Source organism: Lactuca saligna, chromosome 8, assembly GCF_052625555.1.
Source record: "Lactuca saligna cultivar CGN05327 chromosome 8, ASM5262555v1, whole genome shotgun sequence".
NCBI lineage: Eukaryota > Viridiplantae > Streptophyta > Magnoliopsida > Asterales > Asteraceae > Lactuca > Lactuca saligna.
Window position 1 is genome coordinate 63128886 of NC_136424.1, and position 72089 is coordinate 63200974.

General features: G+C 37.3%; 2 long non-coding RNA genes across 7 annotated transcripts; one reads left to right on the forward strand and one right to left on the reverse strand.

Moving 5' to 3' along the window:
• Nucleotides 1-22025: 22025 nt before the first annotated feature.
• LOC145008222 (uncharacterized) lies at nucleotides 22026-23235 on the forward strand. Of its 3 annotated transcripts, none has more exons than XR_013663305.1 (3): nucleotides 22138-22366; nucleotides 22442-22598; nucleotides 22938-23235. It is a non-coding gene; the product is annotated as an uncharacterized LOC145008222 (long non-coding RNA). The 3 variants fall into 3 exon arrangements; XR_013663306.1 differs by having other exon boundaries at nucleotides 23013-23235; XR_013663304.1 differs by lacking the exon at nucleotides 22938-23235 and having other exon boundaries at nucleotides 22026-22366; nucleotides 22442-22922.
• A 28007-nt stretch (nucleotides 23236-51242) lies between these two features.
• Nucleotides 51243-53870, reverse strand: LOC145008418 (uncharacterized). 4 transcript variants are annotated; one of them, XR_013663420.1, is made up of 5 exons: nucleotides 53561-53870; nucleotides 52873-52953; nucleotides 52609-52656; nucleotides 51955-52427; nucleotides 51243-51447 (listed from the first exon to the last, which is right to left on the reverse strand). It is a non-coding gene; the product is annotated as an uncharacterized LOC145008418 (long non-coding RNA). The 4 variants fall into 4 exon arrangements; XR_013663418.1 differs by lacking the exon at nucleotides 52609-52656; XR_013663419.1 differs by lacking the exon at nucleotides 52609-52656 and having other exon boundaries at nucleotides 52873-52976.
• Nucleotides 53871-72089: the final 18219 nt, after the last annotated feature.

Genomic DNA, 72089 nt, shown 5'->3' on the forward strand with positions numbered 1-72089 from the left:
AATGACCTTGAGAGAAATTCATTAACACATCAAAATCAGCTAGCCCTTTATCTTGTACAAGTAGTAGTCCCGATTTTTGCTAGACATGGGGTCTTTATATAGTTGTGACACAAGTAAGGTTACACCATGTAAACCCTAATTGTCATGGCTTTCCATATTCCATGATCCATGGGTTTGTAACCTCCATGGATTATCCATGGAGCACCTTATGGGTTTTAAACCAATCCATACAAACCATGCATCATTAGCCCACTATATAAGAATAGATGATTTACACAATCAACCCTATATATTTAATTAGTCTCTTTTTGATCACTTAATTAATTCCAAATTAATTCTTTGATCAATACTAATTAAATAATATTATTAATATATTAGAACTTATAATATATTAATAATCCTTAAGTGTCCTTTCTCTCATTTAGTCTATCCAAGTGTTGCAATGCCATGCAACCCAAATGGACCACGCTAATCGGGTCAAGTACATTCCAGAAATAGTTATGAACTTAGACACCCAATCCAACAGTCTCCCACTTGGATAAGTCTAATAACTATAACTGCAAGAATGACTTCAGGAACCGATCATCAATCATAGCTCTTTCAAGGTCTCGCGGAACTGAGATGATGATGATACGCCATTTAAGATAAGTGATCATATAATCCTCTATTCTATATATCAGCAGGACAAATACATGGAACAATGTCTTAGTTATTGTCCAATAGTTTGTTCCCGATTTACGATTTGTTTGACATAGAACTTAATTGAACACATCAACTTAGTTTTGACCGGGCCCGGTACATGGGTAAACACAAAATCATCGAGGGGCCTAGATATCGCTTCTAATCCAAGAAGGAACAGATAAACTTCGACTCATATGCTTGTTCTACTACTTGTTGAATCATATAGAAAGGCACGTTTTATAACATCGAGTTACCAATACGTTTTCGTACAATCAATGTATAACCAACTCATAGACAACAAGTCATATCTCTAGGTTTGAAGACTTATATGATATTACTGTCTCACGATCACTCGAGATAACTTCCATGAAGTGATACCAGTGAGCATGGGTTGAATCCAATACTCAGAAATTATAAGCACTCATGAGTGTTGTAGCAACACTTTGCAATGTCAACATCTTAGGCATCTACAACCAACTACATGACAATTTTGATTCATATCTACTTCCAACATATGACCGACTGTGGAGAATTTGAATAATATGAAATAACATAACATAATTATTTTGGAAGTCAAAACATGCAAATTGAAATGATAGTAAACGATTGACAAAAGATATCAACACTTTACTCATAAATTAACACAACTTTTATTCCTCATCAAATGTCAATGACACTTTACACATTTCAAATCTATCTAACTACTAAAACTAATATCATCCTTCATCCCTATGCGCCTCGCATGTTGGAGATGCATAACCCTACCTAGTCCCTTCGTGAGGGGATCTGTCGGGTTCTCATCCGATGATACCCTCTTTGCCACAAGAATTCCTTTTATTCAATGTCTGATGAAATGGTATTTTCTATCGATGTGTCTAGATCTCCTGTGAGCCCTTGGTTCCTTTGCTAAAGCAACTGCACTTTCACTATCACAGAAAATCTCTATAGGCTCCTTTATAGCTAGTACAACTCCAAGGTCTCTAATGAAGTTCTTTATCCATATAGCATCCTTTTCTGCCTCGCTTGCTGCTATATACTCTGATTGGTAAGTTGAATTAGCCACTGTCTCCTGCTTGGAACTTTTCCAATAAATTGCTCTTCCGTTTAAGGTAAAGACCCAGCCTCACTGAGAGCGAAAATTATCCCTATCAGTCTGAAAGCTAGCATCACAATACCCTAATACTCTCAAGTCATCACTCCCACCGAGGGTAAGGACCCAATCCTTAGTCCTCCGTAGGTACTTGAGAATGTTCTTCACCCCAGTCCAGTGAGCCTTACCATGTGACAACCCGATGTTTGTCCATCGCCATAACCCATTCCGTCTATAAAATTCGTCTCTTTCGAATTGTTTCCGTTTAAGTTTTAAATTAAGTCATTATCTTTGAGATTTATATTATGACTTAATGGATGTCTAAACATGTTTAGAACTCATTTTAACACTCCATATTAGTAATCGGAAACATCTTAGTTTCAACCATATCGGGTTACGACATCTTAATTGGGTGCGACCAAAAGCCGCGTTTAACGTCGATATCGGGTAGAATTCCACCGTGTCCCGAACTTAGGACCTATTTAAAGGAGATTAATCTTCCATTGAAGCGAAGCTTTTTCCCTCTCTCACTACTCTCTCTCTCTAACCCCTCTCCTCAAACCAAAGATCTAAGTCCAAAAACATCAAATTTAGGCTTCAAATCTTCAAGGTAACTTCCCTAACTTGTTGTTCAACCTCATTAGCCTTCAAATCCGATTTTAATCTATGAAAAAGGACCTCGTTCATGAGTTTACAGACCTAGAGCATGTTTGGGCCGTAAACACATAAAAAGTGGGTTTTTGAGCCTTAAAACCCCTCCAAACCAACTTTAGGGCTTAGATATGACTTTATGGTTTACCAATTCGGACTTAGAACACCCTAAACATGATTTTTGAGGAGTAAACATGAGTTTACTGCCCAAGAACATACTTGTTCCATAAACTCATCATTCTTGAAGAGTAAACTCGAAATCAAGTGTTTAAAAGCCATTTAAACACACCTTTAGCCTTGGAATAAATCCTAGAACCAACCACAATTGATTTGAGGACCTTAAAAATAATAAAAACCCTCCATTTGAGAGTTTACAGCCATACCCCACAAGGACAGGTTCCAGGGCCGTAAACTCACATAAGTTAGTCAAATGGTGCCCAAGATTCATCCTAAGGCTTGTAAAAATTGTCTAAATCACATGTGATTGTCCTAGCCACCAAAACACATAAGGATTGTGTGTAGGGGGAGTTTACGGCCGTAAACTCCATTAAATGGTCAATAGGTGGGTTAAATCCATTCATATGCCTTAGATGTGATCCTAGCTAATTTCCCCAAGTAATGTTTGACCATTTAGCACCTTAAAACCCATCATCCATGAGTTCGTGGTCGTAAACTCATACGGACATGGTCTTAGGGCCGAAAAATCCATAAGGAGTTTACTTTTAAAGAGTAAACACAATATCCAAGCCATATACGTCCCTAGATGTCACCCGGGTCGCTCCAAACACTTCATTTGAGGTGTTTTCGCATCCTAGAGTAAATAATCATATCTAATTAGTGAATTAAAATCTAATTAGATACAAATGTGTATCATTTCACATTTCATAGGAACCACACGCATTTTCAAGCCTTGAACTAACGTTTAACATCCAAACCGACACATTCCACGATTAGTGATTTCATACCCCTACCCTTTTTCCGTGTTTTTCAATGTTTTCAGGGGGGAATACAAGCAAAACTACAAATATTTTCAAAAACCTAATACTGATTTATTTCTATAAATATCTGGCTAATCTTTAAATATCTTTACCCCTTATGTATTATGTTGAGCATAAGGGATGTTTTCTTAGTTATAACTACGTGAATTTCAGTACAGGAAACAACCAAACCAATTAAATTATTACGGGAATAATTTGGGGTCTTTAGTTCTTGTTTTATGAATATAGACTTTATAACTTGTCTTAACTTTTTTTTATATATACCTATGTATAATGCTTGTAATACTTTACTTTTGAACAAATGTAAATTTCAATATGTAATGTAATGGTTGTCTACTTTGCTTACTATGTGCATTGGATTTGATACTCAACGTGGAGTCCGCCCCGAAAATGTTTCCGCCTTCGGTTTTCGGGGTGTGACAGATTGGTATTAGAGCCCTTGTTTATAGTGAACTAGTATACCAAACCTTACATGGTATAAGACGATAAACACTAAGAGGCCTAAGTGCTCTGAACTAAAAGTATACCTCAAATATAAGTATTTTCAAAAGTATACAAGTATACCTAACCGTCGAAATCCGTAACTTCAAGTAGAACAAAACATAAGTAAATAGGTGTTGTACGTTGTGGTTAAACCTGGGCAGTTATGTAGTCGTGTCTATGATCAATATAGCCTGGCCAACTATATTCATTCGAGACACGACCAACATGTGCTTGGGAGTGACTGTGGTGTGCGGCATGCCTACAACTTACCCTAATATCCCAAACATCGAACTGTGGTCATAGCAAATCATGAAATACTATGGGAGTATTTCTTGAGCCAATCCTTGTTAGAAATCCTCAATCGAGCATTGTTCCCTGATCATTTATCTAGCGATAAATTATCTGTTTTGCTAACTCCTTCCTATTTTATCGTTTATTCGGAATATATAACTGCCATATCTCTTGATTCAATTCGGAGGACTTATCATCCTCTCTTTCCTGATCTTATTAGATCAAGATGCCTCCAAGAAAGAGACCCAGCTCAAAGACCAACAACAACCCTCCTCCGCCACCACCTTCTCTTCAAATCGATCTGGTAACCCTTCAGACACTTTTTACTGCCGCATTGACAGCAGCCATGTCACAAAGGAACCCCAGTAGTTCAGGAGGTGATCCCCAACCCCAGAACCTAGAAGATAGTCAAGGAAACCAAAAAGGGGGTTCTTATAAGACTTCATGAACGCGAAACCCACATTCTTCGATGGCACTGGAGGTGTCATTTCCCTAACTCGATGGTTCGATAAAATCGAATCTATTTTCAAAATTTGTGCTTGCTCTGATTCGGATAAAGTGAAGTTCGCCGCTTGTACCTTCACCGATAAAGCCTTAACTTAGTGGAACGGCCGAGTCAAATCCTTAACTTTACCTGTAGCTAATGCTATGGGTTGGGAGGCCATGAAGGATCTTCTCCTTGCTGAGTACTGCCCACGGGGCAAGATGAAAAAGTTAGAACATGAACTATGGAATCTAAAGATGTAAGGTTCCGACATAGCCGCCTACACTTCAAGGTTTGACGACTTGCTGCTACTTTGCCCGGGAATGGTTACCCCGGAGAGTAAGAAGATAGAGAGATTCATCTGGGGGTTGACCCAGCCAACCAAGGGAAACGTCCTAGCTACGAGGCCGAATACTTACGACAATGCCAAATGTATTGCGCAAATTCTGATCGACCACAAAGATAACCCTGATGAGGAGACCACCGCTCCTGGGCTAACTAAGAGTAGTGGTGGAAGTAAAAAGAAATTCTGGAACAAGCGGAAGGCCCTAAGTACACAGGGAACCGCTATGAAACATCAAACAATAGCAGTCCACGCTGCTACTGTCCCTGCTGCCGTCACTACAGTTGGATCTACAACTCAGACTCCTACCAGTGGATATATCGGTACCCTTCCTTGGTGAGAAAAATGTAGCTATCATCATCGTACTCCTGGACCATGTCGCGAAAGACTCTGCAACAACTATGGTAAGAAGGGCCACCTTGCTCAAGCCTGCAGAAAACCAGCCAAATCAACAAACCAATCATCTGGAGCAGGTGTCAGTCGGGCCTGCTACGGTTGCGGCGAAGTAGGGAATTTCAAGAGAAATTTCCCGAAAGCAGAAGTAGATAGCAACGTTGTAAGAGTCCTAGCTATAAGACAAGGTGAGGCAGCCGCCGATCCCACCATTGCCATAGGTATATATATTCTTCCACGACAGCCCTTATACTCACAATCCTTTCTGATTATATGGTTGAAAGAAAATTTTTTATACATTCAATTAAAACATCACCTTAACCGTAGTCCTCCATTAGTAACCAAAATGTCAACCGTCGAGGTGTCTAACAACGAGAAAGAGAACATTAGCGATATATTCGTGGGTTGAACTCTTACCCTCAGCAATCGTTCTTTTCCTATCGATCTTATGCTGTTTTTGCAATTAAGAACTTTGAAATATTCATTGGCATGGATTGATTGAGTCTCAATCGTGATGATATCCTTGTTCCGAAAAATCTATCCATCTCAGCCTTTCCCCGGCCAAACTCTCAACATCGGAGACGATAAACTTAGTTCCAGCTGTTGTACCATTTCGTATGTCAAAAGCCCGAATGGATTCCCAAAAGAGTGTGCCATAATTTCCTAGCCTAATTGACCATTAAGAAACAGAAAGTGCATCCCCGAAGTCTACAATTTTCCTGGCATCTTTTCCCGAAGAGCTTCCAAGAATTCCTCCCGAGTGTCGAGTCGAGTTTCGCATCGACCTAATTCCTGGAACTACCATCATAGTCAAAACCCCCATGTCGATTAGCGCTAGGAGTAATGCAGTAGTTATTTAGTCAACTTGATGAGTTGACCATCAAAACTGATATCCTCTTTCCTCGAATAGATGACCATTTCAATCCACCTCAGATAACCAACCACTTCTCAAAGATAAACCTTACGACAAGATACCATCAACTATGAGTCCACGAGAGTGATGTTCCTTAGACAGTATGCCAAACTCGATACGGTCACTATAAGCTCGTAGTGATGCCCATCGATCAAACCACCTCCCTTGGTTATGTAGTAGACAATGAAGACATACATGTGGAATCCTCCTAAGATCAAAGTAATAGAGAATTATTCGGCACCAAAGACACCCACAGAAACCCTTCAATTCTTTGGTCTCACTGACTACTATTACAGGTTAATCCAGAATTTTTCCTGAATCGCCAAAACCTTAACCATTCCGACATCGAAAGATGTACCCTCTTGTAGGAGGTGTTACTTTGGAAAGACATGGTACGCCATGGAAAGCATGGAGAACCTAACCCTTGGTATATTACACCCTTCGATATCCTCGTTAGTAACCTTCGAACACCGACTATCTTCAGAACTTAGCAGCAACCATCTGGTATTCCACGTCTTTGTTCGTAAGAAGTGCCTACTCGACGAAACCCTAGTAATCCCTTCAATGTGACCGAAACCAACGAAAGTCTGAACCTCATGGAGAAATCAATTGAAACCATAGATCGAGAGATTAAACATACGAAACAAAACCGTATCCCGATAGCGAAGGTTTGCCGGAATTCCATACGAAGACACAAATTCATTAGGAGCGTAAAGGTTCGATAAAATAGAAGTATCCGTATCTCTTTCGAAATCCTTGAGTCGCATTTAAAGTTTGAATTTCGGGACGAAATTCCCTCTAACGGGGGGATAATGTGACAACCCGAAGTTTGTCCATCGCCGTAACCCATTTCGTCCATAAAATTCGTCTCTTTCGAATTGTTTCCGTTTAAGTTTTAAATTAAGTCATTATCTTTGAGATTTATATTATGACTTAATGGATGTCTAAACATGTTTAGAACTCATTTTAACACTCCATATTAGTAATCGGAAACATCTTAGTTTCAACCATATCGGGTTACGACATCTTAATTGGGTGCGACCAAAAGCCGCGTTTAACGTCGATATCGGGTAGAATTCCACCGTGTCCCGAACTTAGGACCTATTTAAAGGAGATTAATCTTCCATTGAAGCTTTTTCCCTCTCTCACTACTCTCTCTCTCTAACCCCTCTCCTCAAACCAAAGATCTAAGTCCAAAAACATCAAATTTAGGCTTCAAATCTTCAAGGTAACTTCCCTAACTTGTTGTTCAACCTCATTAGCCTTCAAATCCGAGTTTAATCTATGAAAAAGGACCTCATTCATGAGTTTACGGCCCTGGAGCATGCTTGGTCCGTAAACACATAAAAAGTGGGTTTTTGAGCCTTAAAACCCCTCCAAACCAACTTTAGGGCTTAGATATGATTTTATGGCTTACCAATTCGAACTTAGAACACCCTAAACATGATTTTTGAGGAGTAAACATGAGTTTACTGCCCAAGAACATACTTGGTCCGTAAACTCATCATTCTTGAAGAGTAAACTCAAAATCAAGTGTTTAAAAGCCATTTAAACACACCTTTAGCCTTGGAATAAATCCTAGAACCAACCACAATCGATTTGAGGACCTTAAACATAATAAAAACCCTCCATTTGAGAGTTTATGGCCATGACCCCCCAAGGATAGGTTCCAGGGCCGTAAACTCACATAAGTTAGTCAAATGGTGCCCAAAATTCATTCTAAGGCTTGTAAAAATTGTCTAAATCACATGTGATTGTCCTAGCCACCAAAACACATAAGGATTGTGGGGGGGGGTAAGTTTACGGCCATAAACTCCTATTTTACTGCCGTAAACTCTCTTAAATGGTCAATACGTGGGTTAAATCCATTCATATGCCTTAGATGTCATCCTAGCTAATTTCCCCAAGTGATGTTTGACCATTTAGCACCTTAAAACCCATCATCCATGAGTTCATGACTGTAAACTCATATGGAAATGGTCTTAGGGCCGAAAACTCCATAAGGAGTTTACACTTGAAGAGTAAACACAATATCCAAGCCATATACGTCCCTAGATGTCATCCGAGTCGCTCTAAACACTTGATTTGAGGTGTTTTCGCATCCTAGAGTAAATAATCATATCTAATTAGTGAATTAAAATCTAATTAGATAAAAATGTGTATCATTTCACATTTCATAGGAACCACGCGCGTTTTCAAGCCTTGAACTGACGTTTAGCATCCAAACCGACACATTCCGCGATTGGTGATTTCATACCACTACCCTTTTTCCGTGTTTTTCAATGTTTTCAGGGGGGAATACAAGCAAAACTACAAATATTTTCAAAAACCTAATACTGATGTATTTCTATAAATATCTGGCTAACCTTTAAATATCTTTACCCCTTATATATTATGTTGAGCATAAGGGATGTTTTCTCAATTATAACTACGTGAATTTCAGTACAGGAAACAACCAAACCAATTAAATTATTATGGGAATAATTTGGGGTTTTTAGTTCTTGTTTTACGAATATAGACTTATATAAAGTTAATAGATAAACTATGTCTGATTCAGTTTATCTCTGTTTAATTCAGATTATATTGCCAGATCATTTCATTGTATTAAACTGTTTGTATTGTATTATGTTTCTAAACGATTAGTATGTTTGATAACGTTCAAGAACACCATGAATAGTATAATACTAGCTTGTGAGGTTCGTCATCTTTATTAGTAAATCCTCCTCGGAAGTGTAACCAGAGTCTCCTGAAGGGAGAGCGTGGAATTTGAGGATAGATCTATTCGGGACTGACAATCCCACACCTTAACTGCTAGCTACAGTTAGGCGGGCACGCCTGGGGTGACAAATTCTTGAATATCGTTTCGACGTCTGACAAACGTCAAGGAGGTCTCTTTGTTGTATAAGCATGGTTACCCGACTCACAATACGTATTAATATAAGTTTATTCACGGAATTTAATTTCATATCTATTTTCTATCTATAGTTCTTATATCTAGTACGGGATGGTAGTCCCATGGTTTTGTATCTTATATCTAGTACATGATGATAATCCCATGGTTTTGAATCTATATCTATTACGGGATGATAATCCCATGGTTTTGAATCTATATCTAGTACGGGATGATAATCCCATGGTTTTAAATCTATATCTATTTATAGTTTTGTGTATATCAAACTATTTTATAACTGGTACGTGATAGTAACCCATGATTTATTAGTAAATAGTTTTATGTGTAAAACTATACAATGTAATTCTTAACTAAAACTTTACTTTTAGGAAAATATAGGATTTTCCTGGGATAACAACTGTACATAACCAGAACCGTGTAATAAATCAATTAACTAAACTTTACATATAAGAAAATATAGGATTTTCTTGGATTTGTAACTTTTTCGGAAAACCAAAGGAAAACTTAAACATTTTCAGATAAACAAACATCTTATGAACTCACCAGCTTTATGCTGTTTTTCAAACTGCTTGTATTCTCAGGTCCGCGTTAGACAGGTACCCAGTGATCCCTTTTGGAGAAGACGGAGCGTACAGAAGAACTCGTCTTAACTTTTGTTTATATATACCTATGTATAATGCTTGTAATACTTTACTTTTGAACAAATGTAAATTTCAATATGTAATGTAATGGTTGTCTACTTTGCTTACTATGTGCATTGGATTTGATACTCAACGTGGAGTCCGCCCCGGAAATGTTTCCGCCTTCGGTTTTCGGGGTGTGACATACCAGGGTTCCCCTGATATCTACTGACCATGCTCAATGCAAAGGCCACATCAGGACTAGTACAAGTCATAGCATACATGATTGAGTCTACATCGGAAGCATACGGTACTCGACTCATCTCTGCTATCTCATCCTGTGTACTCGGGCTCTGAGTCATACTCAGTCTTGCGTTACTTTGGATCGGTAACTCTCCTTTCTTGGAATTCTGCACGCTGAATCTATTCAACCACCTCTCCAAGTAGGTACTCTGACTGTAACGCCCGTGTTTCTAGGCTAGGCATTAATATTGATGTAATATTCTAGGTTAACCTTTGTAACTCATTTTGAAATAATAGAAATGTATTATTTGAGTATTATGTGTTTATTGCTTAATTATTGTGATTTAAATGAATTAAGGATAAAATAAGAGTTAAAATGAAATTTTAGATAAGACCAATATCTATGAAGGAAGTTGTAGTGGTCGTGACAAGGGTTCCGAATATATAAAGAATGCTCAAATCCAAGTTATAATGAAGAAGTTATGACCTGTCGAAGTTTTGCGATAGAACCGGTACGACACTGCGTGACGTAAATAGTGAGTTTACAATAGAGCGATATTGAGCCTTAGTGATCTAAACGAAAGTCGTCGAATACGTTAAACTGAGAGCGTGCATAAGAAGAACGTCTAAATCTGACTTCGTATGAGGAAGTTATGATTTTTCTATGTTTCGACTTAGCAGTATGCAACCCAAAGTTCGAAAATAAGATCACATGATTTCTAGCCGAAACAATCTAAATGAGAATCGAAGATCTCATTGGTAGTAATGCAACGGTAAAAAGACAAACGAAAACGGACGTCAGATGAAGAAGTTATGATTTTCTAACGAAGTTTTCCTGTCCCGGCCTACTAAAAATAATATAGTAAAAGTTAAAAACAAAAACTAGCCGAAGGAGTCTAAACAAGAGTTGTAGAGCATAATCTCACCTATGCGTTCATATAAATAACGTCGAAAACAGAGCTCGTATGCGAAAGATATGAATTTCTGAAGTTTGGGGCACAAATTTCCATCTGTGTCAGAGCTCACAATGTGAGCATAGTGTTCACGACATGAGCAGGTGATGGACACCTTCCAGGGCAAGTGGCCATGATGAACGCAGTGACCTATCAAGCTCACGACATGAGCATTAGTGGCTCATGACGTGAGCATAGGATTTCAGCCCCCTATAAATAGAAAGCGAGGCCAGCCGTTTAGGGTTGCCAATTTCTTTCCTCTCACTCCATATTACCTTGATTTACGTGCAAGTTATACCCCCGAAGCCACGATATCATCCCGACACCTGAAGCAAGTCCCGAAGCTCCGAAGATCCCGAGAAGAAAAGAGTTTTCAAGCCGAAGTTCTGCCCGCGAGAATCCCGGTGTGTGCAGAGATCAGAGTTTCACCGAAGAATACCACTTTAAGAGTTGTAGTGTTGTCCGAGCATTGTCTTATCAAGTGAGTGCATAGTCCCTTTCATATACATGATTTTTAATACAAGTATTATTGTATGTATTAAGTATATTTTGTGAGTAAGTGTATCTTCCCTTTTCTTATAACACATAAATATGAAGTATCTCATATAGAATACGTGCTATATACATATATATATATATATATATATATATATATATATATATATATATGTATGTATATGATTTGTTTATCTAGAATGAGTATTGAATGTATATCGTATCAAGTTAATAAGTTGAATCTAAATGAATATGCATGTTGCTATCTACAAAAATGTTGGGTAGAAGTGGGTAGATAGTTGACATGTGATAAACTGATGAGAGGCCTCGATGTTATTATGATCCAGTTATCTAGCAGAGTTTAGATGACGACCACAGACTTTTCTAGACAGTCTAGTGGAACGCTGGCAGGCTCGCCACCTGTAGGTGTTAATGAACTTGGGTGTTCATTTGATGTACTCCATCCCCCACACGGTTGCCTTGTTTGGCATATATTGCTAAAGAAACCCCGAAGCATGTGTTGTCGCCCTGATTAAAATCCTTAGAATAGGTCCCTTGTGATAGTTGTTTTAGGGACGTAAAGTGAGGATAACTGGAATGGGTAATTGGGTTATTGTTGGTTAATGAAATTAGTATAAATATTTATTGTGGGTTGAAAACCTTATATGCCCACCAGGCTATCAAGCCTGACCCACTCAGTTTTCTTTGTATTACAGGAAGTGGCGGGAGAGCATAAGTTGGATGACGTGTCAAGATATAATGATTATAGGCTTGTAGTGTATATAATTGTTGTAAGGCTTATAATGTGCTGTTTATACTTTTTATGTATCGGAACATGACATCCCGAGTTTTGTTATATAATGAAAATACATTTCTTTAAGAAATGCTTTGGTAAATCTTATTTTATCATATTTCGTTTTGGGAACAAATTCCGCAACTCTTTTAATCAAAGGATTACTCTAAAATTATTTTAAAAGCATAAATTAAATTGGTCTTTTCTGGCCGTGAATTTGGGGATGTCACACTGACTAAGTCCAATTAGTCTTTTACTCATGTCTCTCAAAATCCTTATCCCTAGGATATATGCGGCTTCTCTAAGGTCCTTTATAGAAAAACACTTCTCAAGCCAGGATTTAACTTCCTACAGAGTCGGGATGTCATTTCCTATGGCATATAGTACCAAAAAGCTAACTATACTCCCACTAGCCTTGACATATACACAAGATTCATCTTTACTTCTCGAAAAACCAAACTCTTGGACTTTCTCATCGAAACAAAGATTCCATCTGTGAGGTGATGGTTTCAATCCATAGACGGATTTCTCAAGCTCACACACTCTATTAGGGTACTTTGTACTGACAAAACCATATGGCTGACTCATGTAAACATCTTCAGCCAACTTTCCATTAAGGAAAGCGGTTTTGACATTTATTTGCCATATTTCATAATCATGAAATGCAGTAATGGCTAACATAACCCTAATAGACTTAATCTTCACTACTGGTGAAAAGGTCTCATCATAATCAACTCCCGGAATTTGAGAAAATCCTTTTGCAACCAGTCGCACCTTATAAGTGTGTACATTACCATCCATGTCGGTATTCTTCTTGAAGATCAATTTGCCTCCCACTGTTTCCTTGGCTCATGAACTCTCTCTTGTGAAAGACTCCTCTCCTTGATAAAAAGACCACATTATCACTAGGTCTGTAGAAGAGGTAACCAAAGGATATATGTGGGTAGCCGATGAAAATACACTTCTCACTTCGAGGTTCGAGCTTATCATGAGACTCATGCCTCACGAAAGCCTCGCAACCCCAAATCTTGATGTGGTCAAGATTGGTAACTTTTCCGGTCCACATCTCATGAGGTGTTTTGGCAACCTTCTTTCTAGGGACTAGATTAAGGATATGGGCGGCAGTCTCTAAGGCATACCCCTAGAATGAGATTGGTAGCGAAGCTCGACTCATCATGGAATGAACCATATCCAACAAGGTTCGATTACACCTCTCAGCCACACCATTAAGTTGTGGTGTCCTCGGAGGTGTCAATTGTGAGATAATCCCACGTTCCTTAAGATAGTCAAGGAACTCTGTACTAAGATACTCACCACCTCGATTGGATCGAAGCATCTTAATGTTCCTGCCCAACTAATTCTCCACTTCCTGTTTGAACTCTTTGAATCTTTCAAAGGTCTCTTACTTATGCTTGATTAAGTAGACATATCCATATATACTAAAATCATCAGTAAAAGTCACATAGAAGCGGTTAGCATCTCTTATGGCGGTTCTGAAGGGTCCACATACATCAGTATGTATGAGATCCAACAAAACCTCACCCCTAGCACAAGTACCAGTGAATTGTGACTTTGATATTTTCCCAAGAAAACAATATTAACAACTATCACCTGACTTTAATACGTTTCTTGCTTACATGTCCAAGACGACAATGCCATAATGATGCTTTATCAAAACTAGTGGAAGAATCGATACACAATGCATTATTTCCTAGGTTATTAACAACCGACATAGTTTCATATACACCATCACAAGGTAATGCTTTAAAATAAAAAAACCTTATTAAAGAAATCATTAATACCACTATTTTCATTATCAAACAAAAAGGTAAAACCTTGTTTGTAGAAACCATGAAAGGAAATAATATTTCTCGTCATTTCAGACGAGTAACAACACTTATTCAAATCTAACATTAATCCACTACTTAGTTACAAAGAATAAACTCCAATTTTGGTGACAGGTGAAGCTTTCCTAATCCCCATGATCAAGTTTATCTTCCCATTCTCCAAATTCTCACTTCTTCTTAGTCCCTGCAAATCAGTACATATGTGAATACCACTAGCTGTATCAAGGACCCAAGAATTAGAATGGGGTGAATTATTAGACAATATAATGTATGTACCTGCATGGTTAGGTTTTACTTTCCCATCCTTCACATATTGCTGGTACTTTGGGTAGTTTCGCTTCCAGTGCGACTTTTCATGGCAATAGAAGCATTTAGCCTCTTTAGGGTTAGCAGAAGGACTGACGAAACCTTTCTTGGTTCCACTTGAAGAGGAGCCATTCAGGGTCTTACCCTTGGTACCCTTTGGAGGGCTCTTCCTCTTTTTTCCTTTGCCTTTCCCGTTTTCCAAGATAGGGGCCGCGGTAGGAGTAGGAGTGGTAATAATCGATTTATTCTTAAGACCACTTTCCACTATCTTCAAGAGTCCTCGAAGTTTGCTATGTGTAACTTCCTCCATTTTCGTGTGGTATGTCATATAGAATTGATTATAACACGAAGGTAAGGAGTGCAAAATGATGTCAATTGTCAACTCCTCAGGGAAGTTCACATTCAGTTTCAACAAACGGTCCACATACCTTTGCATTTTCTGCATGTGGTCCGTGATGGGTTCACCATCTTTCATTCAGGTTGTTATCATGGAGGAGATGATTTCATATCGCTCTTGACGAGCACTCTGATGGTAGCGGTCCATCAAATCCTGGTGCATATCAAAAGGATAGTAGTCGTCATAGGACTTTTGGAGCTTGGTTGTCATAGTAGCCAACATGATACATGTCAGTTTGGTAGCATCTCTTTCATGTGCCTGATATTCAACGATCTCCTCAGGAGTAGCATACAACTCAAGTTCCTTAAGCTCCTTGTCGAGGACATATTCGTTGTCCTCATACCGAGTGACCATCCTGATGTTCTTGATCCAATTCATAAAGTTGGATCCATCATAGATGACTCTCCCACAAAGGTTCATGAGAGAGAAGGAGCCAGTAGGGTTTGAGCCAGAAGCAACATTGTTGGAAGACATCTGAAAAGAAGAAACACAAGTTTAGATTAGATATAAAGATAGTCCTTAATAAAACACCCAAATGTAATATTACGGTTAGGACCCAACACAATATTTTATAACTTAGAAGAGGGATGCCGTAATCCAAGCTATAAAATATTTGAAGGTAGGTGAATGACGATTCACCAATTTCCACCATGGAAAACGAAATAAATTATTAGGTTTTAATTGGTTTTAAAACTCCTAGATTCTTTAAGATTCATTGAACTTTTCAATGACATGTTTCAATCTCCAGTGTGCCCTTCAGGTTTTGTGATTGGGATGCTGAGGATCACAAAACAAGGTGTGAAGTAACCATGCAAATTAGTTGGTACCCTTAATGTTTAACACTCAATCGATGTACCAGTTAACCATACGCACTCGACCTATGATAAACCTTAAGCCACCCTTTTATTACCTTGTTAAGTCCAGGTTATTGTATCGGTTAACCACACACGCTGCACTAACGACTTAATAAAAGTGCAAAGCATAATTTCATGGGTTATCACCTTATTCACATTTTCCTAGAGTAAATAATATTGGGAATTTATGAAAACATTTAATTATTTTATATTCATCATACTTTAATGAAGATTTAAAGTACTTGTTCTACCCGTTTGGCTAACGACCCTCCACCGGTCAAGAAAGCAGTGGGTGAGAGTGGACACCCATTAAGTTGCTATTTTATAGGCAGCAACCTTATACCTCCTTTATAGACCGGCTTTGTGAATGAGGCCTACTAACGGTAAAAAAAAACTTGTTCTTATACATATATAATTATTATTAAACTTATAATATTATAAAGTATAAGGGTTGAATTTTAATTTTTAAAATTCTAGGGGTTGGAACTAAAGTTTTTTTTAAACTGACTTTATATGTTCCAAAACTTGAGGGCAAGTTTTGTAACTTTCAAAATTTTTTATCTTTCATAACTTATGAGTTAATGGTTTATTAAAATGAGAGACTTTTCATTTTATGTAACCTATGTGTTTCTTTAATGGACTTTAAAAAAAATGACTTTTGGTAATCCATAACTTGAGGACAAATTATGGATTCCATTCAAACACATAATGATCAAGAATTAAACTAACAAGCAAGTTACAAATAATACCTATGATCTTTTAAACTCATAAGTTCATGAACATGCATATCAACAATTTCAAGAATCATAAATAAACTATATAAAACTTGAAAATTTGATAATAGCCATTGTAAATGGATTAGCATAACCATTACACCATCTAAAACAAGTTTTATAACACCAAAACAGTTTAGGGTAATGTTTCTAGTTCATTTCCAGCAGCAAAACTCGAAAATCTGCATTCTGGGGCTCTTACTCGTCGAGTGCACGAACCTACTCGACAAGTAGGATGAGCTAACTCATGAAATCATCGAGTTCCCACATGGAATCGGCGAGTTCATGCTACAGAATGCAAAAAAATGAGTTTTTTCAACAAGTTTGCATCAAGTATCAAATAAACAAGCCTAGGCTCTGATACCATTGAAAGGGTTTTGAGCATTCTAACACTCCTAAGGTGTACATGCAACCCTAGAAACCTTGGATCTATGTTTTACTAAGATACATGCAAAATTGATTTTCCAAGGTTCTTAACCTTTCTAGCATAGCATGGAGAACTTTTAAAACATAAATGCTAGAAGAAGAACATACCTTTTAGTTGTTTGGATTCCTTGAGAACCTTGTGAGCCTAACACCTCAAGTGTGATGCCTCAAATGTCTCACACAACACTACAACACTTGGAATGACCTTGAGAGAAGTTCACTAACACCTCAAAATCGGCTAGCCCTCTATCTTGTACAAGTAGTAGTCCCAATTATTGCTAGACATGGGGTCTTTATGTAGTTGTGACACAAGTAGGGTTACACCATGCAAACCCTAATTATCATGGCTTTCCATATTCCATGATCCATGGGTTTGTAACCTCTATGGATTATCCATGGAGCACCTTATGGGTTTTAACTCAATCCATACAAACCTTGGATCATTAGCCCAATATATAAGAATAGATGATTTATACAATCAACCCCATATATTTTATTAGTCTCTTTTTGATCACTTAATTAATTCAAAATTAATTCTTTGATCAATACTAATTAAATAATATTATTAATATATTATAACTTATAATATATTAATAATCCTTAAGTGTCATTTCTCACATTTAGTCTATCCAAGTGTTACAATGTCATGCAACCCAAATAGACCATGCTAATCGGGTCAAGTACATTCCAGAAATAGTTATGAACTTAGACACCTAATCCAACACTAACTGCTAGAAGTCTTTTAATTTTTATGTTGTAAAACTCTACTATTTATAGCTGCCTTCTGTTCTCTTTTTTTCATCAATAATATCACCAGAGTTCACCTACACTTATTTTTCATTCTGTTAAGATCCAACATATTCTATTTCCCACGTTGCCATAACTTTTTGTTTTAACTAGAGTATTTTAAGAAAAAAAAATCCCTTAGCTGTCTACTGTGCTTCTTGATATAAAATGAATTAGATTGATAATAAATAACGGAAATATGATCAGATCATATCAGATGAAAATGAGAAAGTTTGAGTAATGAGAAAGAAAGAAGGAGAACTCGTGAAGGACATCAGTGAATTGAAGATCATAGTATGGTCATTATATTTAAAAAAATTGTTTTTGTTTAAGTTGTGTTAAATTAATGGTTGCAATATGATTAGTTTTTGGGATGTAAGCTAAATCAAGATGTGTAACTAACTAACTTAGAAGAAAGTTGAGTTGAGACTATGCTTAGTGGCCTAATTTTGTCAATTCTAAGTATGATGTTTGTTAATTTCATCATTAATTTGTAGTTATGTAAGTGATGATAATATCATTTTTGATTCAAGTGTTTGTTGGTAGGAATGTATCAATCCGATTGTAATCATATCCTTGGTGGGGTATGAAGCTAGAGTTTTTGCTAATAAAAAGAGAGGAATGATAAATTAAGAGGCAAAATAGTAATCCAGCTTTTCTCCATTTTGCTTCTTGATCAAGAACTATAAATCAATTAATAAAAAAACACAAACCCGTAGAACAAGAAAGATGATTGATCATAAAAAGGAATACTTCAAAAATCCTGAAAATCAGAAAAGTTATAGTCGTGCATTTCATCAAACATTGTGCACAGGATCAGGCACATTTTTTGGGGTTTAGCATTATATCATTAACTTACAACCAAAAACATCACCTAAATTTCGTACAGAATGTGCACCATTAGGTAAGAAAAATAGTAAAATATAAAAAAAATAATAAGAGTTAGCTCAAACGGGTGGAATAACATACCTTCCGTCGACAATCTTCTTGTCCTCCTCTTATAGGCCAATACTTGAAAAAAAACCCTATATTGATTTCGAGTCTACAATATGTTATGCTTTTCTGGAACAACAAACACTTAATAATGTGTTTTTTGCATATGAATAGAAATAACTGGAGGTTTTAAACAACCTATAATGTTTTTTCAACAGATGGAGCGTTTTTTCTTTCGTATGTATTGAAGCTATGGGAAGATTTCAATAGATCCATAATTAATATAGTGTTTATTTTTTCGGTTGTTGTGCTTTTCGGATATGTCCTAATAAAATTGTATGCTGACTTGAAAAATATTCTGGATATTTAACAAGTAGTTAAACAAATTGATTTTGTTGACAAAAAGTCAGAAACTATAAAATGATTATTTCAAAACAACATGGTATCATAATTATTTGTGTGGAGAGATTTCTGCCTGTAATATGGTTTATGAATATATTTGTGTTAAGTTTTAAGAACTTTTTTTCATAATTGTATGAAAAATACTTCAATGATCCCTATGGTTTTGCCAAATTTGCATTTATCATCCCTAGCTTCTTTTTCTTGATGAGGATAGTCTATGTGGTTTCAATTTCGCGGACAAAATTGCAAAAATGATCCCTGTGGTTGGCAAAATCATGTAGTTTTGGTCCAGAATGAAATGTTGGTGCACCACTGGTCGAATTTTGGATACCTTGTGTGGTTTTGGTCTCTATGATTGTATTTTCTTCTGTTTTTAGTCCACATCCAACCTAAGATGACTAATATGCCCCTTAAATAAATATATTTTATTTTCTCTTACTTTTATTTTATTATTTTTATAATAAAATAAAAAAACAAAAACAAAATAAACTCACATCTCTCTCTCTCTCTCTAAATCCTTATCTGCCATGAACCATGTGATGTGGTGGTGCATCGGTGAGCCACGGAGACAACAACCTCATCTCTCGTACTTCTCTTCTCCTCATGTCGCGCAAACTCCACCGAACCCCCACCTGATTGCCTTGTTCCACCGGACCATTCTCCTGTCCACCTTCCCTTCAAGTTTCACCGTTATATGCCACCTCCGTTCTTCATTCTTCGAGTGATCTAAGGTCGGCGATTCTGCTGCTTTGCATCTATCATATCGCTGCCGAAGACGAGGAAGAAAAACCCACGAAGGGTCACCGGTCTCAAAGAAATGCTTCATCCCTATCGATAGAAGGACCTCTCCCTTGTTTCCCTTCTTCCTCACAATGAACACAACGAGCCCTCATGCTCTTTTCAAATCGCCTCATGCGACTGCTTTGTTCATCCCCTCTTTATCCTGATTAAAACAAGAGATGGGGACTTTATGAGCTCTAATTTCATTAAGATCCATTCCAGCACCTACAACCTTATTCCATCAAAGGTTCAAACATGCACTAGAAAAATCTCAATCCTCCGGCCACAAAACGAGATCTGAAAACTCTAGATCCGACGATAGGTCCGACGGTATTTGGGTTTCAAATCTAAGAAGGAGAGGCGTGGTTGCAAATGGATGCAATGAACAAATGGTGTGGCGAATAATTGATGGGTGTGGTTGTGAACGATACCCCCAACGAGATTCGAGTTGTAGTTATGTATTTTAGAGCTTTTCTTCGGAAGGAGGTGCAGGTGGTGTTCTGAAAAGGTAGAAGTAGTCACAGAAGTTTGTGATGCTGGTGGTTTTGATAAAGGACTTTTGGTGGGTCAAAGTTTTTCGGTGGAGAGAGGTGTTTTTTGGCATTGAGAAGTATAGAGGTTGAATACAGTAGTGGGAAGGGTACATGTGAAGGGAGGTGGAAGATGTAAAGAGATGATGAAAGAGAAAGTCGTGACAGTCGACGTTAATGGTGGCGTGAATCGGTGGTGATAGTGGTGGTAGTTGTTGGTGATGGTGGTGTCGGTTAATGGAGATGGGTTTTGTGTTCTTGAGTTTTCATCAAATACAAACACACACACACACACACACAGAGGCAGGTGGGCATTTTTCTCATTTTAAATTAATTAAAAACATTTATATAAATACAAAAAAATAATTAAAAAGACAAATATAAGGTGCATTAAGGTCATTTTAAGTGTATAGGAACCAAAAACAATAAAAAGATCCAATTTTGGACAAGTGGTGCACCAACATATCATTTTGGACCAAATCCACATAATTTTGTCAACCACAGGGACCATTTTTGCAATTTTGTCTTTTTGGCGTGGTTGCTCCCTGACCCATGTAAAATGACTTTTATACCCTTTTGTTGTACTTTATCCTTCTTTTTTTGGTTGATTACAATTTATATTAGAACTAAAAACACACAATGGATCACTTTGTTGAAAACACACACACATACACATATCTCTGCAACTAAACACACACACACAACCAACTCATTAGCAATGGCAGCGGAGGATGCAATTGAATAATTGTATCATATACTCATATGAATACTGTATACATAGTTCGAAAATGAGCTTTTATTTCAAGACTCTGCTATATAAGAGCTTAATATTAGAAAATATGAACTAAAATACGGTTGTTTTGGGTTATAGAATACGAAATAATTGGTGTATTCTAAGGGGGGGGGGTATTTGAACACATAATAAAGTACGGTTACTCTATATCTCACATTTCACATTTCATAACACCCTATCACATATAATACAACCATACCACATATAAAATACAACTATTTACAACCGTACTATATTACACCCAAAAAGAAATTAAATGCCTTAATACCAATGTTCTTATCCTATGCCTCTGTTGGGGCAGCATATACCATGATCTTTTCTTTTACCATGTAGAAGTATCTAAACACAAAACCAAAACAAACAAGTCAATTCCAGTCACATGCTTATAATATGAATAAAATTGATGGAACAAAGTGAATCTTAGTGGAACAAAGAATTAGAACATGATGCTTCACATGAAGTTTGTCAAGTTGTAGTCTTTTCTATGTAAATCTTGGTTCTTTTCTTAATTCCGCTAGAATAAACTACAAGAATATGACTCTACAGAGACAAAAGCTATAGACACGATAAATGTCGTCGCCATAGAGGACCATATAGGGACGACAAGTCGTCACTATAGAGTTGACAAATTTAATTTGACTGCCAACCATAAAGCGACGACAAATTGTTTCCATAGGTTGAGCGGGAAAAAAAAGACTTCGCGGGTATCCGAAAAACTGTAGGGACGACATATCGTCCCAAACATATATATATATATATATATATATATATATATATATATATATATATATATATATACCATCTTATAAAGGGTATATAATTGAGGATCCCATTATTTTTAAGACAATATCTTAAAAAACCAGGGATAAAATCATGGCCATTAATTATTAGATGGATGGTCTAGATGATGTACATGCTGGGAATCCATGAGCCCAAAGAAGTCACGAGTATTTGAATTCCATGTCTTTCTAACCCTAGGTATAAAATCCTAACTATAACATCGCCTCCTTCATTTGATGCAGTCGTGTGCTCTCCCCAAACCCTACACCCAAAAATCTCTCCTCGGTTTTCTCTTTCGATCTCCGCTGGTGTCGAATTCGGAACACTCACCACAAACGGTTACCCCTTTCACTCATACTCCACCACCACCTGCATCTGTTCCATCACCAACCTTCTCCTCCACTCCCATCCACGAAGGTATATTTTTTGTATGTTGGTTTAGTATATGACATTCCTCGCTCACTCTTAATTCTGTTTTATGTGTGTATTCAGAGCAATTGGTAGAGATGGAGACTTTTGATTGGAGAATGATGCAGAAGCCCTAAACGGCCACCATTTTTGGCGCTACTCGATCTTGCACACTCACTTTGTATACTCTAAACTCTGTTTTTCTCTTTCTAAAACGCCTCCTAACTACGTGTACCTTTTTGTAAGTATGCGATATCTTTTTTATTGGTCTTACTATTTACTTCTTTTACCTTCAGTGAGCAAATCAAGAAAAGCCAACTATAGTAAGGTTAGAGGGAAGTTGAGGGTTTTTCTTTCTTTTTGTTCACAATAAGTATCAGTTATGATGTTGTTTTTTATTCTAACATATCTGTTCATCTTCACATTTTTATTATCTAGAGCTACTCAAAAGCAGTAGATATAAAATCACAGAATGTATGTTTTACCCAAATACAGTAGATCTAAACACATTTTTGTACTGGAATATTATAGATTTGTAATCAAAGGTTGATATTTTCTATTTTTATTTGATTTGTTGCAGGTAGCTGGTTTTCCAAGATCTATTGCAGTTTTTTTTACTATTTTTCTAAAGATTTTAATTTTGATTTTACTGCAGGAATACATGGTTATAATTTTTAGATCAGTATGGTTGAAAATGTACCTCCAAGATTTGGTGACGTTAAAGTTTGTGTTAAACTTTAAGAAGTTACGTTAAAATCAAGAAAGGATATATGATATCATTTTGCAATAAAATTTAGTGAATGTTGATTTATTTTGTATTTGGTTGTATGTTTACTTTTTATTACTATGTTTATAAGAAATAGTCAATGTTTTTATTATATTCTATCTATTTAATTTTTGTTGATAATTTATTTGTAGTGTTTTTACTTGATTTAGATAAAAAGGTTTTTTAGTTTTAAAGGAAAATCATAAGAAAAATTATATTAAAACCTGATTTTAAAGAAAATACAAAACTCTAACCATAAATGGAGAATTTTTAAACAAAGCTTTGCTCTTAAAAAAGTTATAGATTGAGGTAATTATTATGAAACCGTTTTATGTTTCTAATTAGTTTTCTGAAAAATATTTGTAGCACAATTAATTAATGCATGGATATTTTATGAACACATGTAGAATACATATACATGAAGTCCTTATTAATATTTTTATTTTTTTAAACCTTAAAAGTTGTTTTATAAGGATGGTACATTTAAATAATAAAAAAAGACTGACATATCTTTTTTTTGACAAGTAGAAAATATATGAAAAACTTAAATTTGTTTTAAAAATGACTGTCAAATATTTGTTTGAAAAAAACAGAAAAAATATAAGACAATTCAATTTGGTTCTAAACATTTTCCTCTTTTTACTGACATTTCTAATATTTTATTCCCTGATTATTAATTTTATAATTTATATAATAAAATTAATATTTTCTATATTTCAATTGATTATAATATTAGTTTTTATTATTCGGTTGGAATAAATTTAAATATTAAGAAAAAATTAAGTTAGAAATTGGATTTTTATAAAACCATATTAGTTTAATATCCAATTAAAAAAGAGGCCCAAGCTACACATTAGTCAACAGTTTTAAAGTTTTATGGTCTGTTGAATAATTCATTCATCGGCTGAAAATTTGAAAGTAACTTTAATTTTAAAAACGTTAACTATGGTTTTGTTACCAATAATATTCAACATACTCTGTTTTTTTAGATAATAGCTAAAGATTCGAAGCTTTTAACAAAAATGCAAGTTGGTTGTAATTGTGCTTCTTTCCGGTAAATGTAATCATTAAAATCATAATTGCACAATAAATATTGTCCAGAGGAAGTATATTGTAATATTCCTAACCACTCACTATTGTCCATTGCATGTAAAATAAATTTCAATATAAATAATTTAAGAAACTATTAGCCGAAAGATTACAACCCCCATCCTGTTAAAGGAAGAAAACTACTCACAAAAAACAACATATTTGATGCTCGCATTGTAGTACATTCTTCGAAGTATGACATTAACCTAATATAGCCATGTACTTTAACATTTAACCTATAACAACACTTTCATATTTAACCTATAATAACAACATACTTTCATATTTAACCTATAATAACAACATATTGTTATTTTTAATTGAATTAACATTGTATCATATTTAACCTAAAATATACAACGTATTTTCCATTTAAACTAAATCACAACTTTTATGCTTATCCGGTAACATGTCGAAAAAAACTTATTGTCACCGAAAACAATTCCTCGTACGAAACTATGAGCTGCCGCCGCTTCGCGCGGGTACTCTACTAGTATATATATATATATATATATATATATATATATATATATATAGAGAGAGAGAGAGAGAGAGAGAGAGAGAGAGAGAGAGCGAGCAAGGTTCAAACGTTTCTAGCAAATATTGTGTGTATGTGTGCACCAATCACAAATTAGTAAATAATAAATAATTAATTAAATCAAATAAGAGTATTTTCGGTTTTTTGTATTTACCATTAGTGAGAGGTCATTTAATTTAATCCTACAATTAAGGAATGAAAATCAATATTTTAAAACCCTAAATATAACCCCATTCATTAATTTGCATCTACAGAACATTGGCTTCTTCCTCCATCGGCTCTTTCTTCTTCCAATGACTCTCCCCTTCGATGACAGAAACATTTCATCGATGCCTCCTCTCCTGCAACGCCTCGCCCTCCTATTTTCGATGCCTCCTCTCCAGCAACGCCTCCCCCTTAAATAGGTGATGACCTTTCTCTCATTCTTGTTTTTATTTAGAAAAGTTTAGTGTCTATGTTTATTTACTAGAATAATTCTTATATCAGAGACTTCAATTTTTTCTTCTTTTTTCTAATTTCTATTTGTAATTAAAGCACCATTTCAATTTTGATCAGGGAGCATTTCCATTGTTTATTTACTTTCAAGTTTTTAATTATTTTCTTTCAATGTTAAGCAGTGCATTTCGATCTTTTGAATATTTGACATTTAAGATTTGTGACTTAATGTATTTATTATATCAGTAGTATTTTAGAATTGTGTATGTGGTTGTATTCAAAGATTTGTTTATTATTTGGAATAGTATTTTAGTTTTGCACACCAAGTGTTTGATGAATTTTCCTACTCAACCAACATTCTTGAGATTTTGCATCAATTTTCTGCCTTCTAAATGTTCGATGAAATGCCTATATATAAGACTCTTTCATTTTTCATTAAAGTTTTATGATTACATGATTGTATTGCATATGTTATACGCATATTGGTTTTTAACATTTTTTTTTGATGATTTCTTTGTCTATTTATAAGGATCATGGTCTTTGTTGATACACACCTAGCACCCACATTATTATTCTAACTTCATTAGTTCTTTTAGATGAATTTTGGCGTGTTTGATGATTTTGCCTAACAAGTGTTTGTTGAAATTCCTGAAAGAGAATCTAAAGAATTTAACCTTTGGTATGCATTCTGTGAGAATTACTAGCAACACATGTTTTATGTAATTGTTTAAAAAGGTAATTAATTTGCCTGTGTATTATTTTGATTCAATTTTTGATTTTGAATTCCAATTTCTATTGTTCCTCGTTATTGTATATTTGGAATCTAAAATTATATTAGCAGTAAATACGATACTTCTGAATGTATTCTATGTATTCTGTTAGAATGTATTCTGCCAAAATAAAATCTATGTATTCTATCATATTCTATGTATTCTACCAGAATATACAAAGTGATAGCTAATTGCAAGTAACATGTTTTTAACCATTATTAGTTTTTATTATATTTGTGATAGGAATGGCTAGAAGAATGCGTAGAAGACCTAATAGGAATAACTTGAAGAATGAATAAAGTTTGATCATATTCACAATTTAAGAATGTTGTTATTTTTTAATAATTTTGTTCATTTTTGTTGATATTCTTTTACAAGATGTATAATTATATTAAAATGTATAACGTTTTTAGTCTGTAAGAATATGTATGAATTTTGTATTTAAGTTCGGATGTATAATTTGTATTTAAGAATATGTTGTTACTTTTCAACCTCGGATTTAAGAATTTTATTATTCTTCAATAATATTCTAATAGAATTAAATTCTAAAAGAATATCATTCTAACAAAAACGTATTTTGACAGAATAAGATCGGTTATGTTTACATATTACATTAGAAATAAATTTGAATTAATTAAAAGAATTCGGATTTTTTAAATTAGGAGAATTAATTATCCCTAAAAATCCGAAAATTACCTTTTATAAATGTAGTTAATTGTCCAAAATATCCTTTTCCTAAAAATTGTGTGATTATATGGTACATGTTATCCTGTTGTAATATTATACACTCTCAAATCATGTTCATTGATTAATTACATCCGTTGGTCCAAATCTATGCATTCTGGCACACAATAGTTAGTAAAAACAAAATAACCTAAGCTTATATATATATACATATAGTTAAAGAACATAAATTATTAGCTTGAATCTCGCGCAAGAGTGTGTTTGTCATTATATAGATAGCAATTACAAAGCTAGATCCATAAAAAACGGATATGGATAAATACAACAACTATAAGATAAATGCAATTAATCTTATCTACTCTATTTTAAACTATTCCAGATTACCCTTCAGTTTACATTCCCCCTCAATCTTGACCCTGACGAGGTTGAGATTGCGCTTCATATTCTCGAGCATGTTACGAGTAACAGGTTTAGTAAAAACATCTGCTATCTGATCATTTGTAGATATAAAACGAACATCCAAAGCTCCCATTGCCACCTTCTCTCTGACAAAATGAAAATCAACTTCTATATGTTTTGTTCTTGCGTGAAACACTGGATTTGCAGTTAGGTATGTGGCTCCTAGATTGTCACACCACAAAACAAGTGGTCTTGGTTGAGAAACACCAAGATCTTTGAGTAAAGATTGCATCCAAGTTACTTCAGCCGTACTGTTTGCCAACGCTTTATACTCCGCTTCCGTACTTGAGCGTGACACTGTGGGTTGCTTGCGAGAACTCCATGATATTAAATTCGGACCTAGAAATACTGCATATCCCCCGGTTGACCTTCGATTATCCAAACATCCAGCCCAATCTGCATCTGTGAAAACACTAAGTAGTGTCGAATCTGACTTCCTGATGTTTAACCCTATGCTAATCGTGCCTTTAATATATCTTAGAATACGTTTTACCGCCTCCCAATGCATATCAGTAGGTCTGGAAAGATACTGACATACCTTATTTACTGCAAAAGAAATATCCGGGCAAGTTAGATTAAGATATTAGAGACCTCCAACCATACTTCTATATTTAAAGACATCATCATCACTTAATGGTTTTCCATAGTCTTGTGCAAGTTTGTCTATAACTGACATAGGAGTTGAGACACTCTTACAATTCTCCATATGAGCACGATGTATGAGATCAGATGCATACTTATGTTGAAACACGGTAATTCCCCCTGAATTATGAGTGACCTCAATCCCAAGAAAGTAGTTAAGTCGACCAAGGTCCTTGATAGGAAAAGATAATGAAAGATTGTGCATCAATTGATCCACGAGAACTGTAGAGGAGCCGGCTATAACGATATCATCCACGTACACAAGCATGTATATGACATGTCTGCCTTGATGAAAAACAAACAAGGAGGAATCTGCTTTGGAGGAACGAAAACCAAGATGATGTAACTTGTCACTAAGATGGGCAAACCACGTGCGAGGAGACTGTTTTAAACCATAGATAGCCTTGTGGAGCTTCCACACATGATGTGGAAAATGGGAGTCTTCGAATCCAGGAGGCTGTCTCATGTAGACTTCTTCGTGTAACAGCCCATGTAAAAACGCATTGTTGACATCAAGTTGACGAAGATGCCAACCTTTGGAAACCGCAAGTGAAATCACCAATCGAACAATAGCAGGTTTAACAACGGGGCTGAAAGTGTCTTGATAATCGATACCATATTGCTGTGTAAATCCGCAAGTAACTAGTTATGCCTTATGCTTATCCTGAGAACCATCAGGTTTTAATTTTGTTTTAAAAATCCACCTGCACCCAACTACGTTGGACCCAGCCGGTTTGGGTACTAATGTCCAGGTCTTGTTCCTCCAGAGGGCTGTAAATTCATCTTCCATAGCTCGACGCCACTAAGGTTTAGATAACGCATCTTGATGTGAAGTTGGTAAGGAAAAGAACGCTCTCCGGCTTAGATTATACCGAACAGTGCCATCAGAAAATTGTTTGGGGAAAAATTTTCCTGCTTGCCCTCAAGTAGTGACACCAGAGGGGCCTGGTGGCAGCGACAAATTTTCCAGAGAAGGCGTTGGGGATGGCGCTGCTGGTGAAGGGGTGGCCGGCGCAGCAAGAACATCTGGAGATGTATCGCCGGTACAGGAGGTTGCATTAGTGGCTGATGTTGGCGGTGAAATATTAGGAAGCGATGGTTGTTGGGACACCGTAGTAGAGGAGATGCCAGCGGTCATAGGTGTTGCAGCTGCATGAACAGGGTTACCTAATAGCATCGATAAGTCATATTTTCTCATGTGGTCATGCATTATGTTTGGCTCAGACTCAGGAAACGACACAGTGGGAGACGAGAGAGGCGGTGGAATAGAGGATGAGTTTGCAAAAGGGAATCGTGACTCATCAAAGATTACATCCCTTGAGATGTAGATACGACCTGTTTGTTTATCTAAGCACTTGTAACCTTTATGCATAGGACTATATCCCAAGAAGACACACATGGTGGATCAAAAAGACAACTTGTGAGTGTTGTATTTACGCAAATTTGGCTAGTAGGCACACCCAAAGGTGCGCAAGAACTTGTAGTCAGGTGTAATATTTAAGAGATGAGTGATGGGAGTATAGTTATGAGTGGTTTGACTAGGCATTCAGTTGATTAAATAACACGCGGTGAGAAAAGCTTCATCCAAAAAACAAAGTGGGAGAGAGGAGTGGGCTAAAAGTGCTAGGCCTGTTCTGTCTCTAACACAGAAAGGTGTACCCTTTTGTTGGAGTGATAAACAAGAAATCACATTCCAAACGTTGAAGAGAGCCTTATGCAGCGCGCCTGTTCTGTCTCTGCCTGAAGGGACAGAGGACTTCGTTGTCTACTGCGATGCGTCTAATCAAGGCTTAGGCGGTGTGCTTATGCAAAGAGGAAAGGTGATTTCCTATGCCTCTAGACAGCTGAAAGCACACGAGGTCAACTATACCACACATGACTTGGAACTAGGAGCGGTAATCTTCGCATTGAAAATTTGGAGACATTATCTCTACGGAACCAAGTGCACAATCTTCACTGATCACAAGAGTTTGCAACACATCTTTAATCAAAAAGACTTAAACATGAGGCAACGGCGATGGGTAGAATTACTCAGTGATTATGAGTGTGAAATCCGTTACCACCCCGGCAAGGCCACTGTGGTAGCAGATGCCCTTAGCCGAAAGGATAGTGCAGGCCACAAAGTGAGGAACCAGACGATAACCATCCATTCCAACTTACCCATGCAAATCCGAGAAGCTCAGTATACAGCCCTCAAACCCGAGAACGTGCCAGATGAAACCTTGAGAGGGATGGAAAAGAAACTTGAGATCAGAGGTGACGAAGTTCACTGTTTCATGAATCGAATCTGGATTCCCAAATCCGGTGAATTCAGGGAAATAGTCATGGAGGAAGCACACAGAACCAAATACTCTGTTCACCCGGGTTCGGACAAGATGTACCTGGATCTCAAGAAACAATACTGGTGGCCGAACATGAAAGCTGAGATAGCTACATTTGTGGGCAAGTGTCTGACTTGTGCCAAAGTCAAAGTCGAACATCAGAAACCTTCAGGTCTGCTCCAACAACCCGAGATTCCCGAGTGGAAATGGGAGATGATTACCATGGATTTCATCACCAAATTACCCAAGTGTTCTAGTGGGTACGATACCATTTGGGTAATTGTCGATCGTTTGACAAAATCCGCTCACTTTATCCCGATCAAAGAATCATACACGATGGAGAGACTCGCGCGAATCTACATCCAGGAGGTAGTACGTCTACACGGTGTACCTGTATCCATTATCTCTGATCGAGATAGTAGGTTTACCTCCAGATTCTGGCAATCCCTTCAGAAAGCCCTTGGAACCAAACTAGATATGAGCACGGCATATCATCCTCAGACCGATGGACAGAGTGAGAGAACAATCCAAACCCTGGAGGACATGCTTTGGGCATGTGTCATTGACTTTGGAAAGTCGTGGGATACACATCTATCCTTGTTCGAATTCTCATACAACAACAGTTACCACACCAGCATTAGGGCTGCTCCGTTCAAAGCCCTATACGGTCGTAAGTGCAGATCCCCTCTGTGCTGGGCCGAGGTGGGGGATACACAGTTAGCCAAGAGTCGAGTCCCCGATAGTGCTCTCACTGGTCCTGAAATCATCCGCGAAACCACCGAAAAGATCATTCAAATCCGTAACCGACTGAAAGCCTCACGTAATCGTTAAAAGAGTTACGCTGATAATCGTCGGAAACCACTAGAATTCCAGGTTGGAGACCGTGTCCTGTTAAAAGTCTCGCCCTGGAAAGGCACTGTACGCTTTGGTAAGCGTGGGAAACTTAATCCGAGGTACATTGGACCCTTTGAGATCCTCTCCAGGATCGGTCCAGTTGCCTATAAACTTCATTTACCTCATGAACTCAGTAACATTCATCCTGTCTTTCATGTTTCAAATCTCAAAAAGTGCCTATCCGATGAAACCCTAACAATTCCCTTAGACGAGATCGAGATCAATGAAAACCTCAACTTTGTGGAGGAACCGATCGAAATCATGGATCGAGAAGTCAAACGTACAAAACAAAGTCGCATCCCGTTAGTGAAGGTTCGCTGGAATGCCAAGCGGGGACCGGAATTCACTTGGGAACGGGAAGATTCAATGAAACAGAAGTATCCACAACTCTTTTCTTATCCATGATTTGTATCTTGTCTTATGTTCTAAACTTGAATTTCGGGACGAAATTCCCTTTAACGGGGGGATAATGTAACAACCCGAAATTTCCGCATCATTTTAATGTAACTCTTTCATAAGTAAAATTCGCGCAACCGATCGTCGTTCCGATTTCCGATTTCCGATCTTCCGTTTAATTAAGTCATTATCTAGTACACATTTAAAATGACTCAATGGGTGTCTTAATACATTTTGAAATCATTTTAACACCTAACTTTAGTGATCGGGATATTTCTAGAATTTACCGTATCGGGTTACGGTAACTTAATCGGGTACGACCAAAAACCTCGTCTAACACCGGTATCGGGTAGAATTCCACCGTGTCCAAAACTTAAACACTATATAAACGTGTTTAAGACTTCATTTGAAGCCTTTGGTCAAATTACCACTAAACACTACCCACCTCTCTCCTAATCCAAGTTTAAGGGATCAAAACTCAAAATTAAGGCTTCTAATCTCTAAGGTACCTTCCTAGCCTTAATCTATAACATATTTGGCCTTCAAATTCGAGTTCAAAGCATGAATTAGGACAACATTCATGAGTTTACGGCCATGGAACCTTCATGGGCCGTAAACTCATATACCAAGGGTTTTTAAGCCCTAAAACCCTTCCTTTGCATGGTTGGACACTAGATATGACATAATGGCTTAAAGGAAAGAACTTATAACATGTAAAACTTGGATTTAGAGGGACAAAAGTGAGTTTACGGCCAAGGATCATTCTTGGGCCGTAAACTCATGTTCAAAGGTTTTTTTTTGAGCCAATTAGCCCTTCCAAAACCTAGTTGGGACTTAGATATGAACTATGGGCTTGCTAATCTAGACTTGGAACACTTTAAACTTGATTTTTGAGTAATAAAGATGAGTTTATGGCCAAGACATGCTCTTGGGCCGTAAACTCCTCTTAAAGGGTGATTTAATGCCTTTAAACATGTCAAAATGCTTTCAAACTCAACCAATGACTTTGTGGTAAAATCTAGATGCATCTAAAAATGGTTTAAAGGGTTGAAACATATCAAAAGTATCATTTATGGGAGTTTACGTCCTAGGAGCATACCCTTGGCCGTAAACTCATGAAACAATGTTAATGATGCATCAAATACACCCAAATGACTTGTATGAAATTCTAGAATCACATGTGATTGTTTTAAGCATCAACAACTATCTTTTTCAATGGTAAAGGAGAGTTTACGGCCTTAGAACATACCTTTAGGCCGTAAACTCCAATAAGTGTCTTAATTGATGTTCTAAATTCATAACAATGCTTAGAAAATTAGTTTGAATCACATGTGATTGCCCTAAATAGCCCAAATCAACTATTCTTAGCCATGGGTGAGTTTACGGCCGTAAACTCTATGAATGTGGCCGTAAACTCATGTTTTAAATGATTTGAATCCATTCCAAGTGTTCCAAGGTGTTTAGATAATCATTTCTAGAAATCCTTAAGTCCATTTGAGCCCTTAAACCATCAAAACCACACCCACATGAGTTTACGGCCGTAAACTCATGTATGTGTGTGTTTCATAGTTGAAAACTCATTTAAATGTTTACTTATGGGGAGTAAACTCAAGTCCCAAGTCCCTAGTGCCATTACAAATCCGAAGATGCCACCCGGGTCACTCCAAACGCTCGTTTTGAGGTGTTTAACCTCATTGGAGTGTAATGTTCCATATGATTAGTGAATGTATCTCTAATTGTATATATATGGACATTATATCATTTTACATAGGGTCATCGCGAGTAATCAAACCCCGAACCGACGTATAGCATTCAAAACCGACACGTTTCCGAGTTCGGTGAGTTCATACCCCTACCCTTTTTCACTGTTTTCACTGTTTTCAGGGGGGGGGGGGAACACAAGCAAAGTACAAGGGAATTCTTGTACTCAAAACATGTTTTCAAATGTGTGTTTCATATTCTTAGGCTTTTATAACTGATAACTACAACTGATAACAGATCGAACATACATATCACGTAACATATATTTGTGAAATAAGTCTTTAAACTAGTATGTTTTACATGTATTTCACAAATGGTTTTCCACATTTTATCAGTTAAAAGCATAACATTAAAACATTTGAACATAATACCTGTACACTGTTATGTCCTCGGTAACACTCCCCACACTTATACGAGTGGAGGACTATCATATTATTACTAGTAAATTTGTTATTCCTGTATGATTGGAGACACGTCCTCGGAGAACACTCCACCCAGGTTACGTGAGTGGAGGACTACACCCATAACTAGAATCTCTGGTATTTAGAGAGAGTGACTTGAGTGTATAGATCTATACGGGGCTGACTACCCCACACCTGGCTGCTAGCTACAGCCGAACCGAAATGGTTCAAGGGTGACGAAAGTCATAAGTATGTGGACGACTTATTGCCACAGGTTTCAGTCTATTGTATGGTTATGGAACTCGCAATTAGGATAACAGAGATTTACTTACAGTAATAATGGATTACTTTATACATCGTTTACATCTTTTACATCTTTTACATTACTATAACTAACATTCAGGAAAGTACGGGACTTTCCTGGGGAAAACATGGAACCTAACCACGATTACATCTTTTACACCTTTAACATCGTTTACATTAGAAACCTACATGCAGGAAAGCATGGGGCTTTCCTGGGTAACACTTACATAACTAGAAAGAGTAACAAACTGGATAACATTACATCTTTTACAATTTGTAACATACAATAAGGAAAGTATGGGACTTTCCTGGTAACACATGATAAGTGAACAGAACAGTTTAACCAATCAGATAACCAACTATACATTTTCACATGAGTAAACATGTTTTCAGTGTACAAACATACTATACTTTACATTTGTTAAACAATAACCAACTTTTAAGAAAATATGGGATTTTCTTGGTGTACATAACATTTCAGAAACAGAAAGGAAACCGAAACATTTTCACAAACAAAAACCGCTTATGAACTCACCAGGTTTGTGCTGATTTTCAAACCGCTTGTGTTCTCAGGTCAACGTTAGAACAGGTACCCGAAGATCCTTTTGCTCGAAGACGGAGTACATGAAGATCCGTTTCATTTTGTTTATATATACTATGTATCACAACTGTACAAACTTTACTTCTGAAACTACTGTAAAACTTTTATTATGTAATGTAATGGTTGCTTTACTTTACTTACTATGTGCATTGGATTTGATACTCAACGTGGTAGTCAACCCCGAAAATGTATTCCGCCTTCGGTTTTCGGGGTGTGACAGTTTTCTTCGTGCATATGTCCTTAACAAAGAAAACATTTGGATAGAGTTCAATAAACACATGATTATCAGTAACAAGTTTATTTGCTGAAAGAAGATGTTTGTCAATATGAGGAACTCTAAGAACATTTTTAAGAATGAGGGGTCGTCCTAAACTTTGAATTTTAGAGTGACCAACACGAGAGATATGCAAACTTGTGCTATTAGCTACTTGGACTTGGTCTTTCCCATGATAGCGCTCCGGTATGGACAAGCGATCCAAGTCATTTGTGAGATGATCCGTTGCTCCCGTGTCAAGGTACCAATTTGTATCATTGTTGTAGTTGCCATAAGTGACGCTGTTGCCACCTCGATATTCTTCATTTTGATAGGCATGGTTAAAACGATTTCGACAGTTCAATGCTATGTGTCCTGGTATGCCACAAACCTGACACCGGGGGTCTCCTCTTCCTCTCCCACGCCCTCGTCCACGATAACCATTATTTCGGTAGTTGCGTTGGTTACCATTGTTGCTTGAGTTACTGTGCCCAAAGTTATTTCTTTGAGGTTTTCGAGGGTTGCTGGGTTCTTGCTTTGTAACAACATTTGCAGAAGAGGCAAATTCTATCGATCCATTCATGGCCGCTGATTGAGCTTCATGGGCGACAAGGTATGAATAAAATTTAGAAAGTTTGACTTCCTGATTGTTGCTCAATACTGTGATTGCAGTAAATAAATCACCATGCCCGGGACCTAGTCCGGCTAGGATATATCCGATGACCTCCTCATCCGTCATAGGGTGTCCAATGTTAGCCATAGTATCGGCTAATGATGTCATATTCTGGTAATATTCAGAGGCACTCATGTCTCCTTTCTTTGCATTAGACAATTGTGTACGAATTTGGATGGAATTAACTTTGTGTTGTGCTGAAAACATGGTTTGGAGAGTGGTCCATAATTGATTTGATGTCTCTGTACAGCGGGTGAGTTGTGAGAGAACTTCTTCCGTCATAGACGATAGTAGTCCTCCAAGTACAGCCTGATCCTGAGTGAACCATGTTTCATACGCAGGATTATCGATTTTCCTGGTAGCATCTCCTGTGCCAGTCGTGACCTTCTTTGCTGGAGCTTGAGTGGTGCCATCAAGATAGCCGAAAAGCTTGACACCTCTTAGGATCGGCACAACCTGTTCCATAGAAGGTGATTTGTGTGTGTCAATCTGCAGGTTATTGCGGTGGCAATTTTGGAGGAATTGATGAGTGTTGTAGCCATGGGAATTCTTTTGATTGAAGAAGGGTAGATGCAGCAGTTTTAGCGAGAGGGATCCTTTGGATCTAGGCTCTGATACCAAGTTAAAGAACAAAAATTATTGGCTTGAATCTCTCGCAGGAGTGTGTTTGTCATTATATAGATAGCAATTACAAAGCTAGATCCATAACAAACGGATCTGGATAAATACAACAACTATAAGATAAATACAATTAATCTTATCTACTCTATTTTAAACTATTCCAAATTACCCTTCAGTTTACACACACACACACATATATATATATATATATATATATATATATATATATATATATATATATATATATATATATAATGTGTGTATATCCGAACCAGTGTGGCATCGTTTTGTGGACACCTATAGGGACGACTTATCGTCCCTATAGGGTTTTGCCGAATTAAAACCACAAAAAACCCTTTTCCCCGAATCGGGCGCACCAGCAAATACAATTTCTCTCGTGAGCTCAGGGTGAAATCACCGATACCTGCAAGTGTATAGGTAAATGTCGATCGTTTCTTGACCACCGTTTCCCTCGTCTACTCCTTCAACCTTTCACTGAGACATTCTCCCTCCAGCTCGGGATTGAATCAGTTTTCTGAATTGCAGGGCAGCAGTGGTCTCCCTCTTTCCGGCGGTCTCTATCTTTTCTGCGTCCGACTTTCCCCACTTCGTCAACATGTATGAACGAATCTTTATAATATTTTTTTTTGTTTTTTGATCTATGATTGCTGTATGTGAAAGTTTAGAATAAGTTTTTGTGTTGTGAAAGCCTAGAATCAGTTTTTGGTGATTTGGCTGTGTTTTTCATAAACAATTGTCTAAATGTGCATAAAACTTTATGAATGTTTATGGTTATTGATTTCAATAAATTGAAGTTGTGAATTTTTTTGGTTGTGAAGTTTTTGTGCTGTGAAAGCTCAGAATAAGTTTTTGGTGATTTGGCTGTGTTTTTTCACAAATAATTGTCTAAATGTGTTTAAAACTTTATGAAACTTTATGTTTAGTGATTTCTATACATGGAAGCTGTGAAGTTTTTGGTTGTGTGTGATTTTGTTGATCATAAAAAGTTATAAGTTCTTGGTTACGTTTAGGATACAAACTTTATGAAAATTATTGTTTCAAGCATGTTAATGTGGTTGTATAGCATTTTAGTTTTGTCCTTTTTTGTCTAAAATTGAAGTAGAATGCTATAAAAATTAACCACATAAATTTGATGAAGCTTGTTTGGATGCAATTTTAAACCACCATCAATATTTTAAAGCCTAAAAACATGTTTGTAACCAAACAAAAACAAAGCAACAGTCTACTCATCCCATAAATCGGGTACCACTAGGCAAGTTTAACCAATTTGACAAAAAAAGAGGTTCATAAATTTTTAAACTTAATCTAAATTAATCCAAAATGGAAAAACACAATCGAAATTTTTTGACAACCCATAAAAAAGGCACCAAGTAATCATGGCTCATTGTTTAAAACCACTAGCCCCTTTTTAAAAAGGGAGGGAACCCTCTCAATTTCCTCCCACCTACGATGTGCGATGGAATTGTTATTCCAAAATTTGAATAAATCTACTTTTCATAGTAACAATTTTAAGCAAATTGAGCATGTCGGTATCTGGAGACAGTGCCACCAGAAACAATTAAGTGCAAAAGATAATGAGTTTGGTATGGAAATGATTGACTAATCGAAAAAATGCATCAGAGTGCTCCGTATATAATTTGGAGTTTCTGGAATTAAGTCGGAGTTTAACTGGTAGAATTCCAAAAACACTTGGAAGACTGTTGAATTTAAGACAACTTGATCTATCAGATAACAGAATGACTGGTTCGTTCCTGAATCTCTGAGCAGATTAAGTTTTTTCACAAGTACTCGAATCTAACTCAAAACCAATGACTGGTCTCATTCCAAAATCCCGTGGAAAATTGGCAGCTTTAACAGATATGGATCTAGGATCTAATTTTTTTTTTTTTTTTAAAATGGGATTATTGCAGTTACAATTGGGTGACTTGCCAAACTTTGTTCTCTCTATGTCTCTAAAAATTATTTAGATGGAGCAATTATTGAAGTTCATTTTGCTAACCTTTCAATGTTAGAGCATTTGCATACTTCTTCTAACACTAAGTTAACTTTCAATGTTTCACATGGGTGGATACCTCCATTCCGGTTGATATCTCTTTATCGCAGTTCTTGCAATATCAGTGATGGATTTCCTCAGTGGCTTCGAAATCAAAGGAAACTTCATATGTTAGAGCTGTCAAATTCCATAATTTTAGGACCTCTACCCACATGGTTGCAGGAGATGCCTATCATTCCTTAGTTAGATCTCTCTCACAACAGACTTACCGGACCTTTGACAAAGCTTCCTAATAGAAGAAATGATAATGTTTTTATATTTTGGTCTTACCCCGTATTATTTCTTTAATATAACCTTTTCAATGGGTCGATTTCGAGGTCATTGTGCAGAAGGTATATTTGCAAGAACTTGATCTTTCTAGAAATATGTTAAGTAGGAAAATTCCCAACTGTGCGGGGAATCTGCAGAGTCTGACTATCATGAGATTAAGCTCAAATCGGCTCTCTGGTGTCATTCAACGTTCATTAGCTCTTATTCCATCATTATTTTGTTCAAATTTGAACGATAATAACTTTATTGGTGAACTTCCTCAAGAATTAGGGAATCTACAAGGTTTGGAAGTCTTAGATTTGGTTGATAATAAGTTCTTTGGAAATATACCCAAATGGATTGGGAAAAACCTTACATCTTTGTTAGTTTTGAGGTTACACAAAAGTAACTTCATAGTTAGAATTCCTCCATCTCTATGCAAAACTTCAACTCTTCAAATTTTATATCTTGCATACAACTTAATGGGAACCATCCTTCGTTGTGTAGGAAAGTTAAATTCCATGATTGAGAGTCACTCAAGAATTGTGTATCCTTTCGATATCAATCATGATAATAATGTGATTCAGTTCATGAAAGATGTTGATATTGAATATACAACAACTTGGAGAATCGTTTTTAACATGGATCTTTCAAGCAATAAACTCATGGGAGAAGTATTGGTCAAGCTAACTACACTTTTTTGTTGTTGGGTATGAATTTGTCTAACAATCATCTCTGTGGGGGTTTTCCAGATAGCATTGGAAACATGACACAATTATTTTCTCTTGATTTCTCAAAAAATGAGTTGAGCGGGAGGATCCCTTCAAGCATGGCATCTTTGAGCTTTTTGAGCCATTTGAACAGGGTTTTGGGGTGTTATTGGAGTTTTGTTATTCAAGACGAAGTGGAGATAGATGTTTTTCATGTTTGCTGAGGAATCCATGGACAAGATATATGTTGCAGTCATGGTACAAACTTCCAAAATCAAGAGAGGAAGAGAAGTTGCATAGATCCTATGGAATGCATATAAGTCTCAAATTTATGTTATTAATGATTGTTTTCCTTTTTTAGAAATGCTATTGTGATTATTAATGTATATTACTATTTGGATTTTGTATTTGTATGACCTTTGTAATACTGGTTTTGTTTTGAGGTACCTATTTACAAAATTCTATTGAATTTGGTATTTATACATGATCAAGTTGTAGATTAGATTACTACGGATTTGAGTTGTTTTGATTCTTTTTTCTTTTTAATTCAGCTCTCTTGCTTTCAACCATCTGTTGTTGCTTTTAGTCCCACCATACTATTGCATCCATCGGCTTTCAAATACATTGGTCCAAGTAAGAACCATGTAAAATACTCATTTATTCTTTATTTTTAATTTTAAGTTTTTCAAATAAAGGACGAGGGTGATTAGATGGAAGGTAGAATTTTTTGTTGGATTTGGTATTAAGATTTGAGTAATTGTTTGGCAATGGAGGTCCATATAGATGTTTTCTCCCAACATAAATTGATGGATTGGTAAGCGTCTGCAGTTGATTTCCTGTTGGAATTTGTCCTGAAAAGTTGTTGTGTGACAAATTCAAATGGCTCAAAAATGTCAAAGCTGCCATGCTCAAAGGGATCCTCCCGCTCAACTTGTTTTTAAAGAAATCAATAGAAAATAATTGTTTCATGTTTTGAATGCTCTCTGGAATACCCCCACTGAGATGATTGTTAGACAAATTTAGACCCACCAACTTAGAAAGCACAGTTAGCTCGACTGGTATTTCTGCCACAAGTTTATTGCTTGAAAGGTCCATGTTATAAACCATTCTCCAAGTTGTTGTATACTCAAGATCAACACCTTTCATGCCCTAAATCACATGCTTATTCACACTCAAGTCGAGGTATTTAAGATGCTTCAACTCTGCCAAAGAAGAGGCCATCTTATTACCAGTTAAGTAGTAATAGTCGTCTGCTTCGAGATGGAGGCGTTGAACATTTGCAGTGATGCCATCACACTGGATTCCTCCCCATAGGCAACACTCTGTAACACCCGGTTCCTGGTACGTATTTAAATTCAAGTAACTTCATGTTTTGCTCTGGGACTCGGCGAGTTGGAGGCCCAACTCATCAAGTAGACTCGACTTTTGATCCAGGGGTTAATGGACCTACTCAACGAGTCGGAAGACCGACTCGGCGAGTAGGACTGTGTGGATGAAAACCTAATATTTGGGTTTGCACCTTATTTAAACAACTTATAACGCCCCAACCCAGCCTCCATTGTCCCTCCCAAGCCAAAGAAAGCCCTAACCCGAACCTTAAGCCTCTATTATGTGTTCTTGAGCTTGTTGGTGCCTTTTTGTGTGTTTTTGAAGTTGGAAAGGAGGAAGGAAGCTTGGGAGTTCAAGTAGAAGAAAGAAGATCCAGAGTTTTTGCTCCATTCTTAGTTCATTCAAGGTAAAAACTTGGAACCTTGACCATCTATCTGTTAGATCTTCATTTGGGGCTATTTTCCACCCTTCTTATTGGTTTAGTGAAGCTATAATCGGATTTTGCGTATGTGCTTGCAGTTGCACTTCAGATATGGAACCATTGGGGTCCTTATGGCATAAAGGTGCCAACATTGTTGCCATAAGAACCCCATGCATTTTGTAGATTTCATTTTATGGTCTTTTGAGTCAAAAACCCCATGCATGGACGTCAAGATTGCAACTTTATATATAAAAGGGACCCTAGGAGGTCAGATCTGTAGTTGGATGCTTTGAGACTCATTGAAATCGACTGTATAGTTGTGGAAAAGGAGGGACTCGGCGAGTCGGTCATGAGACTCAGCGTGTCGGACTGTATTTCCCATCAAACCCTTTCTGTTCAGGGAGTAGGAGTTATAATAGAGGGGCACCTAGTCGTTGGGGCTCATTAAGGACCTGGAAATCATAGGATTCGACGAGTGGATAAACAAACTCGGCGATCCCAAGGCAATGTCCCAACCCTATAATGATGGACTCGATGAGTTCAAGGAGAACTCGGCGAGTCATATGATGGGTTTTATACAAACAATCCTATGTGTGCATGCAACTCTAGATTTGGATCTATGTTTTCACTATTAGATACACAACATTATGAAAACATGAATAAAACCCTAATGTAGCTTGCTATTTTCGAAATTCATATATAAGGTTAGATCACATACCTCTTGTTATATTGCAGTAACAACTTAAATCTTCAAACCCTAAGTCTTGAAAGCAAGCACCACAAGTGTAGTGCCTCTAATGGCTCACAAACACCACAAGCAATTGGAGAGGCTATACAGAGAGAAGGAGAGAGGTAGAAATCGGCCTAGGGATCTCTTTGAAGCAAGTGAAACGATTTCTTAAGGCCTAGGGGTCTTTATATAGGGTTGGGATTAGGGTTTCAGACCTTATCCTTATCTAGTTGCTTGCCCACCAAGCAACCACAAGATAAGCCTTGATAACCCTTATCTCTTGGACCATATGGACGATTTCAAGCATATCCAATCCCTTGAATTCGTCCACCCTTCTCGAAGGATAATCATTGCCCTATTTTCAACTATCGCATAATTACAATTCAACCCCTCTAGTTTAATTAATTACACTTGATCACAAAATTAATTCCTAATTAATTATTGACCAATATTAATTAAACAAATATGATTTCTCCTTTAATATATTATTCTTATAACATATTAATAAATCATAATAACCCCTTTCTCTATTTATTTCTCCAGTCAAGTTGCTTTGGTGAAGGCAACCCAAAAGGACCATGCACAACCGGGTCAAGTATTTACCAAATATGGTTACGGGCTTAGACACTAATCCAACAGTCTCCCACTTGGATAAGTCTAGTAACCACAAATGTAACATACAACTCGATTAGCAATCGTAGCTCTCAAAGATGTTGTTGTACTCTGATTTTATCAGTAACCTGTCCTTTAGATAAGGGATCGTACTGTCCTCTATTTAGATATCGTGCAGACAATTTCATGGAACTAATTGTCTTGCAGTTTGTTTCTCGATCTCAGATTCATTTGATATAGAAATGAGTTGAACATATCAATTCAATCCTGACCAGGCCCGACACATAAGTCAAATAAAATCATCGAGCAGCCGTGATATCGCTTTTACCCTCTTAGGATAGAAGTAACAGATAAACTTCGACTTATATGCATTTACTATTTATTAATCAACTATACACAATAATGCGTTTTATGACATCAATTTACTGATGCGGTTTCGCATTATCAATGTACAACCAATTAGTAAACAATAAACCATATATCTTGGTTTTAAGACCATATGATATTATCGTCTTGCGATCACTTTTGTCACATTCCATAAAATGATTCCAGCAAGTGCGGGTTTATTCCAATGCTCAAAACTTGTTCATAAGCACTCATGAACGTTGCATCAAACCTTTGCTATGTCTAATACCTTTTTAGACACTCTACACACCAATTCATGACAATCTTCATTCATACCTACTTCCAACATATGAACGATTGTGGACCATTCGAATAATTCGATTATTCTTAATAACTCAATTATTCAGGAAGTCAAAACACGCAAATTGAATCAATAGTTAAACAATTAGCATAAGACAGTAACCTTACTTATAAACAATACTCCTTTATTTAATCATCAAATGTCAATTACATTTATCCATTATATGTTTCTAAAACTATCTAATCTAAACTAATATCATCCTTCAGCCCAATGCTCCTAGCGTGCTGCAAGTGCTTAAGCCTACCCAGTCCCTTCGTAAGCGGATCTGCTGGGTTATCATGTGATGATATCCTCTTAACCACGAGGTGTCCTTCTTCTACTTGATGTCTAATAAAATGATACTTTCTGTTGATATGCCAAGATCTACCACGATCCCTCGGCTCCTTGGTCAAGGCAACCGCTCCTTCATTATCACAGAAAATTTCCATAGGCTCCTTTATGGCAGGCACAACTCCAAGGTCACCAATGAAGTTTTTCAACCATATCGCCTCCTTTGACGCTTCGCTCGCTACAATATACTCTGATTCGCACGTTGAATCAGCTACAGTTTCCTACTTGGAACTTTTCCAAGTCACCGCTCCTCCATTTAGGGTAAAGACCCAGCCTAACTGCGAACGGTAGTTGTCTCTGTTAGTCTAGAAACTGGCATCACTATACCCTCGCACCTTTAAGTCATCACTCCCTCCGAGGACTAAAACCTATTGCTTGGTCCTCCGAAGGTATATAAGGATATTCTTAACCGCAATCTAATGAGTTTTTCCCGGGTTCCCCTGATATCTACTGACCATGCTCAAGGCAAAGGACACATCAGGGCGAGTACAAGTCATAGCATACATGATCGAGCCAACTGCAGAAGTGTAGGGTACTTGGCTCATCTTTGCTATCTCGGCTTCTGTACTCGGACTTTGAGTCTTACTCAACTTGGCATTACTCTGTATCGGTAGTTCTCCCTTCTTTGAGTTTTCCATACTACAATGTTTTAGTACTTTATCCAAGTAAGTATTTTGACTAAGTCCTATTAGTCTCTTACTTCGTTTTCTCAATATCCTTATTCCCAAAATATAGGAAGCCTCTCTGAGGTCCTTCATAGCGAAGCACTTCCCGAGCCAGGACTTAACCTCCTGCAGAGTCGGGATGTCGTTTCCTATGAGCAGTATGCCATCAACATACAAAACGAGGAAGCTAACTATACTCCCATTGGCCTTGACATATACACATGATTCATCTTCGCTTCGTACAAATCCAAATTGACTTCTCAAGCTTGCACACTCTATTGGAATGCTTCGTATCGACAAAACCCTCTGGCTGAGTCATGTAAACATCCTCAACCAACTTCCCACTAAGGAAAGCGGTCTTGACATCCATCTGCCATATCTCATAATCATGAAATGCAGCAATGGCTAGCATCACCCTAATAGATTTTCTCTTGGCAACTGGCGAGAAGGTCTCATCATAGTCAACTCCGGGAGTTTGAGTAAAGCCCTTCGCCACCAAACGTGCCTTATACGTGTGCACATTCCCATCCACGTCGGTCTTCTTCTTGAAGATCCATTTGCACCCAACCATCTTACGTCCGGGCACATTGTCAACCAAATTCCAAACTTGGTTGTCATACATGGACTGAATCTCGTTGTCCATCACCTCTTTCCATTTAGCAGACTCCAGGCCTGCCATGGCTTCCTTATAGCTGTTAAGTTCATCTAGATTTACTAGTGTACTGTCACTAATATATGTGTCCTCTTCGGTAGTAATATGAAAACCATACAACTAGGGTTGAACTCTAACTCTTTCGGAACGTCTAAGAGGTAAGGATTGGTCAATTGGTTCAACCGAAGTTTCCTCCTCGGGTTGAGCGCCAGCATTAGAGGTTCCTTCATCGCTCGATTCTTGAATCTCTTCAAGATCGATTTGCCTCCCACTATCTCCTTGGCTTATGAGTTCTCTCTCTCGGGAAACCCCTCTTCTTGCAACGAAGACAACATTGTCACTTGGTCTATAGAAGAGATATCCAAAGGATCTCTGCGGGTAGCCGATGAAAATACATCGCTCACTACGAGGTTCGAGCTTGTCGTGAGTATCTCGTCTTACGAAAACTTCACAACCCCAAACCTTGATATGTGCCAACGAGGGAGCTTTCCCTATCCACATCTCGTGAGGTGTTTTGGAAACCTTCTTTGTAGGAACTCGGTTAAGGATATGGGCGGCAGTCTCTAAGGCATACCCCGAGAATGAGATAGGTAATGAAGCACGACTCATCATAGAACGAACCATGTCTAACAGGGTCCGATTATGTCTTTCTGACACACCATTCAATTGTGGTGTCCTAGGTGGCATCAATTGTGAAACTATTCCGCATTCCTTGAGATAGTCGTGAAATTCAAGACTTAGGTACTCTCCTCCTCGATCGGATCGAAGCATCTTGATTTTCCTTCCCAACTGACTCTCCACTTCATGCTTGAATTCTTTGAACTTTTCAAACGTTTCTGACTTGTGCTTGATTAAGTAAATATACCCATATCTACTATAATCATCGGTGAAAGTCACATAGAAGTGGTTTCCATCCTTTGTGGTGGATCTAAAGGGTCCACATACATCGGTATGTATGAGATCCAATAAACCCTCACCCCTCTCACAAGTGCCAGTGAAAGGTGACTTGGTCAACTTTCCAAGTAAACAAGATTCACACTTTTCATCTTCCCTAAGGTCGAATGACTCCAATACTCCATCCTTTTGGAGTTGGGCTATGCACTTCTTGTTGACATGTCCAAGATGAAAATGTCACAAAGATGCTTTATCCATACTATTGGAAGAATCCATACACATCACATCATTTCCTAGGTTATCTACAAGCATAAAAGTTTCATAAATTCCATTACAAGGCATTGCTTCAAAGTATAAAACACCATTTAGATAAGCATAAATAGAACCATTCTCATTATTAAATGAATATCTAAATCCTTGTCTAAACAAACCTTGAAGCGAAAGGATGTTTCTTGCCATATCTGGCGAGTAGCAACAATTATTTAAATCTAAACCTAATCCATTACTAAGCACTAAAGAATACACTCAATTCTTGGTGACATGCGACGATCTTCTGTTTCCCATGATTAGATTTATTCTTCCATGCTCCACATCCCTATTTCTTCTTAGTCCCTGCAAATCAGAACAAATGTGATAACCACATCCTGTATCAAGAACCCAAGAAATAGCATGAGATGAATCATTAGATTTAATAGTGTATATACTTGCATAAGATGGCTTGATCTTTCCATCCTTGATGGCTTGCAGATATTCCGAGCAGCTTCTCTTCCAATGCCCTATTTTGTGGCAACGATGGCACTCTGCCTCCTTTGCGTTAGGGTTGGGCTTAGCAGGATCAACCTTGGTCCCACTAGAAGAGGAACCATCTTGGGACTTTCCCTTGTGGTGGCTCTTTGACAGAGCTTTCCTCTTCTTGCCCCTTCTTTGCCAAATTGCCAAAACAGTAGCAGCGGGTGGATTAGGAGTTGGTGCAACAGACTTGTCCTTTAGGTTGCTCTCAGCAGTCCTTAGGAGCCCTTGGAGTTTGCTTAGGGTGACCTCCTCCTTGTTCATGTGGTAGGTCATCCTAAATTGATTGTAGCATGAGGGCAAGGAGTGAAGAACAATTTCGATAGCCAAATCTTCCCCAAAGTTGACATTCAACTTGCGAAGACGATCAACATACCTTTTCATCTTTTGCAAGTGCACGGTTAGAGACTCTCCACTTCCCATTTTAGCAGTGATCATATTCGTAATGATCTCATAGCGCTCTTGCCTCGCGCTTTGGTGATATCGCTCCATCAAGTCTATATGCATCTCATAAGGATACATGTCCTCATAGGACTTTTGGAATTCGGAGTTCATTGTGGCTATCATGATGCAATGAACTTTCGTTGCATCACGCTCATGGGTCTCAAAGACAGCCATCTCTTCGGGAGTAGCAATTTCTGGATTGATCTTCTCGAGCTTCTCATCGAGAACATACACTTTGTCCTCGTAACGCGCGATAGTGCGAATGTATCTTATCCATTCGCTAAAGTTCGATCCATCGAAAGTCACTTTTTGACAAAGGCTCATTAGCGTGAATGAGCTAGCAACGTTGTTTGCATCAGACATCTATAAATAGAAAGGACAAACTTTGATTAGAATTGAATCCTTAATTAAACACCCAAAATGAAAAATTAGGGCTAGGGTCCAACAACATTATTTACATATTAGAAAAGGGATGCCGTAATCCAACAAGCAAATAATTTGGAGGTAAGTGAATGACGATTCACTAATTCTTCACCATGAAAAACATAAGCTTAAGTTTTAAATGTATTGAGAATTCCTAGATTTTCTTAGAGATTCATTGAACTTTTCAATGGCATGTTTAAATCTCGATATGCCCCTTTCGTTTGTGACTGGGATGCCGAGGATCACAAAGTGGGTGTGAATAACCATGCAAATCTACATGGTGCCTTCAATGTTAGAATCACATATTCAATGTGCCGGTAAACCACACACGCTCCATCAAACTATGACAAACAATGAATCACCCTTTACCACCTTTGCTTAGAACCAATTAGTGTGCCGGTAAACCACACACGCTCCACTAACTTCTTAGCAAGGGTGCAAAGTGTAATTTCATGGGATTGCATCAATTTCACTTTTGCCTAAAGTAACTAGGATTGGGAATTTGGAAAAGAAATGTTTAGTTACTTTATATAGATTCATTATACTTATTAATGAAGAGAGGAGTGCCCTATCCTACCAGTTCGGCTAACGACCCTCCACCAGTCAAGTAAGCGGTGGGTGTGAGTGTACACCCATTAAACGCCATTTTATAGGCAACAACCTTATACCCACCTTATAGACCGGCTTCGTGAATGCGGCCTACTAACGGTAAGACTAACATTTTAATTATACATATATTTATTAAGCTTGTAATAGCATAATAGTATAGGGTGTATTTTAAACATTTCAAAAATACTAGGGTTTTAATCTACAATTTAAAATTTTCGAAATTTAATACCATTTAAATTAAAATTTTAAATATTAAAACTCTTGATTTAATAATTATCTCAAATTAAACTATTAGTTCAAATTATTAAATCACAAGGGATTATTAAATCTTACAGGATAATTACCATTTAAACAATTAACTTATCCTAATCCCTTTTATCCCTCTAAATCTCGAAAATAATGGGAAGGGATAATTCAAAATCTTTAATTACCATATTTAACTATTAAGAGATAATTACAAGATATGGGATTATCCAAATCCCTAAAATTTAGGATCTTATCTTGGGGAAGGAGGCAAATCTCGAAATCTAAGGGTTTGCAAACCCTAGATTTCGAAATCTTGGATTAAAGGAAAGGATTAAAAAAAAAACTTTCAAGATTTTCGCAAATTAGGGTTAGGAAACCCTAATCTCGAAATCTATTACCGCCTAGGCTTTGTTGGCTATAAACCCTAATTTGTCAAGTTCATACAATTGAATAATACTAATTGAAAACAAGTTAACCAAAGACTCTGATACCACTAATGGGTTTTGTACAAACAATCCTATGTGTGCATGCAACCCTAGATTTAGATCTATGTTTTCACTATTAAATACACAACATTATGAAAACATGAATAAAACCCTAATATAGCTTGCTATTTTCGAAATTCATATATAAGTTTAGATCACATACCTCTTGTTGTTATATTGCAATAACAACTTAAATCTTCAAACCCTAAGTCTTGAAAGCAAGCACCACAAGTGTAGTGCCTCTAATGGCTCACAAACACCACAAGCAATTGGAGAGGCTATACAGAGAGAAGGAAAGAGATAGAAATCGGCCTAGGGATCTCTTAGAAGCAAGTGGGACGATTTCTTAAGGCCTAGGGGTCTTTATATAGGGTTGGGATTAGGGTTACAGTTCTTATCCTTATCTAGTTGCTTGCCCACCAAGCAACCACAAGATAAGCCTTGATAACCCTTATCTCTTGGACCATATGGACGATTTTAAGGATATCCAATCCCTTGAATTCGTCCACCCTTCTCCAAGGATAACCATTGCCCTATTTGCAACTATCACATAATTACAATTCAGACCCTCTAGTTTAATTAATTACACTTGATCACAAAATTAATTCCTAATTAATTATTGACCAATATTAATTAAACAAATATGATTTCTCCTTTAATATATTATTCTTATAACATCATAATAAATCATAATAACCTCTTTCTCTATTTATTTCTCCAGTCAAGTTGCTTTGGTGAAGGCAACCCAAAAGGACCATGCACAACCGGGTCAAGTATTTACCAAATATAGTTATGGGCTTAGACACTAATCCAACATCATAGACTAGACGTATTCATAAGGATGAAGATAAACTCGACGAGTTCATCGATGAACTCGCGAGTCAATTAAAGAAGGTCTCGATGTTTTGGTTGAAGGAGAACTCGTTGAGCTCTTGCTAGACTCGACGAGTAGAGTCGGGGTTTAGCTTGTTGTGAGAGTGGGGACTCGACGAGTTGGTGGACCAACTCAGCGAGTCGAGTCAACTAGATGTTGACTTTGACCAAAGTTGACTTTGACCAAGGTTTTGGCTTTGACTTTCACTTGGACTTGAGTTGACCCTTGTAAGGGTTACAAGTATGAATTGCTAAGTTAGAAAAGTTGTGGTGTCAGGATTAAGGAGTCTAGGAGAGTTGGTTTTCGTATCGAGGGTAGTGCAGACACTACACGACTTCAAGGTGAGTTTCATCCTCGTAGGAGAGGGTCTACGGCCATAATGTCGGCACACAAGTAAGAGTGTCGGATAGATGATTGTCTTTGTGATAATTATCTAGTGTTGATATGTGATATGATTGTTGTGCTTGATATGATTATTGTACTTGATATGTTTACTATGCTTGATATGTGTTAGCAGTAGTAAGGGAAATAGCCCCCGGTTATCGGTTGAAAGATACCGAAAGGGAGGGTAACTCCCAGTTACCGGTTGGAAGATACCGAATCGGACGTTAGTTCCCAGTTATCGGTTGAAAGATACCGAAGGGGAGCCCAGCCCCCGGCTATGCCCGACAGTTATCGGTTGAAAGATGCATTATTTGGTATGAGCATGTTGGGGGAACTCCCTAACTTATGTGCTTATGGTTTTTAGTTTTGGTTTCAGGTATCTCTTCATCTAAGGGGAAGGAGTCAGCGGGGTAGCAGCGTATCACACATATACACATGACTTTCTGCATTTGAGAAACCTGGGAATATACTCTTACATTTTACCATTTGATGTTATGGTTTTCAAGACTTGTGATTGTTACTTTGATGTTTTGAAATGATAACGATGATGTTTTCCTTGAACTATTTTATTAAGTAATATGATTAAACAAAAATTTTCGGGTCTCGATTTTGGGATGTTACAAGTTGGTATCAGAGCCTTGGTTTTAGGGATTCGGGCACACCTTCGGGGGTGTCTGGACTCAAATTGAGGGCTTGAAGGCTTTTTACAAGAAAATAGTATTCAAAATATTTAAGAAAATAATAATAGAGAGTTTCGAGAAAGAACAAGGTGTGTGATGTGTGCGACCGGTTGAGCTCAAGTAAGTTTTCCACAAGACACTCATACTTGTTATGTTATGTTATATGATATGATTATGAGAACTGCATGCTACAATAGGGCTAAGGATCTAGGAAGGATGCCTTGTATGCCTGTTATGTGATTATGAGAAATGCATGCTAGATTAGAACCAAGGATCTAGGGAGGACGCCCTATATGCCTGTTGCGTGAACTTATTGAGCCATATGCTAGGGATGTTTAGTCAGTAGTATGATAGCCTGGTTGGGCTATGCTTGATTTGGTTACTCAATGCACGGATGCTGCTTGCTTTGTGCTTATAGGGGTTTTAGCTAGCTTTAACTAACTAGTAAGTGGATATGTAATAGTATCTGCAAGCTAGTTAGGGAAGGATGGTAAGGACTCCTTGTGCAGCTGATGGTAGAGAGTAGGTCGGAGAGTGCCCTAGGACAAGCCTAGGATGAGATTAGTTTTCACTACTAGAAAAACAGCCTTTTACGACGCGCAATGCGTGTCGTAAAACGCTCAGACAACGTGCAAATGGGACGCTCAAATGTGTGTCAAGGAAGGCCCTGTCTTAACGAGAGACGACACACTTTTGCGCGTAGTCTATTTACAACGCGCAATTACAACATGCATTTATGACGCGTGTTTACAACACACATTGCGTGTCAAAGAAGGCCCTGTCATAAAGAAAGATGTCATGCATTTGCGTGTCGTAACCTTACACGTATTTGCGTATGATTAAAACCCATGTCATAAAAGAAGATTACACGCATTTGCGTGTCATAAACTTCAACAACCATTTATGATATATATTTACGACACGTCTTTACGATACTCATTTACACATAATACAAAAATATGGAGACAAATATATATAAAAACAATCAATTTCATCCAATAACCTCATGTCAAAAAATTGTAATACATTGGTATTAAGGGGATCTGATTGTACATTGCTATTAAGAGGTTTTCCCTAACTATTAAAACACACACCCGCAAGCCCATCGGTAAACATTTTCAACCATATTCCAATCTTGTAGAGCTGTAGCTTGCCACTCATTCCATTCACTACTTTCCTAAATCAAAACAAGTATTTGAACTTTAAACATATAATATTATAATACATGTTAAACTTTATATTCATAATACTTAATTAGTTATAAACTTATAATAGATTAAATAAAACACCTGAATATGCATATGTTCTCTAGAAAGGAAGGGATTGTTTTCTATTTGAAAAATCTTGGCAAACAAACCGCATCCTTGAAAGAGATGATCAATTACAGTATTGTTTGTGCTTTCTAAACAGGAATATATTATACTCTCGATGTGATGATGCAAAGCATTATTAAAAGGGTACCGAGGAAAATTTAACAATTACCTAATTAGATTTATATCAGGGTCAATTTTGACATTTTAGTAATGTAGTTGTGGCTTACTCAAAGAAAAGATCAAGAACTCTTTGTATGGTTCCTGAGCTGATTAATTCCTTTTCTACAACTTCATTTCCAGTTTTCAATAAAACTGCAATGAGGCATATCACAACCTATAACACAGCAACATGTATAGATAAGATTACTCACTTGAACATAATTCATAAATGGAAGTGTCTTCTGCAACATGTGGCATATCAAAACCTATAACACAGCAGAAGATATATAATAGTTACCCAAAATTGCCTTTCTCCAATTGATCTTACAATAAATGATAATACGTATATTCAATGAAAAAAGCACCTAACTTTAAAGAAGATGCGTTACTGAAGTAACCAGCCAACAAAGCACTATGAGAACGGGTTGGCTCCACGAATGAGAAAAGGTAGATCCATTAGCTGAAAGTTTTGGGTTTGAAGAAGGAAATCATGTATTCATGTGAGAGAATGTAATAAAGAATGTATTTATTTAAAGATAGGGAAGAGTGCTCAGATCGCCAATTGCTCATTCTCTTCCATGTGAGCCCTAACTCTTTTAATCTCTTGTGAAATTGTCTCATGTAGAGGAACAAAATGAATAATATCTCTATGATTCATAACTCTTCTTCAGCTATCTTTAACTTTCTACAATGCAAGAACAAAAGGGTAATAATTATCAAAAACTTAACAACAAACACTGAGTGGGTGTCCATTATTGTCCCTTTCAATGATTTAGTCCTTAAAACCAACATTGTTTATGACTTTTTGTTTAGTCTTATCATACAGCAGGAACATATGTAATTTTTAAAAATGTGTTGATCTTTACAAAATCAGTGGATCCAAAACAGGCTTCAAATGACCATGAACTGCAAACCTGCAAGTTGTGAAAATAAAGTGCAATCTGAACTAAATCTTATTGTCATATAAGTCAGATATGAAAAAAAAATATTGCATCTGTACATAATGAGATGTCAATAACAGAAGTGGATTTGCACTGGCTTATAAAAGTGACACATCACTGTATGAAATTGACTATAACAAGTTATTAACAGGAGCATTTAGAGGAAAATGTGCCTAAAGCTACACAAACCTGTCCTGCTTTCCCTAAACATGGTTGACGTCTGTATGGGTACTTGAACTCCAGCACATGAAAACCAATTGAGTCGATCAGCTGTTACAATTTCTTGTCAATGTCTGGACAACAAAAACCACATTTGACTAAAAATTATATTAAATTCTATCCCAAAGTTATTGTTTGTCAAATTTGGCTATTTAGATAACAATGATTTTTAATTTTTCATAATTAATATAATTAAGAACATAAAGGGGATAAAACCAAGGAAAAAAAAAGAAGACGAATTACGTGAAGGATTACTAGGTGAATTCAATGTAATCTGATCACGGGCTACCGAGTCTTTATTCACTTATTTGTTGGTGCCGACAAGCATATTCTCTAGAATTAGGGATAATTTTGAGCATAAATAAATGTAAAGAACTTACGGTTCTTATAAGAGTTATGATTTCCCTTCTTTATCAAGTTCTCTATAATTTTGGGCGTAAAAAGGTTTTCCCTAGTAAAAACAGCAGTGCAGAGAAGATGACCAGTCCCTCTAAATCCTTTAACTACTGTATATGTAGTTGAAAACACATACACAATATACAATATACATAGATATACACCTGTATATAAGTGAAATAGGTATAATAGCTAAAGATGTAGTAAACAAGAATCACGTAAAACCTAATTGAAGAAAAACATATTTCAAAGTCAAACTCACCTAACTTAGTAACAAGTGTGTAGCAAGGGGCTTCCGCCATGAAACAATCACTTAGCTCTCGCACCTGAAATTATCGTTCTGAAGCGATGGTTAAATGAGAAGGAGGCGGGCTTAGAAGCGTATCTAAAGGGTTGAAGCACCCATCACTCCCATCTTCATTAAAGGTCTATTTTCTGGTAGCTTCGATTGACGGTTGATGAGTCGTAGTTGTCGATCGGCGCTACAATCGACATTCACAGAGGGGTGGAGACGAGGGAGAAGAAGGCGGAGGTTTAAAAAATTTGGGGATTTCATTTTCCCTATAAGGAGACGCACGTTTCTTAAAAAAAAATATATAAAACTACATTCATAGACAATGCACATTTTAGATAAAATGTCCTCAGTGTTTTTAATTTTTTTACATGAGACGCACGTTTCTTAAAAAAATATATATAAAACTACATTCACAGAGGACGTACATTTTAGATAAAGTGTCCTCCATGTTTTTAATTTTTTTACATAAGACACTAATTTAAGAGCACTCAATAATACGTGACCTAAATCCTTAAATTTTTAGAAGAGATGACACATTTTTAATGTCACTCTCTGTTGCATAACATAAATCAATGAATGTCGTGCTTTGCACGTCGTAAAAGGGTCTTTTTCTTGTAGTGTTGGAAAGCAGTATTAGCAGAAGGGATTTGGTGAAGTCGAAGCAATCCTTAAGGAAAGTACGGATAGATGTGGAAGGTGGTATGACCCGTACTACTGGAAGCAAAGGATCCATACTTGAGTCAAGGAGGGCTAAGATGGAACTAGGGAACTTGGGGAGTGTGTGAAACCTCTCGAGAGTATGAGTGACCCTGACGTTAATATGTTTTACTTCAGAATGGTGGTTACGCGTCATGGAGCAGGAGGTTCAGGGTCTGGATCAGGTTCAGGATCAGGCTCGGGTTCAGGATCCGAGCAGGTTGATGACGGTTTACGCGAGTTCATCGCGTCTAAGATCACGAAAGGTATCCTTGAGGCGACCCCGGTCATTTTCGGGTCGATCAAGGAAGGGATCATTGAGCTAATGGAGGATCGCTTCCGGACATTCAGGAGTGACTTGGCGTCCAGCTAGTCCGGGACATGCATATTGTCCTTCAAGGAGTTCCGGGGGAATGTTGCGCCATACTTTCACGGGGTGAAGGATGTCGTTGTGGCCAGGAGATGGATTGTAGACATCGAGTCTGCACAGTTGACGAGCTTTTGTCCAGAGGGGTCGAAGGTTCGCTTTGTTGCGGGTTGTTTAAGGGATCGAGCTAGAGATTGGTGGGAGTTGGTAGGTGAGTCACTTGGGGCCCCAGTCATTGAGGCTATGACTTGGTCAGATTTTGTGACCAGGTTCAGGGCTGAGTTTGCACCAGCTGTGGAGCTTCGGCAGCTGGCCAGGGAGTTTCTTGATATGAGACATACTACTGAGACTGTAGCTGAGATCACCGCCAAGTTCCGGGAGAGGGCCTTATTGGTACCTCAGTATGCAGGGGATGAGGAGATGCAGAAGACTCGCTACCATGATGTGTTGAGGGCTGACATTTGGGACCATGTAAGCTATTCCACTTGCCCGACCATGGATTCCATGATTGCCAGGGCGAGAGAGATGGAGATTGATTTGGAGCACCTTAGGAAGAGGAAGGCGGAGACAGGTCAAGTTGTTGGGGTTTTAGGGAAGAAACCCAAGGGATTCGACGGTAGGTTGAAGGGCTAGCAGGGTCGAGACCGCTGTGGGAAATGCGGTAGGTCACATGAGGGAGTTTGTCTCGCTGGATCGGGATCGGGCTGTTACAAGTGCGGCAAGATGTGGCACTTCGGTAGGGATTGTACTGCCCCCGCCCCCACTGTTCAGACATTAGACCTGATTTGCTTCCATTGCAATCAGAGGGGTAATAAAAAGGCCAACTGCCCTAGATTGATAGCAACAACAACAACAACACCGGTGGTGGCGTCGACTCCAGCGACTGCACGAGTTATGGATGGCCGGAAGGTCAAGTCGAAGGCTCCAGTGGTAAGGAGACGATCTTTTCAGTTGACAGGCGAGGAGGCACTTGTCGCACCCGATGCGGTGACGAGTATGATTTCTCCTCTCTAACTTTTATTATATGTCGCTTATTATATTGATATTTCATATTATATGTTTTGTTTAGGATCGTTCCATGTGAATGGTATCCCAGCTCAGATGTTGTTTGATTTGGGTGCTACTCGATCATTTGTTTCTCTTGCACTTAACAAGAGGTTCCCTAAGTTTTTGGGCATGTTGGATTGCACTCTAGAGGTCAAGATTGCGTACGATCGATCAATTTGAGCATCGAAGGTTTTCAGAGATTGTGTATTGAGGTTATACAAGGAGCGCTACTTGGTAGACTTGCTTCCCATACATTGCGGGGGAACAAGGTTATTATAGGGATGGATTGGTTGAGACCCAATGGGGCATTGATCGAATACACGCAACAGTTGGTTCAGATCATGACCCCAAGTGTGGGGGGGGGGGGGGGAGCTTGTAATTCAGGGTGAGAGGCCACAACGTGGACCATCTTTAAATTCAGCAGCAAGGGCTAGGCGCTACCTCCAACAAGGTTGTGTAGGGTATGTCGGCTATCTTATGGATATCCGGTAGGCGGGTAAGGCGACGGTGAGTCGCGTGCCAGTGGTACGAGGTTATGCGGATGTATTCCTAGAGGAGCTGCCTGGGATACCTCTGGAGAGGCAACTAGAAATCAGGATTGACCTAGTCCCTGGTGCGGCTCAGATAGCTAGGGCACTGTATCGATTGGCTCCTCCTGAGATGCAGGAGTTGTCTACACAGCTGCAGGAGTTGTTAGATAAGGGATTCATCAGAACGAGCAGTTCACCCCGGGGAGCCCCGATTCTATTTGTGAAGAAGAAGGACGAGTCGGATCAGATATGTATAGATTATCGGGAGCTGAATAAGGTAATGGTGAAGAATCTTTACCCACTCCCAAGGATTGATGACCTCTTTGATTAGCTTCAGGGAGCATCTTGGTTCTCCAAGATCGATTTGCGTTTAGGTTATCATCAAATGAGGGTCAAAGAGGAGGATGTGTAAAAAACTGCTTTTCGAATACGATATGGTTATTGTGAGGTTGTGGTGACGCCTTTCGGGGTCACCAATGCCATTGTCGTGTTCATGGATCTAATAACCGTGTGTGTAGACCGATGTTGGATCGATTTATGATAGTTTTCATTGATGACATCTTGGTCTATTCCAAGACTCGGGAGCAGCATGAGGAGCACTTGAGGGAGGTGTTGGATACTCTGAGGAGGGAGAGCTTGTATGCCAAGTTCTCCAAGTGTGAGTTCTAGTTGTGCGAGGTGCAGTTTCTTAGGCATCTTGTAAACCAGAACAAGATTTCGGTTGACCCGGCCAAAGTGGAGGTCATTATGAGGTGGGAGGTCCCGAAGTCTCCATCTGAGATTTGGAGCTTCCTGGGATTGGCAGGTTATTATCGGAGATTCATTTAGGAATTATCCAAGATAGTCGTGCCCTTGACCCGGTTGACAAGGAACGTCGACGTCTTTCGTTGGGGGCCTTAGCTGCACACCACATTTGAGACCTTGAGATAGAGACTGTGCGAGGCACCAATCTTAGCCCTGCCTGAGGGCGTGTAGGATTTTCTCGGGTATTATGATGTGTCCATCTCGGGACTGGGCGTAGTATTGATGCAGAGCGGGCATGTTATCGCCTACGCGTCGAGACAGTTGAAGCCTCATGAGGCAAACTATCCGACACATGATTTGGAACTGGGGGCAGTTGTTTTCGCCCTCAAGATTTGGCGTCATTACCTCTATGGGGTCCGTTGTGCCATTTACACGGACCATAAGAGTTTGAGGTATCTCATGGATCAGCCGAATTTGAACATGAGATAGCGTCGATGGCTAGATGTGGTGAAGGATTACGATTGTGGGATCCTCTACCACCCGGGGAAGGCCAATGTTGTGGCCGATGCACTTAGCCGCAAGGCAGTGCCGATCAAAGATATTTTCATGAGGATGACAGTGGTAACTCCGTTGTTGGAGCGGATTCGAGAGGCCCAACAAAAGGCTACGATGGAGGAAAATCGTAAGAGTAGGCGTATTGTAGGCTAGGTTTCCTCCTTCGATTATGACATCCGTGGATTGTTAACTCTACACCGTAGGGTGTGGGTCCCATATTATGAAGGTGTGCCCCAAGTATTGATGGAGGAGGAGCACAAATCTAGGTTTTTTATTCATCCCGGGGCGATGAAGATGTACAGGGGTATTTATCTTGATTATTAGTGGTCCTGCATGAAGCAGGATATAGCTTGGTTTGTTGAGAGATTCCTAACCTGTAGGAAGGTTAAGGCCGAACACCAGAGGCCTCATGGCAAGACCCAACTGTTGGATATCTCGCTGTGGAAATAGGAGGATTTTACTATGGATTTCATCACAAAGCTTCCCAGGACCGCGCGGGGAGTGGATTCGATTTGGGTCATCGTGGATCGATTGACCAAGAGCACCCATTTCATTCCGATTCAGGAGAGCACTTCGGCCGAAAAGTTGGCCAACATCTACATTAGAGAGGTAATGGCTCGGCACGGGGTGCCGGCCTCGATGATTTCCGACAGGGATGTGCAATTCACTTCCAAATTCCGGAAAAAGTTTCACAACGAGTTGGGTACTCATCTACACTTTAACACTGCTTTTCACCCGCAAACAGATGGTCAGAGTGAGCAGACCATCCAAACTCTAGAGGATATGTTGCGGGCATGCATTTTAGACTTCGGCGGTAGTCAGGGTACTTACTTTCCTTTGGCAGAGTTTTCCAATAATAACAGCTATCACGTGAGTATCAATCGTCCTCCCTTCGAGATGTTGTATGGGAGAAAGTGCAGGACCCCGATATGTTGGGGTGAGGTTGGATAGAGTGTCATGGGGAGTACCGAAGTGGTACTCAAGACTATAGAAAGGATCTAGCAGGTTCGGAGCAGGCTTCACACTGCGCAGAATCGACAGAAAAGTTATGACGACAAGCGTATTTCGGACCTGGAATTCCAGGTCAGGGATATTGTGCTCTTAAAGGTATCGCCTTGGAAAGTTGTCATTCGATTCAGGAAGCGGGGCAAGTTAGGCCCCAGGTACATTGGACCTTTCAGGGTTGTCGCCCGGGTGGGCAAAGTGGCGTATAGGTCGGACATGTCAGTCGAACTCAGTCAAATTCAGAGTACTTTTCACGTCTCCCAGTTACGGAAGTGTCCGGTGGACGATTCGGAAGTGACGCCTTTGGAGGATATTTAGGTAGATGATAGCGTGAACTACATTGAGTAGCCTGTGGCAATCCTCAATAGAAAGTCGAAGGATCTAAGGAACAAAAGAGTGGAGCTGGTGAAGGCGCAATGGCAGCACCACAATGGCTCGGAATGGACTTGGGAGTCAGAGGACGAGATGAGGGAGCACTACCCCGAGATTTTTCACGATTCAGCAGCAGAATTTGAGGACGAAGTCTAAAATATGTAGGGAAGATTTGTAACACCCGGTTCGTGGTACGTATCTAAATTCAAGTAACTTCATGTTTTGCTCTGGGACTTGGCAAGTTGGAGGCGCAACTCGTCGAGTAGACTTGACTTTTGATCGGGGGGTTAAGTGACTTACTCGATGAGTTGGAAGACCGAGTTGGCGAGTAAGACTGTCTGGATGAAACCCTAATATTTGGGTTTGCACCCTATTTAAACAACTTATAACGCCCCAACCAAGCCTCCATTGTCCCTCTCAACCCAGAGAAAACCCTAACTCGAACCCTAATCATCTGTTGTGTGTTCTTGATCTTGTTGGTGCCTTTTTGTGTGTTTTTGAAGTTGGAATGGAGGAAGGAAGCTTGGAAGTTCAAGTAGAAGCAAGAAGATCCAGAGGTTTTGCTCCATTCTCAGTTCATTCCATTGGCGGATCTACATTGGATCCCGGTGTATCCCAGGATGCCCCTCAAAAAACTTTTAGTAGTATAAATTTTTCCGAAATTTTTTGTTTATTTTGCATTCCTTAATATAAATGTGTTTTGCGAAAAAAATAACAAAAGCTCTAGTTGGTTTAGTTGGCTATGACGACATGGTGTTTTTCCGGAGGTTAGAAGTTCGAATCTTGGGCTTGATATATATGTTAATTTTTTGTTTATCAGTTTCTATCTTATATCCCTTCAAATTCTTTCTTATTTCTTATAATCCTAAAATTGTCCCACATCGGCCGTAAACTATACATATGTTATATAAGCAACACAAGATTTTCAATTCTCAACAAGTTAAACCTTTGAATGGGTTTGGGTTTAAACCCGAAACTGAGTTTGTAAAACTGAAAAACCGAGAAACTGAACCCATTGGTTCGGGATACCCATTTACATTGACCCTGGCTCCGCTACTGGTTCATTCAAGGTAAAAAGTTGGAACCTTGACCATCTATCTCTTAGATCTTCATTTGCGGCTATTTTCCACCCATCTTATGGGTTTAGTGAAGCTATAATCGGATTTTGTGTGTGTGCTTGTAGTTGCACTTCAGATCTGGAACCATTGGGGGTCCTTGTGGCGTAAAGGTGCCAACTTTATTGCCATAAGCACCCCATGCATCTTATATATTTCATTTTATGGTCTTTTGAGTCAAAAACCCCATGTATGGACGTCAAGATTAGAACTTTACGTATAAAAGGGACCCTAGGAGGTCAGATCTGTAGTTGGATGCTTTGAGACTCATTGAAATCGACTGTATAGTTATGGATAAGGACGGACTTGGAGAGTCACTCATGAGACTCGACAAGTCGGGCTGTATTTCCCATCAAACCCTTTATGTTAAGGGAGCAGGAGTTAAGATAGAAGGGCACCCAGTCGTCGGGGCTCATTAAGGACCTGCATATCATAGGACTCGGCGAGTAGATGAACAAACTCGGCGAGCACAAGGCAATGTCCCAACCATATGATGATGGACTCGATGAGTTCAAGGAGAAATCGGCGAGTCATAGATAGACATATTCATAAAGATGTAGATGAACTCAACGAGTTCAAGGATGAACTCGGCGAGTCGGTTGAAGAAGGTCGCGATGTTTTGGTTAAAGAGGAACTCGTCGAGCTCTTGCTAGACTTGGCGAGTAGAGTTGGGGTTTAGCTTGTGGTGGGAGTGGGGACTCGACGAGTTGGTGGACCAACTCGGCGAGTCGAGTCAACTGGATGTTGACTTTGACTAGGGTTTTGGCTTTGACTTTGACTTGGACTTGAGTTGACCCTTATAAGGGTTACAAGTATGAATTGCTAAGTTTGAAAAGTTGTGGTGTAGGGATTGTGGATTCGAAGATAGTTGGTTTTCATACCGAGGACAGTGCAGACACTACATGACTTTGAGATGAGTTTCCTCCTAGTAGGAGTGGGTCTATGGCCACAATGTCGGCCCACAAGTAAGAGTGTCGGATAGATGATTGTCTTTGTGATAATTATCTAGTGTTGATATGTGATATGATTATTGTGCTTGATATGTGTTAGTAGTAGCATGAGAAATAGTACCCGATTACCGGTTGAAAGATACCGAATGGGAGGGTAGCTCCCAGTTACCGGTTGGAGGATACCAAAGGGGAGGTTAGTTCCCGGTTACCGGTTGAAAGATACCGAAGGGGAGCCCAGCTCCCGGCTATGCCCGACAGTTACCGGTTGAAAGATAATGAGGATTATGCATTATTTGGTATGAGTAAGTTAGGGTAACTCACTAAGCTTTGTGCTTACAGTTTTTAGTTTTGGTTTCAGGTACCTCTTCATCTAAGGGGAACGAGCCGTCGGGGTAGCAGCGCATCACACATATACACATGACCTTCCGCATTTGAGAAACTTGGGATTGTACTCTGACATTTTACCATTTGATGTTATGGTTTTCAAGACTTGTGATTGTTACTTTGATGCTTTGAAATAATAACAATGATGTTTTCAGTGAACTATTTTATTAAGTAATATGATTAAACAAAAAATTTCGGGTCTCGATTTTGGGATGTTACACACTCATTTCCAACCCATGATGACAACATTCCAATAGGATCTTCGACTCTATGTTTGAACTTGAGAAGAGCAAGTCGCTCTTGTAGTCTTGCTCAAATAAAATGACATTAATATTTCCAGCCCCAAACAAGTATAGGTGGTTGCAAACAAAAAAGGAGATATGTTCATGAGAGCCCTAACTCTAGTTTAGTTTAGAAGAAAGATGAAGTAGAAACATGGGTTATGATGATCAAGTGATGGTTATACATATTTTTTCACATACAAACACCTACATTTTTACATAAAAATCCCTACATTTAATATATATATATATATATATATATATATATATATATATATATATATATATTCACATACATTTTTTCATATATTCACATATACATATATTTCACATGGAAATACACCTATACACACATTTTCACATACACTTTTTCATACATATACATTTTTTCATACATATTCACACATACACATTTGCATATACATTTTACATACATTTCATATAGATTTCACATACCAAAATATACACATTTCACATACCAAAATATATACATTTCATATAAATTAAGAACCAAAAAAAAAAAAAAAAACTTCTGTTGCCGGAGAATTATAGTTGCCGCTGGAAAATGGTGACAACGGTGGTGCTGGTGCTGTGGTGGTGGTCACCACCGGAGATTACTTAAAAACCCAAAAAAATGAAATTAGGGTTAAATATCTATAAGAAAACAAGAGAAAGAGAAAAATGGAAGAGAAAACGCATGTTATCGGAGGTTTATTGTCGCCAGAGAAACTTGGAATTCGCCGGAAAACGCAAATTGGCGGAAATCACTCGAAAATGAACGCCTAGAAGCAATCTATGGTTAGTGGTGGTTTGTGTTGGTGTACTACGCCGGAAAAACGCACCAGAGAATGTTGGTCGCCGGAGTTTTGCAAGAGGGGGGATAATACGTAGAAACTAAGTCATCTGGGGCGAAGGGGTGGTCAAAAGGGCGTTACCTTTAGCGGTGACACCAGGGCAATATCGGCAATATCGGCGACCAGTTAGAGGGAAAAACACGCGCCATTCTTTGGTGCTTATTAGCCGTCCGATCCAAAAATAATCGAACGGTGACGATGACATTCATGTGGATCGCTATCAATAGTGGTGACCCTTCGTAGCAATTGGTGTTGCCGCTATTACTTCCCAAGAGATAAAACCCTAAATGATGGATCGGTATAGCAGTGTACGGTCACGATCAAATGGCGTGTGGCACAAGAGGATCGCCGGTGAAGCCCTTTAGCGACAACATCTATATCGACAACAATAACCTTTAGCAACGAAATTATCTAATGTCGCCGCTAAAGGTCAACGTCGTCGCTATAGATGCCGTCGCTAAAAGGCTTATTTCTTGTTATTTTGAGGACTTTTTTTATTTTAATATTTATATACCAACCAACCCATTCATTTATTCATGAATGGGGATGGTCTAAAGATCATAGTAATTATAATATCTTGTGTCCTATTTGTCTAAGCCATCAAGGGTTACCTGTTGAGACCAAGAAACTAGCAAATTGAATTAATTCAGAAGGTAAAAAAAAATCTGGTTATTTATGAAATTAACCTTTTTTTTAATTATAATTGTTTCTTTAAAAACATGACAAATATATAGTTCTCTTCTTCATATCATGAAAATAACATTCTACTACATGCATCACAATAAAAAGTAATAAAAGCCATCCCATGAAAAAGGAATAACTAAGAAAACACACACCTAGATAAGCTTCAAATACAACATTAAAAAGCTTAAAACATAGGTAGCGAGTCACTAACGACTTCGTACTAAAAGTCTGAGAACACCCTTTGTCGAGCTAATTAATTATGGTTGATGGACATCGCGACTATCAATAATACTTCCTATACACGTCGCTAGTTTTAGCAACAAATGCAGGTCGTGCATAGCGCTTCTGTGGTTCTGTTGGTTGTGCACGTGTGGAAAGTTCATCAAGTACTCCTTTTTGCCTTGGATCTGAACGTGGAGAATGCTTCATGGATTCCAATAAGCCCAAAGCCTCGTTTATATTATCAATCTTAGTTGAAAGAGAATGATGCGTCGTAGGTGGACTCTGTACAGATTTGTTAGTACCAGAAATATTTCCACTCCTAATCTGTCTGGCTGCAAAGCCGAGTCCAGAACGAACCAAATCGGTTTCTTCTGAATGATACTTATTTGGACTTGAAGGAAGATGTTTATTTGGGCTCGAAGTGTCTCTATTTTTCATGGGCCAATTTCCTTCATTGTGGAATTTGGGTGGGCTTGAGTTCTCATAGTTGAACCCAGTGTTCGGGTTGAAACCTACATTTGGAGATTTTGGACTACTAGACATGGTTGGGGAATGAACGTATTCATTTAGGAGCTCCATTTTTGAAGGCGAACCAACAAAATCGGTGAACCCAGCACCAGGTGCATACTGGTTGACTGGGTTTCTCGGCCCGTGGTCATAACGACCTCGGGCCGGAATGGCAGTGTAGGTTGAGTAGCCTTTGGTCACATAGGATTTACCTGCCATTCTTGGTTGGATGATAAGATCGTGTGTTTGTTTTGTTTGATTTTGCTATGTTTGAGGATGGATGAATGGTGTTAAGATGTGTCTTATATAGTACAACTACTCAAGAGAAAGATATTTACAAAGTGTTGCGCTGTTTCAAGATTAGGATTCTTTTGGATGGTTTGAAGATCGGATTCTAGTCCAAGATATTTTGTTACAAGTCGAACATATTCCTACTTATTGGGTTTATGGGGAATTCGAATTTTACAGAAATCATTGAAAACAAATATAGCACGTTTGGATGGAATGTTTTAGTTACATATTCTCTTGCACTGTTTGAGATATTTTTGTATACGTTAAGTAAGTTCTTTGATCAGATAGGTCGGGATGGAATGTTTATCTATATATCATGTAAAGAATATTACATAATATAATATAATATAATATATACATTTTTCTGAGATATATTGGAATGTTTATCTATTTTTTAAAGTTGTTTATTCTTTTGAACGTAATGTATCTTTTTACACTTATAAACAAATAAATTAATAATACTTTGTAACAAAAACTCAAATATGATAGTTAGAAATAATTAATAATATTTTTTTATATATAAAGTTTAGCTATTATTTCACATAATTTACTTTAAACGTTTATTTTCTTTTTAAGAAATACTATTTTAATTGTGGTTTAGCCTTACCTGTTCAACAAAGGATTACAAACAATTTTGTAGTTGTATGTAGGGCTGTAAACGAACTGAACGTTCGGCGAACCGTTCGTGAACTGTTCGGCGGGAAGTTCGTTTATGTTCGTTTATTTAATAAATGAACGAACATGAACAAAAATTATCGTTCGTTTAGTTAAACAAACGAACATGAACAATGGTCTTGTTCATTCATTTATGTTCGTCAACGTTCGTTTATGATGTTTGTTTACGTTCGTTCGTTTAAGTTTATTTATATTCATCTATATTCAATTAATTTTCATTATATTGCTATATTATGTGTTCGTTTATGTTCATATATGTTCAATTGTGTTTTTTTTTTATCTTTGTTCGTTTATGTTTGTTTGTTTATGTTCGTTTAGCATGTTCACGAACATAAATGAACGAACATGAACAAAGTAATTTGTTAAACGAACGAACATGAACAAGAAAATCTCGTTCCTTTATCTGTTCGTGTTCGTTTGTTGTTCGGCTAACTTAAACGAGCGAACATGAACAAGACCTTGTTCGTGTTCGTTTGGTTCGTTTACAACCCTAGTTGTATCTTATTAAAGCTACATATGGAGATAATGGCCCTTTTGGGAGGTCTAATTTCGTGTGTTTTCAATGGGCCATGGAGCAATAGTGTTTCGTGTGTTTTCAGACATAAAAGTAGAGGTTACGATGTACAATTTTTTAGTTATTTAAAGGCAGGTAATGGTGAACAAACGAGATTTTGAAAAACTATTGGTTGGAACATGCATTTTTTTTTGAACAGCTGAATTTTATAAAACTTAAAAAAACGAAATTAACAAGAAGCTAAATTTACAAGCAAATAGTTAGAATTGGGTTTTTAAACCAATCTACCCAATTAGCTTTATTTTTTATATTTTTAAAACTAAACCAATTATAAATAAATAAATAAATAAAAATTCAACTATATCTTCAAAAATTCAATTGTTAATCAGATTAGACTCTCCAAAAATGATATCATCTCAATATCACCAAATCGCCCACGAAGTCATCTGAATAATAGACTCCAATGCTGCCTTTTAGTACCCAGGAAATAACTCACAAAGTATCCTCACCCAAAAACACCAAATCCACCATCTAAACACCTTTTGCCATATAATAGAAACTTCTTCAAACTATAAGAAAACATGATCCGACTTTTCCATCTATGTATCACATACATAAAGGGCAAAGCAACGAAGGAATATCCAAGCCTTTGATGCAAAAATTCCACCTAGTAGGTAACGATATAGCAACAATCTCCAAATAAAAATGTTTACCTTTCTCAAAACAAAACGATTTCATCTAGTTGCATTATTTCCATCCGGTCAATATCAATATGCTTTCTCGCCGTTCCAAAAAAAATGCTTTGTAACTTCATTCACCGTAAACCCGAGAACACCATTCTAAATCTACCACGAGTCATCTTTCTCTTGGTTCGGTTGAAAAGACTGAATTAGCATCAATAATTCTTCAAATTGTCTTTGCAAAACTCCACCTTCAAAAGTACGATCCCAAAGCCAATACCACCCATCTATCTACAACAAATGAGTAAAACGATCATTTAAAAGAACATCCACTGTCCAAATATCCAACCAAAACCAAGTGGTTCTCCCATTTCCTACCACCTTCTTGAGGCACGAAAAAGAAATTATACCCCTCTCATGCATGTTATTTATGGAACCAACAATGTGAGCTCAACCCCCGAAGTACAAAGCCAAGATCACCTTAACCCATAAAGACTTTTTTTTTTCTTTTACTTATCTTCCCCGCCATTTTTTAATCAAAGCATGATTAATAGCCTCAAGACTCCCAAACTGAGGCCTCCTTTCTCCTTGGTCGCCATCAGCATATTCCAATTAACCCAAGAGAGTTATTTTAGAATTACCATCAAAACCCCCAAAAAATTAGGTTGAAGGGATTCTAAAAATTTTCTTAACGTGTATCGACATCACAAAAATAGACATATAGTAATTACCTAGCGATCCCAACACTAAAGTAATCAAAACAGATCTGCCACTAATAGAAAACATATTTGCATTCCAAGTAGATATTTTTTTCTCAAACGTATCGATCAATGTCTTTTAACCTTTAACTATCGACATACTAACACCTACTAGTAAACCCTAGTAAGAAAAAAAGAAGCTTAGCACGTCTACAACCAGTCAAACTAGCAACTGTCATAACATCAACAAAATCGACCCATATACCAAAATGAGTGGATTTATGCAAATTTATTCGAAGACCTGAAACATAGAAAAAACAATAAATTAAACGGACCAAAAAAATAACATTCTCTTTTGATCACTCTCACATAACGCACAATACGCCCAGAGAATGAGAAAGACTAAAAGAAACAATTTTTACACCTCGAAAAGACTAGCCTCCATAGCATTTGCAATAGCAACATGAAGACCCTCCATTATTAAAATGAACAAACACGGGGATAAATGATCACCTTGATTAAGACCTCTTTGAATAACGAATTCTTCTGACGGGCTTCTATTGACAAGGACTGACGCCTTATGTGAGAGAAGGCAACAACGAACCCATGACATCCATTTGGAACCAAAACCCTGGAAGACCATAATCTGAAACAAATACTCTAAATGACTGAGTCATATGCTTTCTCAAAGTCAATTTTAAAGAACATAGTTTTTTTTTCTTCAATCTCTTATACCAACCTATAATCTCGTTAGCCATGAGAGGATCATCAATTATCTTATGAACCTTGACAAACGTTGATTATTGCATCCAAAAGGTATTTTTCCTGTATCAAAGAATTCGACTACAAACACCAAGATATATGTTTTTAACAACTCTCAATATATATATATATATATATATATATATATATATATATATATATATATATATAGTCAAGATCAAATAAGAAGGAAAATATTGATAGGAAGGTAAGAAATTTTTTATATGCTTATTTTCGTAGCAAAAACTAAAATAAATCATTAGATGATTCAAAATAAGATGATTCACAAGAAAAAATTTCGAAAAAAATACCTTCATGATTCATTTTTAGGTAAATCAAGAAAAAAAAAATTCACTTTTATAACAATTTTAGTGAATATCAACAAAATCATCATAAAAATGAATCATCAAAATGTTTTTCGGGATTTTCTTTTTGGTGAATCATGTTATTATTGATGCATTTAGTGATTCATTTGTTTTGTTCGCTAAAAAAATAAGTCGAAAAAAATTTTCTTACCCTCTTATAAAAAAAAAATTCTTACCAGATTTATATATATATATATATATATATATATATATATATATATATATATATATATATATATATATATATATATATATATATATATATATAGGTGGGTTCAATTGAGAAAATAAAAAAGGTTGAGAATGGGGGAATCATTCTCCGACACTCATTTAATCTAAGCATAAAAGACACGGTGGCAAACTTGTAAATATCGTAATAACTTTCAATCTCAAATACATAACTATAGAGATTTCGATAACTGTTCATTCATCATCAAAAATTTTCCTCCAACCTTCAATAATCATCCAGATTTCTTCAACTAAATCGGAATTTCTTCGTTGTTCATGAAATTGGAATCGGAGTTCTGGACTCGCCATCACAGTCGATATTGAGGGACTTAGAATCGATACTCACGGGTTACCAATCGGATTTTCGGAAATTAAAATCAAATTGAGAAATCGATCAAAGATAGGATGTCGCATCTGAAGTCGAAATCGGAAGTATATGATAATTTGGAATTGATAACTTGATGTTTTTAACATTTTTAAAATAGTTAACTTGTTTGCACTCCAACTGTTTGATGAAATGCATAAACTAAATTACCACGTTATATTCACATATGAATATGTTTTCTCACATGAATCAGTATATGATTATTAAAAACACAAAACAAATATGCAAGTCTGTATGTTATTTATATGTGAATAACATATAAAAATTATATATATTTGTCAAAATACCTTCAATATTCATAAGTGAATATACCTTGTAATATTCATATGTGAATATCCTATCTAATATTCATAAGTGAATATATCATCTAATATTCACAAGTGAATATACTCTGTAATATTCACATGTGATATACCATGTAATACTATGTAATATTCACATATGAAATATCATTTAATACTCATAAGTGAATATATATCATCTAATATTCACAAGTGAATATACTATTCACAAGTGAATTCATCGTCCAATATTAAAATATGAATATACTATGTTTATTATATGATATATTCATATATGAATGATACTTAAATTGTAAAAAAATAAAAAATAATAATAAAAAAAAAATCATACTTTTTATTCATAAGTGAATAACGAATGTACTGTAATAAAACCTGATGCATTGTTATTCATTTATGAATAACGATAGCTGAAAATATAAAAAAATTAATTTTTTTTATTTTATCTTAAAACTATATCAATATGGATGTCTATTTGTAGAGAATAAAAAATCATGAATTTTGGTATATTTAAAATCATTTTTTGATAACAATAGCTTATAAAAATTTAAAAAAAACGAAAAAAACTATGTTTTTATATATATTAAGGTAATGATTAGCATACTTTAAGAAAATATGTTATGTTGGAAAACACATGTGCGTTCGTTTCCCATTTCCGCCGGTACGTTGGAGCATTTTTCGGCAAAAATAAATGATTGGTTGAGAATGATTTCCCCATTCTCAACCTTTTTTTTTCTCGATTGAACATATATATATATATATATATATATATATATATATATATATATATATATATATATATATATATATATATATATATATAAAAGCAAAAGTGAAACCGATTGGGCCCGAAGATTTGTCGAAACCACAAGCTCACACTGTGTTTTTACTTCACTTTCAGTAGCCGTAACCTCCAAACTCATGACTTGTTCATTCGACAAAGATTTAAAGTTACTACTATGCCTAGTAATTTGAATACCTGTTTTTTGTTTAAAAATTTCCTTCAAAGAAATCATAAAATTCTCTTTTTAACATTTGTAGGAGACGTGATCCATATTCCATCCTTTTTAATACCTTTAACCGCTAGTTGTCGCCATCTTTTATTAATAAGCCCATGAAAGAATTTAAAATATTCATCCCCTTCAACACAACAATTAACCTTTTCTTTTTGAACCGCATCTTGAGTTTCCATCTTTTCCAATAAACGAAACTCATCCATAATTCTTCTACGATCTGCCAAAACAACTTGCGAACTCCCAACCCCATGAATTATAACATTGATATCATGAAGATTTTTTAATAAATCTTTTTTCATGCGGTCTTTTTTATTTTTGCGTACGTAATACCATTTACGAATCCGATTTTTAAGAAGCTTCAACTTATTTATTAACATTATGAATTTATTGATACAAACTCCTTCACCCTCCATAGACCACACCTCTAACCATGCTATCAAAACCATTAATTTGAAGCCACAGATTATCGGTGTGTTCGACATGCAACTTTTGAGAGCTTCTGACTTCTAGATTTTAAGAAAACGTCAGTGAAAAAGAAAAAGTCTCGATCGGCAACATGAGTGTTTAGCTTTTAGCATACTCAAAACGCTCCAAAATCAAAAACTACATTGAGTAGCTTTCAACAAAACGCTCCAAAATCAAAAGCTACCAGCTACCCTCTAACTGATACCCGCTACCAACTAGTTTTGCCGAACACGCTCTATTTAATTTAAAAGGAGTATGAACATAAATCATTTATCTCTTGGAAGAGAATAATTGGACGATGACCCAAAGCCAATCTATCCAACGCCAAAGCTATCAAATTTGAGGCTTGATGATCAAATGAAAATAAATAAGGAAACAATCCAATTTACTTAGTTTCTCTCCTTGACTATTCACCCTCGTAAATCTGAAACCACCCATAGGAACTTCTCACAATTGACTTCTATGAATAAAATCATTAAAACTATGCGACAGACCTAGGAGAAAACAATGCCTAATCTTTCACTCGCATTAAACACCACATTAAAATCCTCAAACATACTATAAAAGCTCGGGTTAGCCAACATGAAAGCATTGATTGAATTCCAAAGACTCAATTTACAAGCTTCATCTTGCAGGGTATATATATTATTAATAAATCATTGAATCTTTGAGAAAATCCATTCTCCTTTGACAATAAGAGCATTATCCGTAATTATCTTTAATGAAAACCGTAGACCCCAAATTGATAAAATACCATCTGATCTACCTTGTGCTAGAGAAGAAGCAAAATCGAATTGATAATTCACTAAATTTGTCAGACTTTCACCAAATAAATCTTTTTAAGATGAGTTTCTTGTAAACCTAAGAAATTAATACCCTGCTTGGTACATAAATTCAGAATATCTTTCTTTTTCTCAGGACCCAAACAACAAGAATTAATAGACATTAAATTCATTTATTACATTCTTTAACACCCATTCGTTTGATCACTTTAGCTAAATCAACTTTAGCTCTTTCCATATCATAACCAAGAACCTTTCCTATCCCAATCTCTGAGAAAACAAATTAGAAAATAGTGAGGTTGCATTCAGTTTCCTGTTAGTCTGATTTTTACGATTTTTAAAGCTGCCATTGGAATAGGCTCTACCCAAAGAGAAACCACGTTGATAAGAATCCTCCATATAAATAGCTTTTTTTCTTTCTAACAGATTTAAAAGAGGAAGTTTTGAAGGACATGAACTAAAAGTTTTCGGACCCATCTCTTCTTCTCCAAGATTGATATGATTATGGTGTTGCATGCATGTCTTTAACTATGGTAACCTCATCTTCATCATCAACCCATTTTTTTTCCCACATCATTAACTTCATGATCCTTATTAGAATTCACATCTACACAATTTCCATCAATCTCATTATCAAACTTGAAAGATAAATGCATTTTCTCATTATCTTATTCATTTATTTCACCTTCCTTCTATTCCATATCATTTTCATCTTGTATTTCATGAAGATGAATATTTTCTTCCTCTTCAAAAAATTTTGGTTAAGATCCTTCTTCTGAACCTCCATTATTTGTATCAGTATTTTGATTACCCATTCCTGTGTATTTAACACCTGATATTGGTTCTTGGCTTAGATTGTTGTTAAAATTTTACCCCTGTTATTGATTATCCTTATTCCTTCTATCAAATCTTGCCATAGTTGCAAACAGGTGGAAATTTCAAATCTAAATCCAATTAAGTGTTAAAGATCATCACTAGCCCAATAGAAAAAAATATTATCTAGAAGACTTTAGCTTATCCTAG